General features: G+C 48.0%; 1 protein-coding gene across 2 annotated transcripts; it reads right to left on the reverse strand.

The window, feature by feature from the left end:
- Positions 1-8,095: 8,095 nt before the first annotated feature.
- KLHL25 (kelch like family member 25) lies at positions 8,096-24,069 on the reverse strand. Of its 2 annotated transcripts, none has more exons than XM_065871846.1 (2): positions 22,276-24,069; positions 8,096-8,332 (listed from the first exon to the last, which is right to left on the reverse strand). In XM_065871846.1, exon 1 carries the CDS (start codon positions 24,067-24,069, stop codon positions 22,300-22,302), a length of 1,770 nt encoding a protein of 589 aa, XP_065727918.1. In that variant the 3' UTR covers positions 8,096-8,332; positions 22,276-22,299. The 2 variants fall into 2 exon arrangements, with proteins under 2 accessions (XP_065727918.1, XP_065727919.1); XM_065871847.1 differs by lacking the exon at positions 8,096-8,332 and having other exon boundaries at positions 22,300-23,884; positions 23,978-24,069.
- Between the last annotated feature and the right edge of the window lie 48,020 nt (positions 24,070-72,089).

Genomic DNA, 72,089 nt, shown 5'->3' on the forward strand with positions numbered 1-72,089 from the left:
TTTTAATTGACGTATAGTTGATTTACAATGTGGTGTTGTTTCAGGTATATAGCAAAGTGATTCAGCTATGTATGTATATATATATATATTTTCAGATTATTTTCCATTATAGGTTACTACAAGATATTGAATATAGTTCCCAGTGCTATACAGTAAATCACTGTTGCTCATCCATTTTATGCATAGTAGTTTGTATATGTTAATCCCATACTTCTAATCTATCCCTCCCCCACCTCTCCCTTTCCCCTTTGGTGACCATAAGTTTTCTACATCTGTGAGTCTGTTTCTGTTTTGTATATAGATTCATTTGTATTATTTTTTGGATTCCATGCAAAAATGGTATCATATCATATTCATCTTTGTCTTACTTCACTTAGTATGATAATTTCTAGGTCCATCCATGTTGCTGAAAATGGCAATACGTCATTATTTTTTATGGCTGAATAATATTTCATTGTGTATATATACCACATCTTCTTAAACCAATCATCCATTGACGGGCACTTGGGTTGTTTCCGTGTCTTGACTATTGTAAACAGTGCTGCTGATGAACACTGGGGTGCATGTATCTTTTTGAATTAGAGTTTTCATCTTTTCTGGGTATATGCCAGGAGTGGGATTGCGGGATCATATGGTAGCTCCATTTTTAGTTTTTTAAGGAACCTCCATACTGTTTTCCATAGTGGCTGCACCAATTTATATTCCCACCAACAGTGTAGGAGGGTTCCCTTTTCTCCACACCCTCTCCAGCATTTATTATTTGTAGACTTTTTGATGATGGCCATTCTGACCTGTGTGAAGTGATACCTCATTGTGGTTTTGATTTGCATTTCTCTAATAATTAGTGATTTTGAGCATCTTTTTATGTACCTGTTGGCCATCTGTATGTCTTCTTTGGAGAAATGTCTATTTAGGTCTTCTGCCCTTTTTTGATTGGGTTGTTCTTTTCATATCAAGTTGTATGAGTTGTTTGTATATTTTGGATATTAACCCCTTGTCATTTGCACTGTTTACAAATATTTTCTCCCATTCCGTAGGTTGTCTTCTTGTTTTGTTGGTGGTTTCCTTTGCTGTGCAAAAGCTTTTAAGTTTGACTAGGTCCCGTTTGTTTACTTTTTCTTTTATTTCTTTTGCCTTGGGAGACTGATCTAAGAATATATTGCTACAATGTATGATGGAGAATATTTTGCCTATGTTCTCTTCTAGGAGTCTTATGGTATCATGTCATATTTAGGTCTTTAAACCATTTTGTTTAATTTTGTATATGAAGTGTTCTAATTTGATTTATATGTAGCTGTCCAGCTTTCCCAACACCATTTTTGAAGAGACTGTCTTTTCTCCACTGTATATTCTTGCCTCCTTTGTTGTAGATTAATTGACTGTAGGTGTGTGGGTTTATTTCTGGGCTCTCTATTCTGTTTCATTGAACTTTATGTCTGTTTTTGTGCCAATACTCCACTGTTTTGATTACTGTATCTTTGTTTGAAATCTGGAAGGGTTATGCCTCCAGCTTTGTTCTTTTTCCTCAGGATTGCTTTGGCAATTCTGGGTCTTTAGTGGGTCCATGTAAATTTTACAATTATTTGTTCTGGTTCTGTGAAAAATATCATGGATAATTTGATAGGGATTGCATTAAATCTGTAGATTGCTTTGGGTAGTATGGCCATTTTAACTATATTATTTCTTCCCAATGCAAGAGCATGGGCTATCTTTCCATTTCTTTGAATCATCTTCAATTTCCTTTATCAATGTTTTATAGTTTTCAGCATATAGTTCTTTCACTTCCTTGATTAAGTTTATTCCTAGGTATTTTTTTTAATGTGACTTTAAACAGGACTTTTTTTTTTACTTTCTGATTTCATTGTTAGTGTAAAGAAATGCAACAGATTTCTTATCCAGATAAACTTGTATACAGATTAATCTTGTATCCTGCTACCCTCCTGAATTCATTAAGTTTTTTTTTTTTAACATCTTTATTGGAGTATAATTGCTTTACAATGGTGTGTTAGTTTCTGCTGTATAACAAAGTGAATCAGCTATATGTGTACATATATCCCCATATCTCCTCCCTCTTGCATCTCCCTCCCACCCTCCCTATCCCACCCCTCTAGGTGGTTACAAAGCACCAAGCTGCTCTCCCTGTGCTGTGCAGCTGCTTCCCACTAGCTATTTTACGTTTGGTAGTGTATATATGTCAGTGCTACTCTCTCACTTCATCCAGCTTACGCTTCCCCTCTAATAGTTTTTGTGTGGAGTTTTGGGGTTCTCTATATGGAGTATCATGGCATCTGCAAATAGTGAGTTTTACCTCTGTCAGTTTGGATACCTGTTATTTCTTTTTATTGTCTGATTGCTGTGGCTACGACTTATACTATGTTGAACAGAAGAGATGGCAGTGGGCATCCTTGTCTTGTTCCTGAATCTAGTTAGCAGGAAGACTTTTAGCTTTTCACCATTGAATGTCATATTAGCTGTGGGGTTATCATAAATTGCTTTGTTCCTTCTATACCCACTTGGTGAGAGTTTTTTTTTATCATGAATGCATGCTGAATTTTATCAAATGCTTTTTCTCTATCAAGATGATCATGTGGGTTTTGTCTTTTCTTTTGTTAATGTGGTATATCACACTGATTGATTTGCACATGTTGAACCATCCTTGAAACCTGGCATGAATTCAACTTGACCAGGGTGTATGATCCTTCTTATGTATTGCTGAATTCAGTTAGCTAATTTTTTTTATTTTAAATATTCCTATGTTTTTATTAGTCTTATTTATTGATTTTTTTTTTCATTGCAGCAGCAGTGGGCGAAAAAAGTAAACTTTCTCCACACACAAAGGGTGTCCAACTGACAGAAGTTTATATACAAAGGACGTCTTTCTGTTGCTGAAAATTCCTCAGTGTGCTTGTGCTGGCTGAAGGCAGCCCCAGAAGGATGCTGCGGTGAAACTCTGAAGTGAATTCTGGTGCCTGGGACCAGCCCAGCATGGACCAGGAGGCATGTTGGAGAGGAATCAGCCCTCCCTGCCCCCACCCGGCAGTTGTACCTGGCTCAGGAACGTTCGAAAACAAGTTGCCAAGTCCCCCGTTCCTGATCCCCAGCCCCAATCCCAGGCCAAGAAATGTTTACCAGAAGGATTGGGACCACGCCATGCGCCTGGGGATACCACGAGTCCCTGCTGCCCGGTGATCCTGATGCGTCCTGCTCACTAGACTGCCGGTTGCCAAGGTAATATTTTGTTGAGGATTTTCACATCAATATTCATCAAAGATATTGGCCTGTGATTTGTTTTTGTAGTGTCTTTGTCTGTTTTTGGTATCAGGGTGATAATGGCTTCACAGAATGACTTTGGGTCTGTTCCCTCCTCTTCCATCTTTTGGAAGAGTTTGAGAAAGATTGGCATAAGTTCTTCTTTGTATGTTTGGTAGAATTCCCCAGTGAAGCCATCCAGTACTGGACTTTTGTTTGCAGGGAGTTTTTTGGTTTTTTTTTTTTTTTTTTTTACAGGTTCTATTTCACTTCTAGTGACTGCTCTGTTCAAATTATGTTTCTTCTTGACTCAATTTTGGCAGGCTGTATATTTTTAGAAACTTGTCCATTTCTGCTAGGTTATCCAATTTGTTGTCATGTAACTGTTCATAGTATTCTAGTATTTTTTTTTTTTTGTATTTCTGTGGTATCAGTAGTTATTTCTCCTCTTTCATTTCCTATTTCGTTTATTTGGATCCTCTTTTTTCTTCTTGGCGAGGCTGACTAGAGGTTTGTTGATTTATCTTCTTTAAAAACCATCTTAGTTTCATTGTTGTTTTGTTGTTTTTTTAGTCTCTATTTTCTCTCTGATCTTTTTATTTCCTTCCTTCTGCTGACTTTGGGCTTTGTTTGCTTTTTTTTCTAATTCTTTTAGGTGGTAGGTTAGGTTGAGATTTTTCTTATTTCTTGAGGAAGGCCCATATCGCTATGAACTTCCCTCTTAGAACTGTTCTGCTGCATCCCATAGATTTTATAAGGTTGTGTTCTCATTGCCATTTGTCTCAAGGTATTTTCTGATTTCCTCTTTGATTTGATCATTACTAGCATGTTGTTTACTCTCCATGTATTTGGGTTTTTCCTGTGATTGATCTCTAGTTTCATACCGTTGTGTTCAGAAAAGATGCTTGAAATAATTTCTATCCTCTTAAATCTATTGAGACTTATTTTGTGACCTAGTATGTGGTCTATCCTAGAGAATGTTCCATGTGCACTTGAAAAGAATGTGTATTCTGTTTTTTTTGGATGTAGTGTCCTGTAGATATCAAGTCTAACTGTTCCATTGTATCATTTAGGTTCTCTATCACCTTGTTGATCTTCTGTCTGGAACATCTGTTCATTGATGCCAGTGGGGTGTTAAAGTCTCCTACTATTGTATTCCCATCAATTTCTTGCTTTGTGACAGTATTTGTTTTATATATTTAGGTGCTCCTGTACTGGGTGCATATATGTTAACAAGTGCAATATCCTCTTCTTGTGTTTATCCCTTTATATATCCCTTGATCGTTATGTAATGTCCTCCTTTGTGTTTTTTTTTTAACAGACTTTGTTTTAAAGTCTATGTTGTCTGATATGAGTACTGCGACCCCCACTTTCTCGTCACTGCCATTTGCATGAAAGCTTTTTCCATCTGTGTGTCTTTCACTCTAAAGTGAATCTCTTGTAGGCAGCATATTGTAGGTTCTTCTTATCCAATCTGCTACTTGATGTCTTCTGATTGGAACATTTAGTCTATTGACAGGTCAATTACTATCAGTAATTACTGATAGTAATTACTGATAGGTATGCACTTATTGCCATTTTAAACCTTGTTTTCTAGCTGACTTTGTAGTTCTTTGTTCATTTCTTATTTTTCCTTTTGCGGTTTGATGGTTTTCTTTTTTGTTATGCTTGAGTTCCTTTCTTTTTTGGCTTTTGTGAGTCTATTGTATGCTTTTCCTTTGCAGTTACCATGGTTTTCAAGTATGTTAACTCATAGCTATATCTACTTGCTTTAGACTCACAGTCATATAAGTTCAAACACATTCTAAAAGTTATAATCACTTCTACAAAAATTTTTTGATTGTATTTTAATGTATGTACTGGTTCATATAAATGATTTTAATCTTCTTATGTAATTTGCCTTTCCCATTGTGATTTTCCCTTTCCTATAGATTCTTGCTTCTTTTCTATTTAGAGAAGACCTTTCAATATTCCTTTTTGGTTAGGTTTAGTATTGCTGTATTCTTTTAGTGTTTGCTTGTCTGATTAATTCTTTCTCTCTCCTTCTAGCTAAATGATAATCTTTCTGGGTAGAGTATCCTAGGCTGCAGGCTGTTTTTCTTTCAGGATTTTGAATATATCCTGCCACCCGCTCCTGGCCTGCAAATTTTCTGCAGAGGAATCAGCTGATAGTCTTACATGGGTTCCCTTGTAACTGGCTCTGTTTTTCTTTTGCTGCCTTTAGAGTCCTCTTTAACTTTTGCCATTTTAGCTATGATATATCCTGGTGTGGGTCTGTTTGGGACTCGCTGTGCTTCCTGTACCTGGATATGTTTCATTTTTTCGGGTTGGGAAGTTTTTCAGCCATAATTTCTTCAAATACATTTTCAATCCCCTTCTCTTATTCTTCTTCTGAAACCCCTATTATGTGTAAGTTGGCAGTTTTATATTCTCCCATACATGTTTTCTTCTCTTTTTTTTTTCATTTGTCTCTGTTGTTTTGATTGGGTGATTTCCATTATTCTATCTTCCAGATCACTTATTCACTGTTTTGCATTTTTAGTCTGCTATCTACTGCTTCTAGATTGGTTTTTATCTCAGCAATTGTTTAATTTTGATTGGTTCCTCTTTATAGTGTCTAATTTTTGTTACAGTGATCTGCATTTCTATCAATAACCTTTCTTAATTACTTTTTTTTATTACCTCCTCTTTGAACTCTGGGTCTAGTAGACTGGTGAGGTCTGCTTCATTATTTGTTCTTTCACAGGATTTCTTTTGTTCTTTTAATTGGGATTAGTTCCTCTGCTTTTTTATTTTATGTTTGTCTCTACAAAGTTAGAAGAAACAATTACCTACTGTGGTCTTGAAGTGGTGTTTTTATGTGGAGCATCCCTGTGTAGGCTGTGTGAATCCAGTATTTTTGGTGCAAGGGCTGTTTTTGGAATGGATGCCAGCCTTGTCTTTCTCCAAGGTGTGTTGGCCGTTGTCCCCTTGATAGGTGGTGTGTTTGACGTTGTGTTCAGGGCCTGTAGTGGGATGTTGGGAAGGGCCTCCTCTTTAGTCTGTGGCTGTCACAGCCCTGTGTCCACGTTCTTGAGTTCATGGTTCATAACAGCTGTGAAAATGTGTGAAACATGATCATTAGCATTTGTGTCGTGATAACTGTTGCCAGCCACTGGAGTATTGATGCCTGTCTTAACACTGCTTGTGTTATTTTCACACAATTGAGTGTCAACTGGGGGTTCACAGCACACAGAAGAACACATGGAAATCAATGGAATCACATCTTCAAGTTAGAGTCCACCCACGCACGAATTTTTCAGGAAAAAAGTATGAGGATCAGTGTAAAGGCTTCTGCTGCTGAAACAATCAATTTGAGGACAGGAAGCCCTCTCCTCTGCGTGCTTGCAGGTGCTTGAGGAAGGTGAATCTCCCTCAACCCCCCAGAGGGGCAGACTGGCTGGTGGGGTGGAAATCAGTCTGCTTGTGCCTTAATGTCCTGCAAGACTGGCCCCAGCACCCAAAGAGCACAAGATTTTTCTTAACTCTTTATTAAGTTAGAAACGGATAAAAGCAACACAACTTTTGGGAAAAGCACCACTGCGAGGTCCTCTGTGCTGTGAGATCTGTGCTTTACTCGGCTCAGCAATGCAACAGGCCACAGGGGCCCCTCCAGGCAGTGTGGGCTCTGGACCTGGGGCTGCTGCTTCCCCACCAGCCCCAGGGCCTCCCCAAATCTCAGGCAGAGCCATCTCCTGGGACAAGCCACCTGGCTTCTAGGTGGCTGAGATGAAGCACCAAGAGCAAGAGGTTGGCCTCTCATACAGGTGGGGTCTAAAGAACCTGGAGATGTGCCTTCCGCTTTTGGCTTTTTCCCAAGTGGCAGCTGATGGCCTTGCACTGGGGCAAGCGAAGGACCAGCCCAGAAACTCTAACACTAGGAGTGAGGAGGGCCGCTGGCAGGAGCCAACCTCTCCAGAACCCCAGATGCTGAGGTTGTACCTATGAGGTACCCAATGACTTGGGAGGTGGAAAAAATGAACAAATGGTTGGCAGTTTTCTTGAGACCATTGTTTTTGAGCTCAGGGGGCAAAGGGGCCAGATCCCATTACGCTGGAAGGGCCAAGATGTCAGAGGACACTGGATGGGGGGGGGGGGGCGGCGTCATGGGCCTTGTCATCCTCCAAGTTGAGATGTGTCCAGCCCCGGTGGGATCTATAGTGGGCACCCTGGAGTCCCTCTGTGGTCCCCAGCTCATATCTGCTGCTGGTCTTGGAGATTCGTGCCATATTCTAGGGTGACCGTGCTCCTGTCAGGAGATGGGGTCATTGCTGCCTCTTGGGCTGGGCGAGGGGAGGTGATGGGGCATCCCCTGGTCTCCACATGCATCTGCACCTGGGCACAGTATCCTGTGGCACAGCTGGCCTGACCAGGAGGTGGTGAGGTCACTGGGGGCAAGGCCTGACTCTGGGGAGGGGCCTATTAACCCTGGGGGTCTGGGTGTCTCCCCTGCCCTGGGAGACTGGTGGGCATCGCTGAAGGGTTCCCTCCCCTAACATGCTGACTTTCTCCACAGCACATTCTGCTCTCAGCCCTGACGCACCTGTTTCCCAAAGGCCTGGGACATTATCTGTGGGGAGACATTACAACACCAATAGGGAAGCCCTGAGCCAAAGACCATGCTGTCAGTGCTGCCAACCCCAACCCCACCCCTTCAGGGACACCCTCCCACCCACCCAACCCCCCCATCCCAGCCCAGAACTTGCTGAAATAGGCGACCTCAAAGCTCTGCAAACATGTCCTTCTCCCTGAGGCTGAGGGAGTCCTGGCGTCCGTCCACGCCCCACCTTGAAAGGTCCTCTCCCCTGCAAACCACTGCAAAGCAGGAAAGGCCTCAGCCAGACACACGGGGCGCTGGAGATGGATTTTCTTCTCTGAAGCTCAGAACAGCCCCCGAAGCCACCCAGAGCTGGTGGGGCCGACTTCCAGCTGCTCAGAGTACTGGCCTGGGGGTGGGCTGAGCTTCCCGCCGTGGCAGACAGGGTCAGGGCCACCGTGCAACAGTGAGGGCTGCAGCCATGGGGTGGGGAGAAACACACAGCGTCTGTGGAGGAACGAGAGAGAGAGAATGTGAATCATGCCGACAATGTTCTGTCCTAACCTGGAACCAGATGATCAAGAGGCCACAGGGAAGGGCTGGAGCTCAGGCCCCGAGTGGAAGGCCTGAGTGTGAGAATGGAGCTCTCTCATTTACCAGCAGCGCAGCCCCGAATGGTTCCGTAACCTTCCTGAGGCATGCTTTCCTCACCTAGAATATGGGAACTACTCATGGGTCCATTCAGCCCCTCCAGCCATGTGCACCTGAGCACCTGAAACCGGCAGGCACCGACCATTCCAGGCCTGGGGAAACAGGAAGGGCAGACACAGCTACTGCTGTCTCCATGGATCATCCTTCAGTGGGAGAAACTTCAGGCTTGTACGAGTAAATGTATACAGCCATCACACACTAACAAAAGAGCTATATGTTTGTTAAAAATAAGAAGTTAGTTAGAGATGAGAGAGCCATTTCACACTAGGAATGCTTGTCTTAAGTCCTGGGTGAGAGGCCTCTGTACCGGCAACCTATGAACAAGTGAAACTGAACTAAGCGCAAAGGAAAAAAAGGAGCCAATAAAACATGGAAGAAAGTAGTGTATAAAACAGTGATTAGAGGAGATGGAGACAAGATGGCAGAGCAGAAGGATGTGAGCTCACCTCTTCTTATAAAATCACCACTGCTTAACAACCACTGATAAAAAAATGCTGGAACCTACCAAAAAACATATCCTACAGCCAAAGACAAAGAGGAAGCCACAAAGAGATGGTAGGAGAGGCACAACTGTGATAAAATCAAATGCCACGCCCACCAGTGGGCAACCCACAAACTGGAAAATAATTATACCACAGAAGTTCTCCCACAGGAGTGAAAGTTCTGAGTCCCACGTTGGGATCCCCAGCCTTGGGGTCTGGCAACGGGAAAAGCCCCCAGAGAATCTGGCTCTGAAGGTTAGCAGGGTTTGTTCACAGGAATTCCACAGGAATGGGAGAAACAGAAACTAAACTCTTGGAGAGTGTAGACAAGGTCTCATGCAAAGCAGGATACAGAAAAAAAAGCAGTAACCTCATAAGAGCCTGGGCCAAACCTACCTGCTGATACCAGAGGGTCTCCTGTGGAGGCGGGGGGCTGTGGCTCACTGTGGGGACAAAGACACTGGCAGTGATAGTTCTGAGGAGTGCTCATTGGCATGAGCCCTCCCAGAGGCCACCATTTCCTCACTAGGACCTGGCCCCACCCAACAGCCTGTGGGATCTAGTGCTGGGACGCCTCACGCCAAACGGCCAACGAGGTGGGAACACAGCCTCACCTGTAAGTAGGTGGGCTGCTTAGAGTCTTCCTGAGCACATAGTTGTCCGCTAAACACACCGCTTGACTTGGCCCTGCTCACCAGAGGGACAAGACCCAGCTCCACCCACCAGTGGGCAGGATCCAGTCCCTCTCACCAGGAAGCCTTCACAGGCCTCTTAGACAGCCTCATCTACCAGGGGGCAGAGAGCAGAAGCAAGAAGAACTACAACCTATGAAACAGAAACTGCAGTCACAGAAAGCTAGACAAAATGAGATGGCAGAGGAGTATGTCCCAGATGAAAGAATAAGATTAAACCCCAGAAGAAAAAGTAAGTGAAGTGGAGACAGGCAGTCTACCCCCACAAAAATTCAGAGTAATGATAGTTAAGATGATCCAAGATCTCAGAAAAAGGAGGTACAGATCGAGAAGATACAAGAAATGTTTAACAAAAACCTAAAAGAACTAAAGAACAAACAGAGATGAACAATAACTGAAATGAAAAATACATTGGAAGGAATCAATAGAATAACTGAGACAGAGGAACAGGTAAGTAAGCTGGAAGACAGAATGGTGGAAATCAACGCCACAGATGAGAATAAAGAAAAAAGAATGAAAAGAAATGAGGACAGTCTAAGAGACCTCTGGAACAACATGAAACGCACCAACATTTGCATTTTTAGCAGTCGCAGAGGGAGAAGAGGGAGAGAAAGTACCTGAGAAAATATTTAAAGAGATAATAGCTGAAAATTTGCCTAACATGGGAAAGAAACAGTCACCCAAGTCCAGGAAGCACAGAGAGTCCCAGGCAGGATAAATCCAAGGAGGAACACACTGAGAAAGATAGTAATCAAATTGACAAAAATTAAAGACAAAGAAAAAATATTAAAAACAAGGGGAAAATGACACATAACATACAAGGTACCTCCCATAAGGTTACCAGCTGATTGTTCGTCAGAAACTCTGCAGGCCAGAAGGGAGTAGCACCGTATATTTAAAGTGATGAAAGGGAAGAGCCTACAACCAAGAATACTCTACCCAGCAAGGCTCTCAGTCAGATTCGACAGAGAAATCAAAAGCTTTACAGACAAGCAGAAGCTAAGAGAATTCAGCACCACCAGACCAGCTTTGCAACAAATGCTAAAGGAACTTCTCTAGGTGGAAAAGAAAAGGCCACAACTAGAAATAAGAAAATTACAAATGGAAAAGGTCACCGATAAAGGCAAACATACAGTAAAGGCAGGAAGTCATCTACACACAAATATGATATCAAAGCCAGCAACTGTGAGAAGGGGAGAGCACAAATGCAGAATATTGGAAATGCATTTGAAATTAAAAGAACAGGAACTTAAAACAATCTTGTTTATATATAGACTGCTATTTCAAAACCTCACGATAACTGCAAACCAAAATCTACAATACACAAACAAGAAAAAGGAATCCAACACAACACTAACGTTAGTCATCAAATCACAAGAGAACAATAGAGGAAGATAAAAGAATTAGGAAAACAAATCCAAAACAATCAACAAAATGGCAGTAAGAACACACATTGATAATTACCTTAAACGTAAATTGATTAAATGCTCCAACCAAAAGACAAAGACTGGCTGGATACAAAAACAATACCCATATATATGTTACCAAAGACCCACTTCAGATCTAGGGACACATACAAACTGAAAGTGAGGGGAGGAGAAAAGGCAAATATTAACAGCCATAAAAGAAGAAATCAACAGTAACAATAATAGTGTGGGACTTTAACACCGGACTTTCATCATTGGAGAGATCATCCAGACAGAAAATCAATACGGAAACACAGGCCTTAAATGACACATTAGACAAGATGGACTTAATTTATAGAGTGTTCTGTTCAAAAGCAACAGAATACACAGTCTTCTCAAGTGCACATGGAACATTCTCCAGGATTGATCACACACTAGGCCACAAAGTGAGCCTTGGTAAATTTAAGATAATTGAAATCATATCAAGCATCTTTTCCAACCACAATGCTATGAGATTAGAAATTACAGGAAAAAAAACTGTAAAAAACACAAACATGTGGAGGCTGAAACAATATGCCACTAAACAACCAATGGATCACAGAAGAAATCCAAGGGGAAATCAAAACATACCTAGAGACAAATGACACCAAAACTACGACGATCCAAAACCAATGGGATGCAGTAAAAGCAGTTCTAAGAGGGAAGTTTATAGCAATACAATCTTACCTCAGGAAACAAGAAAAATCTCAAACAACCTAACCTTACACCTAAAGCAACTAGAGAAAGAAGAACAAACAAAACCTGAAGTTAGTATAAGGAAAGAAATCATAAAGATCAGAGAAGAAATAAATGAAATAGAGATGAAGAAAACAATAGAAAAGATCAATGAAACTAAAAGCTGGTTCTTTGAAAAGATAAACAAAATTGATAAACCTTTAGCCAGACTCATCAAGAAAAAAAGGAATAGGGCTCAAATCAATAAAATTAGAAATGCAAAAGGAGAAGTTACAACCAACACCACAGAAATACAAAGGATCATAAGAGACTACTACAAGCAACTATATGCCAGTAAAATGGGCGACCTAGAAGAAATGGACAAATTCTTAGAAAGGTACAATCTCCCAGACTGAACCAGGAAGAAATAGAAAATATGAACAGACCAATCACAAGTACTGAAATTGAAACTGTGATTTAAAAACTCCAAAGTCCAGGACCAGATGGCTTCATAAGCAAATTCTATCAAACATTTAGAGAAGAGTTAACACCTATCCTTCTGAAACTAATCCAAAAAACTGCAGAAAAAGGAACACTCCCAAACTCATTCTATGAGGCCACCATCACCCTGATACCAAAACCAAAGATACCACAAAAAAGAAAATTACAGGCCAATATTACTGATGAACATAGATGCAGAAATACTCAACAAAATACAAACAAACCAAATCCAACAATACATGAAAAGGATCATACACCACGATCAAGTGGGATTTACCCCAGGGATGCCCAGATTCTTCAATATCTGCTAATCAATCAGTGTGATACACCACATTAAAAAAACTGAAGAATAAAAACCATATGATCATCCCAATAGATTCAGAAAAGGCTTTGACAAAGTTCAACACCCATTTATGATTAAAAAAAAAAACTCTCCAGAAAGTGGGCATAGAGGGAACATACCTCAACATAATTAAGACCATATACAACAAACCCACAGCTAACATTCTCAACAGTGAACTGAACACATTTCCTCTAAGATCAGGAACAAGACAAGGATGTCCACCCTGGCCACTATGATTCAACACAGTTTTGGAAGTCCTAGCCACGGCAATCAGAGAAGAAAAAGAAATAAAAGGAATCCAAGTTGGAAAAGAACTGTCACTGTTTGCAGATGACATGATACTATACAGAGAAATTCCTAAAGATGCTACCAGAATACTACTAGAGCTCATCAATGAATCTGGTATAGTTGCAGGATAGAAAATCGATACGCAGAAAACTGTTGCATTTCTATACACTAACAACAAAAGATCCAGAAAGAGAAATTAAGGAATCAATCCCATTTACCATCACATCAAAAAGAATAAAACACCTAGGAATAAGCCTACCTAAGGAGACAAAAGACCTGTACTCTGAAAACTATAAGATGCTGATGAAAGAAATCAAAGCTGACACAAACACATGGAGAGATACACCATGTTCTTGCATTGGAAGAATCAATACCATCAAAATGAGTATACTACCCAAGGCAATCTACAGATTCAATGCAATCCCTATTAAATTACCAATGGCATTTTTCACAGAACTAGCACAAAATTTTTTTTTAATTTGTATGGAGACACAAAAGACCCCAAATAGCCAAAGCAATCCTGAGAAAGAAAAATGGAGCTGGAGGAATCAGGCTCCCTGACTTCAGACTATACTACAAAGCTACAGTCATCAAAACAGTATGGTACTGACACAAAAACAGAAATATAGCTCAATGGAATGGGATAGAAAGCCCAGAAATAAACCCATGCACCTATGGTCAATTAATCTATGATTAAGGAGGCAAGAATATACAATGGAGAAAAGACAGCCTCTTCAATAAGTGGTTCTGAGAAAACTGGACAGCTACATGTAAACGAATGAAGTTAGAACACTCCCTAACACCATACACAAAAAGAAACTCAAAATGGATTAAAGACCTAAATGTAAGTCCGGATACTATAAAACTCTTAGAGGAAAACATAGGCAGAGCACTCTTTGACATAAATCACAGCAGTATCTTTTTCAATCCATCTCTCAGAGTAATGGAAATAAAAACAAAAATAAACAAGTGGGACCTAATCAAATTTAAAAGCTTTCGCACAGCAAAGGAAACCATAAACGTAAAGACAACCCACAGAATGGGAGAAAATACTTGCAAAGGACGCAACCAAGAAGGACTTAATCTCCAAAATTTACGAACAGCTCATGCAGCTCAATATCAAAAAAACAAGCCAATCAAAAAATGGGCGGGGCTTCCCTGGTGGCACAGTGGTTGAAAGTCTGCCTGCCAATGCAGGGGACACAGGTTCGTGTCCTGCTCCGGGAAGATCCCACATGCCGCGGAACGGCTAGGCCTGTGAGCCATGGCTGCTGAGCCTGCGTGTCCGGAGCCTGTGCTCCGCAATGGGAGAGGCCACAACAGTGAGAGGCCTGTGTACCGCAAAACAAAAAAGGGCGGAAGACCTAAATAGACATTTCTCCAAAGAAGACATACAGATGGTCAAAAAGCACATGGAAAGCTGGTCAACATCACTAATTATTATATAAATCCAAATCAAAACTACAATATCACCTCACACCAGTCAAAATGGCCATCATCAAAGTCTACAAATAATAAATGCTGGAGAGGGTGTGGAGAAAAGGGAACCCTCCTACACAGTTGGTGGGAATGTAAATTGGTACAGCCGCTATGAAGAACAATATGAAGGTTCCTTAAGAAACTAAAAATAGAACTACCGTATGATCCAGTAATCCCACTCTTGGGCATATGGTTGGAGAAAAACACGGTTCAAAAGGATACATGCACCCCAATGTTCATTGCAACGCTGTTTACAATAGCCAGAACATGGAAGCAACCTAAATATCCATGGACAAATGAATGAGTTAAGATGTGGTACGTATATATAATGGAATATTACTCAGTCATTAAAAAGAATAAAATAATGCCATTTAAGCAACATGGATGGACCTGCAGATTATCATACTAAGTGAAGTAAGTCAGATAGAGAAAGACAAACATATGATATCGCTAATATGCAGAATCTAAAAAAATGATACAAATAAAACTTATTTACAAAACAGAGCCACAGACTTAGAGAACAAACTTATGGTTACTGGGAGCAGGGAAAGGGCTGGGGGAGGGATAGATTGGGAGTTTCGGGTTGACATGTACTCACGACTATATTTGAAATAGATAACCAACAAGGACCTACTGTACAGCACAGGGAACTCTGCTCAATATTCTGTAATAATCTAAATGGGAAATGCATTTGAAAAAGAATAGATCCAAGTGTATGTATAACTGAATCACTTTGCTGTACACCTGAAACTAATACAACATTGGTAATCAACTATACTCCAATATAAAATAATTTTTTAAATAATAAAAAAAAAAAATTATAGAGATTAGAAGGAGGACTTTCTTTTACTTTGGTGGAGGGTATGGGAAGGAGGTAATATTTAACCTAAGACCTGCAGGACAGACAGGAGTTTTCTAGAAAGGCAAAAAGCACTCCAGGCAGAAGGAATGGCATGTGCAAAGGCCTGGGGGAAGGAATCTGGTATTGATATTTTTGAGAACCTGAATGTAGGCCAGTGAGGTTGGAAATGGTGAGAGAGGGAGGGCAGACATGGTCAGAGAGCAGGGGGAGCAGACATGGTCACGGCCAGTCAGGTCACCAGGAACAACAGTACAGCTGTGGGCAGCAGCCAACACATTCATTCCTGCACTTGACGCCTATCAACCCAGACCCTGCAGGACAGATGCAGTGGTGAATGAGGTCAGACGGTCCCCATGGTCATGAAGCTCACACTCCAGTGCTGGGTCCTCAATCAGTGTGGCATCTGCTCTGAGCTTCGCATTTTCCTGTGGAAAATAAGGAGATACCTGCCTTCTCCCAGAGAAGGATGGAGCCATCTAATGCACACAAAAGGCTTAGCGTAGAATGTCCTGGAAGCAACGAAGAAAACGCAGGTGGCCAGTGTGATCATTTCTAAAGACCAACCCACAGCGACAGCTTGGCATAACCTAGCCCAACTCCAAGCAGAGACGTGGCCGTGGACGTGTGTCCAGGAGGTGATGCCCTTGGCTGGGGTAGCAGCTCCTGAGTTGATCACCTAGTGGAGAAAGGATACAGCAGGCCCAGGAAGGACCTAGAGGGGTGGGGAGTGGGGAACACTCAGGACAGCGATGGGCAGACTGCCCACTCAGCCTCCACAGGCAGACACACCCCTGTGGGATTCTATTTTAAAAACAGGTTCTCTGGAGTACCAGGGGAGGGAGCTGGGGGTTCTTGCCAAGGGTGTTCCCCACTCCCCACCCATCCACAATGCCAGACAGCACACTTACTCTGGCCAGCTCTCTGAGTGCCATGGGCTCAGAGGCAGCCCTAGACCAAGGAGGCAGGTTTGTGCCAGGGGACACAGATGATGTGCCCCCGCCTCCACCCACACCGAGCTGCCCAAAGGGGTCTCACGGCGGCTCCAAAAAAGAAAAGAGAAGGAGCCCCCTGCACAGGTGGGCTGAGCTCTCCATAAACCTGCACATCCAGCCATCCAAGAGGCAGAGGGAGGCAACACAACTTCCACAAAGCATCAGTTAGCAGAGACCACATTCTCCGTCTTGCGTCTTTGGGTGTATTTCACCTGTACAATTGTTAGCGCTGCAGCTGTGAAAGAGCTACAAACACAGGGAGCTTACAGCTAGTTGTAAGTCTGTACGTATTTAAGTAACATTATAATGAAAAAAATTCAAGCCAGCACTGGGACCTGTGGACCTGTTTCCTTCACGTAGGATGCGCCCCTCATTCCCAAGGCTTCTGGAGGGCAGACTCAAGCTCTGCTGGAAGCTGGTCGAGCCCAGGGGGTCAGCAAGCTCCCAGATGCGTGGGCTGGGCAAGGCGACCACTGTGCTCTCAGTGGGGCTGGTGAAGGGCCCCCAAACCCCTCCAAGCTCCTCACAGGCCCCTAAACGTCCTGAGAAGCTCTAAGGCGGTGAACCCAAAGCTTGGGGGCCTGCCCGCCCTACCCACCCCCCACCAGAACACCAAGCAGACATGGGGTTCCCCTCGGGGCAGGCCCCAAGCCAAGCCTCAGAGCCCCCTGTGCTGGGGGTGAGGGACTGTGGGATCCTGACCTGGGGGGTGGCCCTTCTGGGCTGTCCCGAGTTGCTGAGGAAGAGGTGGCACCCTGAAGGCAGAGGAGCTGGGAAGCCGCACTGCCTGGATCACTCAGGCGCGTCCCATGGCCGTCCTGGTCTGCGCCACCCTGATTTCTGGCAGTTCCTTCTCTGAGGACTGGTTTCCTCATCTGTGAAATGGGACCATGCATCAATGCAAAAATGGTGCCCGCCGCGTCAGTAAACAAAGGATGTTGCAGCCGCCCCCGACGTAGCACCCTGAGGAGACTCAGGATGGGAAAGCACAGGATACTGGACCCCTGACAGCTGAAGTGCATTGTAAAGGAATGACTTCAGTGAGCCCACTCTTGCACCTTCCCATACACAGAAAAGCGCTACATGCCTTAACTTGCGATGTCTGGTTTCTTTAACAATATTCTTTTGATGTTCTGACTACCTGGTCTTCGTTGCAAGAACTCCTATATGTGCTGGTTCCCCCCATGACCTCTTGGGAGCAGTCCCTCAGAGCTATCTGAGAAGCTGCGTCCCAGGCTTAAGTCTTCAGTTTTGTCCGCCAAATAAAACATAATTCTCAACCTTTAAGTTGTGTGTTTTTTTTTCTTTTCAGTCAACAGGACACTTGTCTAGCCCACCGCCCATGCACAGTGGCCCCGGCCAGCCCCGTGACTGCCCTCGCTGCCCCGTGGCGTGCTGGTGGGGGCCTGCCATGCGGACCACAGCCACTAACGCCGTCCCCATTGCGGGCCTGGCATGGGGCGGCCCTGGTTAACACGGACAGAACGGGAGGCCGTGGGTGTGCAGGCGGATGGGTGGACGCGGGGTGTTGCAAAAGGCCTGCCCTCCTGCCCCGGGCACCCCCCCCCACCGGCCACACCAGCCCAGCCCTGAATCCTGTGCTCCGGGGTTGCCTCTCGGGCGCAATCTCTCTTAAGGCAGGGCAGGATGTGCTGAATCAGCCCTCCTCTGGTGGCAACTGAGTTCCCTGTAGGGCCCCCAGGGGACTGACGGGCTGAGACCTTCCCAGAGAGAGGCTGGAGCCCGTGCCCCGGCACCCCAAGTGTCTGGGTTCCAACAATGCCCGTGAGGAGAAGACGGCTCCCGGCAACCTGGACCCTTGCCCCGATGTTCTGAAGCCCTCAGGCCAGAGGCAGGCTGGGGGAGGTGGGAGCTCAGCAGGAGAGAACAAGAGAAAAGAACGTTTACAGCTAGTCTACACTTGGCGGGTAACCCGGGGAGATGGGCGCCCACCCCGGCTCCAGGGGCCTCCTGCCACCGCTGGCCACTGTCACCTAGGGACAAGGATCGGATGTGACACGGGAGCTAAGGGCTGGCCCTGGAGGTCCTGCTGGCATTCAGCTTCCAGCACAGCACTCCACCCCCACTGCCAGGCAGCACCCGTGTGGCCCGCCCTCGGGCCAGGGTGCAGATGTGGGGTGCCCAGTGCCCAGGTCTCCAGAGACGCCTGCAGGCCTGAGGCAGCTCCAGGGCTCAGATGCCACTCCAACCCTCACCAGCTGTTAGTGTGATGCCAGCCACCTACGCTGAGACTCAGGTGCCAGGTCCATAACAGCAGCCCCAATGACAAATGCTTCTGAGAGGGTTAAATAAGCTCACGACTGGGGCACCTGGCGTGGATGCAGGCACCACCCAGAGCTCACAAGTGGTGTCCTAGATGGGGGAACAAAGCACTTGGGGACGAATGGGGGAAGTCACTCAGGGTGATGGGGAGGGGCTGCAGAACACAGGGCTCTGGCTGGTGGTTCCTGAAGCTAAGTGGAGTCTTAAGAGATGGACGTGGGGTTCGGGGACCAGAGAGGCACTGCAGATAGGACCCCAGGCCGGTCCTATGCCCGCAGGAGGGACTGGGACAGTAGAGCAGGGAGGGGCACTCGGCGGACGCACTGGGTACAGACCCCATTCTCTGGCCCCGGCACTGGGTGGAGAGTGGGGGGCCCATGCCAGAGGGGCAGCAGGCGTGCTAATCTCTGCTCGTCACGACCTGCAGCCTTGTCGAGGGTGCGTGGGCCCAGCCCCTTAGCCACCGCTGCTGTCACAGGCCCCTCCTATCCCCCCACCTGCCGTAGCCCCCCGGCTCAGGACCACCTGGTCTGCGGCCTTCCGAGTAGAGCTGCTCCTCCAGCGGGTCCTGGCAGCACTGTGGTGACTGCCCCAGCAGCAGCAGAGCGAGGGAGCCTTCCTGCCACAAAGCCCCGCTTCCCAGGAGCTGAGGGAGGCCCGGACGGGCCCAGGCATCAGCTTCCTACCCCAGTGCCCACCACATCCTCATTCCTGAGACCACAGCACCCACGCCGTGGGCTGGGGAGCACGGAAGGAACAAGGCCCGCGTGGCACTCAGCCAGGCAATGGCAAGTGGGATCCCAACCGTGAGGGATGGACCCTTCCAGAAGGAGGGGCTGGCCCAGGGACATCCAGAGGTCCCTGCGCCCAAAGCATCCCGAAACCATTATCAGCACCGTCCCCTCCTCCTCGCAACCTCATATAAAAGCGGACTCTGAACCCAGCCCCTCACTCGGTCTCTCCTCCTCAACTACTGTGAGTAATAGTTTTCATTCCCGTTTTCCAGATGAGAAAGCTGAAGCTCAGAGAAGTTAAGCAACCAGGGTCAAGCAGCCAGCAAGAGGCAGAGCTGACCCTTCCACGGTCCCTGAAATGGGGGGAAGTCCTGGAAGAGTAAAGGGCTCCCTGGGTCCGGCTGACCTACCCCCCACCCTCTCCCGCTTGGGGAAGAACTGCCCTCCAGGGTCCCAGGGATGGGCAAACACCAGACAGGATCAGAGCCACCTGGCCTGGGCTGGGTGGCCCAAGATGGAAGGAGCCTTTGGGCCCCACAGGTGACCAGCCTAAGTTCCCAGAGTGTGGGAACAGGGACTCAACAAGGAAACGCCAGTGTTCTCTTTGAAGTCTATTCCCCAGGACCAAGATATTTTGCTGGTCAGATTTTTCTCCCAAAGAGGAAGAGAGCACATTAAAACAAAACAAAGCAGAGAAACCTTAAAAGAGAACAAAGCCTATTCTCATCCAGGCTGGCCTTTATGAGGCCAAACACCCTGTTTGGCACATCTGATGCCTTCGCTGGGTCCTGCCCTGCCTGCCTTGCCTGCCAGAGGACATACCTCTTTAAGGGCCTCGAAGGCACGGCTGGATTTGATTTAATAGCTGAAACATCAGATTCCATTCAGAAGCAATCCCAGCTAAGTATGATTGCTTTCGCCGTGCAGAGCTTTCAGCGTTCTTGTCAGCAGCCGCCAGGTCATTGAGGAAATTAATTTCTCCGCTCTGGCCAGCTCCTGACGGGGTTCCTGTGACCTGAACGGCACGGGGCTGGCTCCTCAGAGCTGCAGGAGCACGAGGCAGGTGTGGGCAGGGAGGGGCTGGGCCAGCCGGGCAGAGTGCCCAGTGCCCAGGTCTAGCACCTCGGTGGACAGGACAGCCCAGGGCCAGGTGGGAAGGCTCCCCCTGCGTGACCCTGGGATCTCCCACCGACCCCGCTTCTTAGAGCACCCAGGACCTATGCTTCCTGACTCCCATCCACCGGAGGTCCCCAGACCTCACCACCCCAAGGGCCAAGGACCCGAGGAGGGCTAAGAGTTGGGACCTGACCATGGATGACCTTCTCCAGTGCCCACGAGTCCACCACTCCATTCCAGCCCCTGCCCCTGCGTTCCTGCCAGGCTGGCTCAGGACACCCTAATCCAACCTCAGTGCCTGCTGTGGATCCTGCCCCAGCGGAGCTGCAGGAAAGGTCCCGCCCACCCCTCAGAAGAGGTCCTCCAGGACATGCTGGTCGGTCCTTCCGCCCTCTCCCTTCCCCTGACTGTCCTGAGTGTCCCAACCCGTCCTGGGACCTGGGCAAGTCCCTCTTCCTGTCTCCCTGTTCCTTTGTCACCCACAAAGAGTGTCTGAATGAGTCTCTTTGCCCCGGCATCCACTGTCACCTTCCCTTTTCAGGCAATGATTTCGTATAATGATGGCGCTAAGAACAGAGCAAGATAACTTGGGGTAACTGGGGCAGCACTGCAGCAAGCCCTGCTGGGGGCTATTCCCTCACGTAATCGTGACGCCCGCTCTGAGGAAGGCCTTCTCTCCATCTTGTGGAGGGATGGGAGACAAGAGGTTCCTTCGCACACCAGTGAGCACACAGCTGCCCCCAGGAGAGGCAGGACCCAATCCCAGGGCCGTCTGGTCCCAGAGCCCTGGAACCACCAGATGTCCACAGTGGCACCCGACCCCAGGGCGCCAGCTCCCACCTCCCTTTGAGCCCTCCATCCACTCCCCTCCTGTTGCCTCTCAAGGGCCCCCCATGGTGGGGCTCTCACCTTGGCTACACACTGGACTCACCTGGAGCTGTAACGACTACTGAGGCCTGGGCCCCAGAGGCCCCGAATGGCCTAGGGAGAGGCCTGGGCTTAGCATTCGAGTAGGACAGAATTTGTGGCCTTTGCCCCAGCAGAGATCTGGCCTTTGCCCTTGGCTTCTGGGAGGTGATCTGGGTCACACCTGATAGGAGTGTCTGTTTAGGGTGGGGGCTTTGGGTCACGCCGGACCAGCTGACTTGAGAGTAACCACGGGGACGTGAGCAATCGGTCATGCCCACGTGATGGGGCCCTGCTAAAAATTCTGGACACCGCAGCTTCTGTGAGCTCCCCTGGCGGGCAGCATTCCGTGCGTGCTGTCACTCACTGATGCTACAAGAGTAACAGTGTCCCAACTCCATGGGGAGTGGACAAGGGATGCTTTGCATTTGGACCCCCGTCCAGGACTCTGACCCATGCATCTCTGCCCTCTGATCTTAATCTGTATCCTTTGCCCATAATAAACCGTAACCGTGCACATATGCCTTCAGCACATTCATGAGTCCTTCCAGTGAGTGCTGGATCTGAGACGGTTCTGGGGAACACTGACCTCGCAGCTGGTGTCACAGGGAGGGTGCCCTTGTGTGGAGACTGTGCCCTTAGACTTCACAGGTTGGCCTAGACTCCACATAGGATTGTCAAAAGGCCCCCCGGGGACTCTGACCTGCAGCCATGCCTGGGAACCACCGCCCCAGTCTAAGATTGTCACCCCCACTTGGCAGAGGGGTTATGTGTTTTGCTCAAGATCAACTGCAAGTAAGGGGCAGAGCCAGGCTCCGGCTCCAGAGTTGAAAAAGGGTCCCAGAGCCCCCCAGTCACCTGCTGTCCTGCCTCGCCCGGCCTTCTGCGGAAGATGCAGCCTTTACCTGGGGTGGGATCAGGCCTGGGGTGCGGGGGCTCACCTGGTTGGGCTCTACAGGTGCGCCTCATGCGGGCAGGTGTTTCCAGGTGCTGACGAAGGCCGTGGGGATGAGCGAGTAGGGCACGGTGGTGATGCAGTTCCACGTGTCCGAGGTGGGGTCATAGCAGTCCAGGGTCTTACACCGCTGGGTCCCGAAGTAGCCCCCCACCACGTAGAGCTTGTTGCCTGAGGCCAGGGCGTGGCAGGACATGCGCTTGGCAGTCATGTCCCCGATCCGCGTCCACTGGTTGGTCTCGCAGTCGAAGCGGTAGGCCGAGGCAGCTGTGAACTCCGTGTCGCCTCCCATGATGAATATCTGGCTGCCCAGGACGGCAGCAGCGGTGTACCGCCAAGGCTGGGGACACTCGGCCTTGATCGTCCACCGGTTCTCTGCAGGGTCGTAGCACTGGACTTTGGACACCATGTCCCGGTGGATGCTGGTCCCCCCGAAGACAAAGAGCTTCAGCTTGGCGCTCACGACCGCGGCATTGCTGACGCCATCCCTCAGCGGGGCCACCATCGTCCACTTGTTAGCCCCGGGGTCATACTTCTCCACCTGCTTCAGGGAGACAGACGGCGAGGCCGGGAAGACGCCAGCCAGGGACGTGTGCCCTCCAACCACGTAGAGGCAGTTCTCCAGCTCGGCCGAGCCGTGGCCGAAGCGGGCGATGAGCATGGGCGCCGCCTTGGACCACTCCTCGTGGACGGTGTTGTATACCCACACGTCCTTAGAGACCCCGTTCTCGGAGCCCCGGCCCCCGGTCACATAGACCTTGCAGCCGATGGCCGAGGCACTGAACTCCTTGCGGGGGCTGGGCAGGTCCGCCTTGGGGATGATCTCCTTGGCCTTGTGGTCCACCTGGTAGATCTTGTCACACATGAAGGTCTGGCCCCCGAGGATGAGCAGCGTGTGTCCGGCCCTGCGCGGCCGGGCACAGGGGCTGGTGACCACGCCGTCGTTCTGCAGGATGCGGGCCTTGCAGCGCAGCGCCTCGTCCACGATGAGCCGGGTGCGCTCGTCGGCCATGAGCAGGGCCTCACCCGACACGGCCTCCTTCAGGCAGTCAGACGGCAGCAGGGCCAGCCGCACGCCGCGCAGCAGCTCGGGCAGGTGGGCCTTGCGCCGCTCCAGGTCGTGCCTGACCCACTGCAGGATGGCCTCAAAGACCACACGCTCGTCCTCCGCCTCCAGCTCGTCACTCGAGATGAGGTCCAGCAGGGTGTCCTTGGACAGGCTGTTGAAGTCCTCGCTCTGCCGCACGGCCTCGAAGTGCACCAGGCACATGCGCCACGAGAACTCGTAGAGCCGGCGGCACTGGTGGGCGTCCGACAGCAGCATCATGCCCAGGCAGTTGGACGGGAACAGGTTCTTCTCCAGGAACTCAGCGGCCGCATCACGCACGTCATGGAACTGCAGCATGTCACCCGCCTCGAGCAGCGACTCTGCGTTCTCCTCGTTGATGACGATGCGGGACGAGTAGGCGAAGTCCAGCAGCAGCTCCAGCACCTCGGGGTGCAGGTTGTCCTGGAAGTTGACGGTGTCGTCGCGGCTCTCCCGCAGGCCGTGGCTGAACATGGCCTCGAAGTAGCGGCTGGAGGCGGCCAGCACGGCGCGGTGGCAGGGGAAGGCGCGGTCGCCGGCCCAGAGCGTGACGTCCGTGAACATGCGGTGCTTGCGCAGCGTGTTGAGGTGCGCCAGCACGCAGTCGGGGTGCGAGGCCTTGTGGAACAGCGTGATGTTCATGGAGCCCGTGCTGCTCCGCGACTTGCGGGTCTCGTGGACGCTGACCGACATGCTGAGCCAACCTGCTGGTGGGGGACAAGGCCACAGGTGAGAGGGGCCAGGGCCTGGCACCCCCGCAGCTCCCCGCTCAGCCCCCAAGCATGGCCGGCCCACCCCCTCCACCCCTGCTCTCTGCTCAGCTCTGCCAAACCCGGCCCAAGCCCCACCCCTCAATCTGCCAGCCAAGGACGACTCAGATGGTAGAGGCTGGGGTTCAGACCAACTGCTTTCGCACCAGCTCTGGATACGAGCCTCCTTGGGTGGCCTCGAGCTGCAGTTGCCTCCCGTGGTTGCTAGAACGTGCAATAGTGTCCCCAGCCTGGCTAAGAAGCCAGCAGGGCAGTGCTAAGGAGCATGTGCTCTGGACGCATTCCACCGTCCGGGGCTGCTACTGCGTGGCCCCATTCTTCAGCCGGGGAAGCCAAGGCTCAGAGATGCAAAGTGGCCGCCTCACATGCTGCAGCCAGAATTCCCCCGTGGGCTGTCTGGTTCCAGCCCAATCTCTACCCCCCATTGGCCCAAGGAGACTGGGATTCCTGCAGGGGGACTTTTGAAAGCCGTTCCCAAGGAGCCACAGACCCCAAGCAGAGCCTTACGCCACCCTCTGCTCCCAGCGCGCCCTGTCCTGAGCTGGGCTCCAAGCAGCCCTGGCCACGCCCCTCACACCCCTTGCCCTTGGAAAGTTCCCCAAGAACTGCTGTCACAGCCCAAGCACTCAGCATAGACACATTCTGCAAATCCAGGGCTCTCCAGAGGCCTCCGGACCCAGCTGCGATAAGCAAGGTGTGGAGGTGAGGCCAGCTAGCCTGTGGCTCACCCTCTAGACACCTGCTCGATTCCGAGGTCCCAAGGGGAAGCCAAGACAAAGTCCTGGGTGACAGCGGGACGCTAAAGCAATCCAGATTTGCCTCAACCAAAGCAGCAGGAAAACCTGTAGCCATCGGAGCCTCCCTGGTCCCGACAGGCGACTCCAGGCTCCCGGGCCACAGTGAACGCTCCACCTGCCCCCTCGTCTGGCGTCCTCTGCCGGGCCCGGGACTTGGGGCTCAGAGTGTGGGTCCCCAGAGCAGACAGACACAGGCTCGTCGCCAGCTGGAACATGGGGATTCCAAAGCACTTGAATTAAAGTCTGGTCGATGGCATGACCCAAGACCCCACTGTGGTACTATGGGAAGGAGGCTCAGCCAGACGGCAGGCAAAGATCCTAGGCCTCAAGAGAAAGTGGCCAAAAAGTAAAATGCATTCAGCGTCCTGACCCCAGGAGCCTGGGCTTCCTCCTTCCCGCTGGTAAGGAGGCCAGAAAAACCCCCTTCTTTTTCATTTTTATTTTCAGAAGTGTAAACTCCCCCCACTCCCCACTCCAAGTCAATTTTGTACTTAAGTAATAATCCGGTAAAGGAAGGCTGCGATCTCATGCTTCACTGGATTGTAAATTATTGTCCAAGTGCACTGCTCTCTCCCCTGCTCACTCCTCTCCTGGCAAAGAGCCAGGGAAGCCACCGAGTGACGTGATCAGAGCTGCCCGGGCAAGGCCCCTGCTCCCGGGCTGGGGCAGGGAAGACACAGGGGCTGGGCCTGGCCTTGCTGCTCTGGCCCCCGAGCTCCAGGCGGGCTGCGGGCCGATGACCCGTCAGTGTCCCTCAGTGCAAACCTGCCACCGCGGAGCACTGAGCTCCAGGTTAGAGGTTCGCCTGAGGGGGTCCGTATGCAGCCCACAGGGGCGGGAGAGTGCTGGACCCGACATCCAGGCTGTACACGGGGGTCCCCACTCTACCACCTGCCCCAGGGCACCTCTCTCCTCTGCAACTTAGTTTTCTCTATTGTGAGACGAAGTCCCTGCTCTGCTCAGGCCTCTGAGAGCCCCTCACTTGTTGGCAATTGTTTACAGAGCTTGACCCGCGAGCCTGGCCTTGGAGCCAGGCACTGCAGAGATGAGAGACTGCGCTGACCTGGCCGCAGAGGCCTCCTGGGAAGCGCCCCACCCCCCCCAGGTCTGAATTGCCCAACCTGAATCCCAGCCTTGCAGCACAGCTCCCCAAATCTCACGTGACTGCTAAATCCTCGTTCCGGCTTCTGCCTCCTTGATCACCGGGCACTTTCCCAAATGTGGCCATCCACCTGGTGACTGTCCATCCGGCTCCCGTGTGTCTGGGCTGTTGGAGGGACATGGCCTTTGATCTCTGTGCCACCTGAGGGACTGGCTCCGAGGTCTCCAGTTCAGGGCCCTGATGCTGAGGCTTGACCTCGGTTCCTGCTGTTCCACAGGCCCCACCTGCTCTGGGCCCCTGAGCACCTCACTGCCCTCGCCCTGTGCCCCACCCCAGCCAGGAAACCAGGCTGCTTCTGAGCTCCACGTGGACGTAGCCTTGAATGCTGGGGCTTGCACACCCACGCATGGTGCCCAGCTCCTCCTGGACTCACTTTACAGACAGCCCCGGGCTGGAATGCCAGCTCTCTGCCGTGCAAACAGGACGTCACTAGTAGCTGCTCCTGGGGGGCAGTAGGCTCAGAGGCTGCCCACAGGGCCTGGCCCTGGGGCTAGCCAGAGAGCGGACGGCCCTGCTTTCCTCCCACAGTCACACGTGGACACACACTCTCAGCCCGTCAGGCGAAGGCCCTCTTGGGTTTTCTGGCCCCGCGTGGCACGCTTCCCTCCCTTCCAGGCCCAGGTCCACGCTGAAGCAGCTGGCACTGAGGCTGTGGGAATGGGCTGGGCCCCCCTCCACTCTGGGGGGCTGCTAACAGGGCCACCCTAGGAGGGATCCAGGTGGAGATTCCCTTTGGAGGGCGTTAAGGGCAGGACGAAGCAGGACTCAAAGACAGAGAAGGTGCCAAAAAGCAGGGCAAACCCCAGCAGAGCAGCCACATTTGCCCTGAGAATGAGGTCAAGTGGTGACCTCTCCAAGGGCAACGCTAAGTGGGCAGCCCGGGGCCCCTGAGCTGACTCTGTCTCGCTCAGCACCAGGACGCCTGCCCGCTGACGCCAACTCCCGCCCCGGCCGAGAGCCCGCGACGCACGGACACACCCAAGTGGGTTCCCACCCCCAGACGGCTGCTGGCCCAGGCTCCTCTGAGCAGAGCCGAGAGCAGCAGCACCTGCCAGGAGGGCCGCCTCCCCGTCTGTCCCGCCTCCTCCCAGGAGGCGCCCAGACCTGAGCCAGTCTTCCAGGGACAGCCCCGAAGCACCAGGATTCTGCAGGGGTTGGAGAGTCTCACTGGCCCCAGTTTACAGACAAGGAGGCTGAGGCCCAGACACAGGGAGGGGGCTGCAGAGACTGTGAATCGAGTCTCCACCCAGGCCCACGGGTGCCCAGGGCTGCCCTTCAGCTCCAGGCCAGCAGTGTGGGAGGACAGGCCTGAAAGCCAGGGGCCCTGGATGCTGTGTGCCCCACCTCAGGCTACTCACCTCCACCAGAAATATACCCGGAAGCCGAAGCGTTACCTCAGCCGTAACATGTCCAGCATTTCCCCCAAACCTGCTCCTCCCCGATCTGGGAAATGCCACCAACACGCTCCTTGGTGCTCACATCCCATCATCCCAACAACCAGGCCACCACATGTCCTGTGGCCGCGCCTCCTACACGAGCCCTGGGCCTGACCCTCCCCCCAACTCCTGTCTCTCCCCTGGACTAACAGAAATGCCCCTCACCAGCCTCTGCTTCTGCTCGTGCCCCCCCCCCCCAGGGTCTGAATTCATCCAGAGACCAGAACCTTTTAAACAGCATCACCTGGATCACACCACGCCCAGCTCAAAACTCTCCAGGGCCGTCCCAGCACCCTCAGTAAAATCCCAGGTCCCTACTGTGGCCTCCAGGTCTCCACTGGCTACCCCTGTGTCCTCACATCCTGCCATGTCCCAAAGAGCTGCCCCTCAGGCTGCGCCGGACTTGTCACTGGCCTCAGGACCTTTTCACGTGCTGTTCTTCTGCCTGGAATGTGCCCCTGCCCACCCCATTTTTCCTGAGTGGCTCACTCTCGTGCCTCCTGAGAGCGGCCACCTTGTTGAGGTCACCCCCTCCCACACCTCCCCTACTTCTGCCTTCGCAGCACCCATCACAACTTAGCATCACGCGCTTATCTGCCTCCTGCATCTCTGGCCCCTGAAGGCAGGGACCGTGTGTGGTGCTGATGGGACCCGGCACAGAGTGACCACTTGACTGGACTAAATGACGAAGCTAAGACGCATATGGTGCATAAAGCTCACCTCCCTAACATCCACTGCAGTGCTCACCCAGCTGCCCTCCTCCAGGCCCAGAGAAGATGCAGGCTGAGACAGCTGTGAATGCTGCCGAGGTAGGTGTGACGATGGGCGGGCGTGGTGGACATGCAAGCCAGCACAGCCCCCTCCTGCTTGCCCCAACATCCAGCTGTTCTCAGGAACCACCCTCCTCCACTCCAGACTGTTTAGACACGGGATCCGAGGCAGGGCACCGGGCTGGCCAACGTGGTGCATCCCTGGGCTCTAGCATCCTCCCAGCCATTGTGACAGGCCCACACCCAGGATGGGCCCAGGAGACTCTAGTCAACGATGTTTACTCAGCTGCAGGGGGTGAGGCCAGCTCTGTTCCTGGGGCTGCTGACAGACTGAACTGAGGCTGCGAGCGGAAGTGCTGCCTGAGGTGGGAGCTGCACAGAGGAGGAGAGCTGGGCCCTCATGCCGGCTGACCCGAACCAGTCTGCCCCCTTCCTTTCTGTCACTTGCCACCAGGAGTCCCAACTAGTAAAAGGATCACTGGGACGTCAGTTCCTGAATCAGGGATCAGGACTGCTGGCCTTAGTAAGGGGTCTTAGCTATGCGAGTCCTGCCACCCTTTCCACCTCCAGGGGAGGCCACCCTAGACACCAAGAACGGGTTTCATGAGGTGATTTCCAGTGTTCAGTACCAGTTACACACCCAGCCCTATGCAGGGGCTGGGGGATCCAAAGGGAGTATATAAGACAAAAGGTTCCCAGGGGCAGGAAGGGTGAGCACCAGAAGTGTGTGTGCAGTCAGGTCTGTCCAGACTCTTGGAAGCCTGTTTCCATGGCCCCCTGCCTTTGGGGGCCCCCAAAAATCAGACACTCTCAAGCTGTACGTATCTCAGGACTATTTTGATGACCTAAGCGTCATCCCGGGTTTTGATGGATTTAAGGCACATAAATTAACTGACGAGCAGTTTATTATCCTGCTAAGAGGTACTGATCCACCTCCGACAACAGCTCCGCTTCCCCGACTGCGATCCTTACCTACAGGAAAGAGGTTAAAACGCACCAGATAGAAGGGATGGGATCAAGATGGCAGAGGAACAGGCTGGGGAGCTCACCTGCTCCCACAAAAACATTAAAAATACACCTACAGGGCTTCCCTGGTGGCGCAGTGGTTGAGAGTCCGCCTGCCGATGCAGGGGACGCGGGTTCGTGCCCCGGTCCGGGAAGATCCCACATGCCACGGAGCGGCTGGGCCCGTGAGCCATGGCCGCTGAGCCTGTGCGTCCGGCGCCTGTGCTCCGCAACGGGAGAGGCCACAACAGTGAGAGGCCCGCGTACCGCAAAAACAGAAAAAAAATACACCTACAAGTGGAACGATGCACACAGAACACCTACTGAACGCCAGCAGAAGGCCTCAGACTTCAGAAAGGGCAAGAAAACCTCCATGTAACTGCATAGGACGAAAGGGAAAAGAAAAAGAAAGAAATCGGGATGGGGCTTGCGCCCCAAGGAGGGAGCTGTGAAGGAGGAAAGATTTCCGCACCTTGAGAAGTCTCCTCGCTGGCAGGGAGATGAGCCTGGACGGAGGCGGAGCTTCAGAGCCTCGGAGGGGAGTGCAGCAACTGGTCTGCGGAAGGCAAAACGGAGAGTCACCTGCAGAGAAGGTCGGCACGGCCACCCTGCGCTCCCCAGCCTGAGACTCTCATCTTTCGGTGCAGGTGGGGGCTGGGTGCTAAAGCTCAGGCTTCAGAGGTCAGACCCAGGGAGAGGACCGGGGATGGCTGTATGGAGACAGCCCGAAGAGGCTGGGGTGTGGACACTGAGGGGGTACTTGGAAGAAGCCTGGGCCTGCCAGAGAGGCAAGGTGCCATTATGGGGAGGGGGCATGAGGAGAGGAGTTGGACCACCAAAAGAGCTTCTTTCCCTGTGAGCGCTCCCAGGCAACAGGACACCGCCTACCAGAGTTCCAGGGGTGGGTGTGAGTCGCTGCTATGAGACACACGAGTGGGTGCCAAGCGCTGAGCCCAGTCTCCCAGGAATACACGGAGAGCAGCTACTACTACGGGACCTGCGAACAGGCATCAAGCACTGCCCCCGCCATCCCGGGAGTGCACAAGGGCCACTGCACCTGCACACCCCATATCAAGGGGATAACAGCCAGCACACGCTGAAGAAAGAGACAACAAACATCCAAACTAAAGGAAGCCCCTCTCTTCTGGAAAACATGGTGGAGTAGAAGGACTTGAGCCTACCTCCTCTCATGAAAACACCAAAATCACAACTAACGGCTGAACAGCCATCAACAAAAAAGACAGGGACCTACCAAAAAGAATGATATTTTAGATTCAAAGACAAAGAAGGAGCCACAACAAGATGGTAGGAGGGAGGCTTCCACGACATAATCAAATCGCATACCCACCACGTGGGTGACCCACAAATTGGAAAATAATTATATCACAGAGGCTCTCCCACAGGAGTGAGAGTCCTGAGCCCCATGTCAGGTTCCCCAGCCTGAGGGTCTGACATCAGGAGGAGGAACCCCCAGAGCATTTGGCTTTGCAAGCCAGTGGGGCTTGAGTGCAGGAACTCCACAGGACTGCGGCAAACAGGGACTCCACTCTTAGAGGGCGCACACAAGATTTCACGTACACTGGGACCCAGCCCAAAGCAGTAACTCCATAGAAGCCAAGGCTCGACCTACCTATGAGTCTTGGAGGGTGTCCTGGGGAGGCAGGGGGAGGCTGTGGCTGACTGATGAGGGAGCAAGGACACTGGTGGCAGAGGCCCCAGAGAATATTGATCAGCATTACCTCTCCTGGAGGTCACTATTTTGGCATCAAGACCTGGCCCTACCAAACAGCCTGCAGCCTCCAGTGCTAGAATGCCTCAGGCCAAACAAACAGCAGGATAGGAACAGCCCCACCCATCAGCAGACAGGCTGCCTAAAGCCGTACGGAGCCCACAGCCACCTCTAACCACACCACTTGACACGGCCCTGCCGACTACAGGGACAAGACCCAGCTGAACCCACCAGTGGGCAGGCACCAGTCCCTCCCACCAGGAAGCCTGCACAAACACCAGGACCAACTTCACCCACCAAGGGGCAGACACCAAAAGCAAGAGGAGCTATGATCCTGCAGCCAGCAGAAAGGAAACCACAAACACAGAAAGTCAGACAAAATGAGATGGTAGATAAATACGTTCCAGACGAAGGAACAAGACAAAAACCCACAAGAACAACTAAATGAAGTGGAGATAGGTAACCTACCCGAAAGAGAATTTAGAGTAATGATAGTAAGGATGATCCAAGATCTTGGAAAAAGAATGGAGGCACAGATTGAGACGATACAAGAGATGATTAACAAAAAGCTAGAAGACTTAAAGAACAAACAAACAGAGATGAACAATACAATAACTGGAATGAAAAATACACTAGAGGAATCACTAGCAGAATAACTGAGGCAGAAGAGTGAATAGCTAACTGAAAGACAGAGCGGTGGAAATCACAGCTGTGGAACAGAATAAAGAAAAAAAATGAAAAGGAATATGGTCAGTCTCAGAGACCTCTGGAACACTATTAAACACACAAACATTTGCATTAAGGAGTCCCAGAAGGAAAAGAGAGAAAGGACGTGAGAAAATATTTGAAGAGATAATAGCTGAAAACTTCCCTAACGTGAGAAAGGAAACACTCAAATCCAGGAAGCACAGAGTCCCATACAAGATAAACCCAATGAGGAACATGATGAGACACATATTAATCAAACCGACAAAAATGAAAGACAAAGGAAGAATATTAAAAGCCACAAGGGAAAAGGAATAAGTAACATACAAGGTAATCCCCATAAGGTTTTCAGCTGATTTTTCAGCAGAAATTCTGCAAGCCTGAAGGGGGTGGCACTATATATTTAAACTGATGAAAGGGAAAAATCTACAACCAAGAATACTCTATCCAGCAAGGCTCTCATTCATATTTGATGGAGAAATCAAAAGCTTTACAGACAACCAAAAGCTAAGAGAGCTCAGCACCACCAAACCAGCTTTAAAACAAATCCTAAAGAAACTTCTCTAAGTGGAAAATAAATGGCCACAACTACAATAGAATCAAGAAAATTGTGAATGGGAAAGCTCACCAGTAAAGGCAAACATAAAGTAAACATCTACACACAAATACAACATCAAAGCCAGCAATCGTGAGAAGATAAGAATACAAATGCAGGATACTGGAAATGCACTGGAAATTAAGAGACCAGCAATTTAAAACAATCTGGTATACATATAGACTGCTATAACAAAACCTCATGGGAACCACAAACCAAAAATCTACAATAGAAACACACACAAAAAAGAAAAAGCAATCCAAATACAACACTAAAGATAGACATCAAATCATAAGAGAACAAAAGAGGAAGGGAAGAAAAAAGACCTTCAAAAACAAACCCAAAACAATTAACAAAATGGCAATAAGAACATACATATTGATAATTACCTTAAATGTAAATGGATTAAATGCTCCAACCAAAAGACATAGACTGGCTGAATGGATACAAAAACAATATCCATATTTCTGCTGTCTACAAGAGACACACTTCAGATCTAGGGACATGTACAAACAAAGTGAGGGGATGGAAAAAGGTATTCCATGCAAGTAGAAATCAAAAGAAAGCTGGAGTAGCAATACTCATATCAGACAAAATAGAGTTTAAAATAAAGACTGTTACAAGAGACAAGGAAGGTCACTACATAATGATCAAGGGATCAATCCAAGAAGAAGATATAACAATTGTAAATATATATGCACACAACACAGGAGCACCTCAATATATAAGACAAATACTAACAGCCATAAAAAGAGAAACTGACAGTAACACAATAATAGTGGGAGACTTTAACACCCCACTTTCATCATTGGACAGATCATCCAGACAGAAAATCAATATGGAAACACAGGCCTTAAATGACACATTAGACCAGATGGACTTAACTGATATTTATAGAACATTGCATCCAAAAGCAACAGAATACACTTTTTCTCAAGTGCACATGGTACATTCTCCAGGAGAGATCACATCTTGGGTCACAAATCAAGCCTTGGTAAATTTAAGAAAATCAAAATCACATCAAGCATCTTTTCCGACCACAACACTATGAGATTAGAAGTCAATCACAGGAAAAAAGAAAACTGTAAAAAACACAAACACGTGGAGGTTAAACAATATCTTACTCATCAATCAATGGATCACTGAAGAAATCAAAGAGGAAATCAAAAAATACCTAGAGACAAACGAAAATGAAAGCATGATGATCCAAAACCTATGGGATGCGGCTAACAGTTCTAAGAGGGAAGTTTATAGCAATACAATCTTAACTCAGGAAACAAAAAAAATCTCAAATACACAACCTAAACTTACAGCCAAAGCAACTAGAGAAAGATGAAACAAAACCCAAAGTTGGAAAAAAAGAAATGATAAAGATCAGAGCAAAAATACACTTGATCTTAGCCAAAAGGCCAAGAAGCAATAGAGACCAGAAATAAATGAAATAGAGAAGAAAACAATAGAAAAGATCAATGAAAAAAAAAGCTGATTCCTTTAAAAGATAAACAAAACTGATAAACCTTTAGCCAGACTCTTTGAGAAAAAAAGGGAGAGGGCTCAAATCAATAAAATTAGAAATGAAAACGGAGAACTTACAATGGACATCACAGAAATACAAAAAGATCATGAGACTACTACAAACAACCACATGCTACTAAAATGGACAACCTAGAAGAAATGGACAAATTCTTAGAAAGGTACAATCTTCAAAAACTGAACCAGGAAGAAATTGAAAATATGAACATACCACAAGTAATGAAATTGAAACAGTGATTTTAAAACTACCAACAAACAAAAGTCCAGGACCAGACGGCTTCACAGGTGAATTCTATCAAACATTTAGAGAAGAGCTAACACCCATACTTCCCAAACTCTTCCAAAAAATTGCAGAGGAACACTCCCAAACTCATTCTACAAGGACACCCATCACTCTGGTATCAAAACCAGACAGAGATACTACAAAAAAAGAAAATTACAGACAAAAATCACTGATGAAAATAGATGCAAAAATCCTCAACAAAATACTAGCAAACAGAATCCAACAACACATTAAAAGGATCATACACCATGATCAAATGGGATTTATCCCTGGGATGCAAGGATTCTTCGATATCCACAAATCAATCAGTACGATATACCACATTAACAAACTGAAGAATAAACACCATGTGATCATCTCAATAGATGCAGAAAAAGCTTCTGACAAAATTTAACACCCATTTATGATAAAAAGTCTCCAGAAAGTGGGCACAGAGGGAACTTACCTCAACATAATAAAGGCCATATATGGCAAACCCACAGCTAACATCATTCTCAATAGTGAAAAGATGAAAGCATTCCCTCTAAGATCAGGAAATAGACAAGATGTCCACGCTCGCCACTTTTATTCAATGTAGTTTTGGAAGTCCTAACCACAGCAATCAGAGAAGAAAAAGAAAAGGAATCCAAAGTGGAAAAGAAGAAATAAAACTGTCACTGTTTGCAGATGACATGATACTATACATAGAAAATCCTAAAGATGCTATGAGAAAACTACTAGAGCTTATCAATGAATTCGGTAAAGTTGCAGGATAGAAAATTAATACAGGACTTCCCTGGTGGTGCAGTGGGTGAGAATCCACCTGCCAATGCAGGGAACACGAGTTCGATCCCTGGTCCACGAAAATCCCACATGCCGTGGAGGAACTAAGTCTGTGGGCCACAACTACTGAGCCTGCACTCTACAGCCTGCGAGCCACAACTACTGAGCCCTCGTGCCACAATGACTGAAGCCCACGTGCCTACAGCCCATGCTCCACAAGAGAAGCCATCACAATGAGAAGCACATGCGCTACAACGAAGAGTAGCCCTCACTCGCCGCAACTAGAGAAAGCCCACATGCAGCAACCCAATAATAAATAAATAAATTTATTTAAAAAAAGAAAGAAAATTAATACATAGAAATCTGTTGCATTTCTATATGCTAATGACAAAAGATCCAAAAAGAGAAATTAAGGAAACAATCCCATTTACCATCACATCAAAAAGAATAAAACACCTAGGAATAAACCTACCTAAGGAGACAAGACGTGCCCATACTCTGAAAACAATAAGACACTAATGAAAGAAATCGAAGATGACACAAACACATGGAAAGATACACCATGTTCTTGCATTGGAAGAATCAATATTGTCAAAATGACTATACTACCCAAGGCAATCTATAGACTCAACGCAATCCCTATCAAATTACCAATGGCATTTTTCACAGAACTAGAACAAATTTTTTTTTAATTTCTATGGAGACACAAAAGACCCCCAATAGCCAAAGCAATCCTGAGAAAGAAAAATGGAACTGGAGGAATCAGGCTCCCTGACTTCAGACTATACTACAAAGCTACAGTCATCAAAACAGTATGATACTGGCACAAAAACAGAAATATAGCTCAATGGAACAGGATACAAAGCCCAGAAATAAACCCATGCACCTATGGTCAACTAATCTATGACTAAGAAGGCAAGAATATACAATGGAGAGAAGACAGCCTCTTCAATAAGCGATGCTGGGAACACCGGACAGCTACGTGTAAAAGAATGAAATTAGAACATTCTCTAATACCATACACAAAAATAAACTCAAAATGGATCAAAGACCTAAATGTAAGGCTGGACACTATAAAACTCTTAGAGGAAAACAAAGGCAGAACACTCTTTGACATAAATCACAGCAATACTTTTTGGATCCACCTCCTAATGAAAATAAATAAATAAATAAATGGGATCTAATTAAACGTAAAAGCTTCTGCACAGCAAAGGAAACCATAAACAAAATGAAAAGACAGGGGACGAGGGGAAGATGGTGGAGGAGTGAGACGCAGAGATCACCTTCCTCCCCACAGATACACCAGAAATACACCTACACGTGGAACAACTCCTACAGAACACCTACTGAACGCTGGCAGAAGACCTCAGACCTCCCAAAAGGCAAGAAACTTCCCACGTACCTGGGTAGGGCAAAAGAAAAAAGAATAAACAGAGACAAAAGGATAGGGATGGGACCTGCACCAGTGGGAGGGAGCTGTGAAGGAGGAAAGGTTTCCACACACTAGGAAGCCCCTTAGCGGGCAGAGACTGCGGGTGGCGGAGCGGGAAGCTTCAGAGCTGCGGGGGAGAGCACAGCAACAGGGGTGCGGAGGGCATAGCAGAGAGATTCCGCACAGAGGATCAGTGCCGACCAGCACTAAACCAGCCCGAGAGGCTTGTCTGCTCACCCGCCGGGGCGGGTGGGGCTGGGAGTTGAGGCTCGGGCTTAGGTCGGAGCCCTGGGAGAGGACTGGGTTTGGCGGCGTGAACACAGCCTACAGAGGGTTAGTGCACCACGTTTAGCCGGGAGGGAGTCCGGGGAAAAGTCTGGACCTGCCGAAGAGGCAAGAGACTTTTTCTTCCCTCTTTGGTTCCTGGTGCGTGAGGAGAGGGGGTTAAGAGCTCTGCTTAAAGGAGGTCCGGCTAAAAGTGCGGACCCCAGAGACGGGCATGAGACGCTAAGTCAGCTGCTGCCGCCACCAAGAAGCCTGTGTGCGAGCACAGATCACTATCCACACCCGCCTTCCGGGAAGCCTGTGCAGCCCGCCCCTGCCAGGGTCCCGGGATCCAGGGACAACTTCCCCGGGAGAACGCACGGCGTGCCTCAGGCTGGTGCAGCGTCATGCTGGCCTCTGCCGCTGCAGGCTCGCCCACACTCCGTGCCCCTCCCTCCCCCGGCCTGAGTGAACCAGACTCCCCGAAGCAGCTGCTCCTTTAACCTCGTCCTATCTGACCGAAGAACAGACGCCCTCCGGCAACCTACACGCAGAAGCGGGGCCAAATCCAAAGCTGAACCCTGGGAGCTGTGCAAACAAAGAAGAGAAAGGGAAATCTCTCCCAGTAGCCTCAGAAGCAGCGGATTAAAGCTCCACATCAACTTGATGTACCCTGCATCTATGGAACACATGAATAGACAATGAATCATCCCAAATTGAGGAGGTGGACTTTGAGAGCAAGATTTATTATTTTTTCCCATTTTCCTCTTTTTGTGAGTGTGTATGTGTATGCTTATGTGTGAGATTTTGTCTGTATAGCTTTGCTTCCACCATTTGTCCTAGGGTTCTACCCATCTGTTTTGTATTTCTTAATAATTATTTTTTATTTTAATAACTTTATTATATTTTATTTTATTTTACGTTATCTTCTTTCTTTTTTTCCTTCCTCCCTCCCTCCCTCCTTCCCTCCCTCCTTTCTTTCTTTCTTCTACTAATTCTTTCTACTTTTTCTCCCTTTTATTCAGAGCTGTGTGGATGAAAGGCTCTTGGTGCTGCAGCCAGGAGTCAGTGCTGTGCCTCTGAGGTGGGAGAGCCAACTTCAGGACACTGGTCCACAAGAGACCTCCCAGCTCCACATAATATCAAATGGCGAAAATCTCCCAGAGATCTCCATCTCAAAACCAGTACCCAGCTTCACTCAACGACTAGCAAGTATAGTGCTGGACACCCTATGCCAAACAACTAGCAAGACAGGAACACAACCCCACCCATTAGCAGAGAGGCTGCCTAAAATAATAATAAGTCCACAGACACCGTAAAAGACAGCACCAGACGTGGACCTGCCCACCAGGAAAACAAGATCCAGCCTCATCCACCAGAACACAGGCACTAGTCCCCTTCACCAAGAAGCCTACACAACCCACTGAACCAACCTTAGCCACTGGGGACAGACACCAAAAGCAAGGGGAACTATGAACCTGCAGCCTGCAAAAAGGAGACCCCAAACACAGTAAGATAAGCAAACTGGGAAGACAGAAAAACACACAGCAGATGAAGGAGTAAGATAAAAACCCACCAGACCTAACAAATGAAGAGGAAAGAGGAAGTCTACCTGAAAAAGAATTCAGAATAATGATAGTAGAGATGATCCAAAATCTTGGAAACAGAATAGAGAAAATGCAAGAAACATTTAACAAGGACCTAGAAGAACTAAAGATAAAACAAACAATGATGAACAACACAATAAATGAAATTTAAAATACTCTAAATGGGATCAATAGCAGAATAACTGAGGCAGAAGAACGGATAAGTGACCTGGAAGATAAAATAGTGGAAATAACTACTAGAGAGCAGAATTAAAAAAAAGAATGAAAAGAACTGAGGACAGTCTCAGAGACCTCTGGGACAACATTAAACACATCAACATTCGAATTCTAGGGGTTCCAGAAGAAGAAGAGAAAAAGAAAGGGACTGAGAAAATATTTGAAGAGATTATAGTTGAAAACTTCCCTAATATGGGAAAGGAAAGAGTTAATCAAGTCCAGGAAGCACAGAGAGTCCCACACAGGATAAATCCAAGGAGAAATACACTAAGAAACATACTAATCAAACTGTCAAAAATTAAATACAAAGAAAACATATTAAAAGCAGCAGGGAAAAACAACAAATAACATACAAGGGAATCCCCATAAGGTTAACAGCTGATCTCTCAGCAGAAACCCTACAAGCCAGAAGGGAGTGGCAAACATATTTAAAGTGATGAAGGAGAAAAACCTGCAACCAAGATTACTCTACCCAGCAAGGATCTCATTCAGATTTGATGGAGAAATTAAAACCTTTACAGACAAGCAAAAGCTGAGAGACTTCAGCCCCACCAAGCCACCTTTACAACAAATGCTAAAGGAACTTCTCTAGGCAAGAAACACAAGAGAAGGAAAAGACCTACAATAATGAACCCCAAACAATTAAGAAAATGGGAATAGGAACATACATATTGATAATAACCTTAAATGTAAATGGCCCAAATGCTCCCACCAAAAGACACAGATTGGCTGAATGGGTACAAAAACAAGACCCATATATATGCTGTCTACAACAGACCCACTTCAAACCTAGAGACACATACAGACTGAAAGTAAGAGGATGGAAAAAGATATTCCACGCAAATGGAAACCAAAAGAAAGCTGGAGTAGCAATTCTCATATCAGACAAAATAGACTTTAAAACAAAGACTATTAGAAGAGACAAAGAAGGACACTACATAATGATCAAGGGATCAATCCAAGAAGAAGATATAACAATTGTAAATATTTATGCACCCAACATAGGAGCACCTCAATACATAAGGCAAATACTAACAGCCATAAAAGGGGAAATCGACGGTAACACATTCATAGTTGGGGACTTTTAACACCCGACTTTCACCAATGGACAGATCATCCAAAATGAAAATAAGTAAGGAAACACAAGCTTTAAATGATACATTACACAAGATGGACTTAATTGATATTTATAGGACAGTCCATCCAAAAACAACAGAATACACATTTTTCTCAAGTGCTCATGGAACATTCTCCAGGATAGATGATATCTTGCGTCACAAATCAAGCCTTGGTAAATTTAAGAAAATTGAAATTATATCAAGTATCTTTTCCGAACACAACACTATGAGACTAGATATCAATTACAGGAAAAGATCTGTAAGAAATACAAACACATGGAGGCTAAACAATACACTACTTAATAACGAAGTGATCACTGAAGAGATCAAAGAAGAACTCAAAAAATACCTAGAAACAAATGACAATGGAGACACAACAACCCAAAACCTATGGGATGCAGCAAAAAGCATTTCTAAGACGAAAGTTTATAGCAATACAATCCTACCTTAAGAAACAGGAAACATCTCGAATAAACAACCTAACCTTGCACCTAAAGCAATTAGAGAAAGAAAAACAAAAAAAACCCCAAAGTTAGCAGAAGGAAAGAAATCATAAAGGTCAGATCAGAAATAAATGAAAAAAAAATGAAGGAAATGATAGCAAAGATCAATAAAACTAAAAGCTGGTTCTTTGAGAAGATAAACAAAGTTGATAAACCATTAGCCAGACTCATCAAGAAAAAGAGGAAGAGGACTCAACTCAATAGAACTAGAAATGAAAAAGTAGAAGTAACAACTGACACTGTAGAAATACAAAAGATCATGAGAGATTACTACAAGCAACTCTATGCCAATAAAATGGACAACCTGGACGAAATGGACAAATTCTTAGAAATGAAAAACCTGCCAAGACTGAATCAGGAAGAAATAGAAAATATGAACAGACCAATCACAAGCACTGAAATTGAAACTGTGATTAAAAATCTTCCAACAAACAAAAGCCCAGGACCAGATGGCTTCACAGGCCAATTCTATCAAACATTTGGAGAAGAGCTAACACCTATCCTTCTCAAACTCTTTCAAAATATAGCAGAGGGAGGAACACTCCCAAACTCATTCTACGAGGCCACCATCACCTTGATACCAAAACCAGACAAGGATGTCACAAAGGAAGAAAACTACAGGCCAATACCACTGATGAACATAGATGCAAAAATCCTCAACAAAATACTAGCAAACAGAATCCAACAGCACATTAAAAGGATCATACACCATGATAAAGTGGGGTTTATTCCAGGAATGCAAGGATTCTTCAATATACGCAAGGATTCTTCAATATACGCAAATCAATCAACGTGATACACCATATTAACAAATTGAAGGAGAAAAACCATATGATCATCTCAATAGATGCAGAGAAAGCTTTTGACAAAATTCAACACCCATTTATGATAAAAACCCTGCAGAAAGTAGGCACAGAGGGAACTTTCCTCAACATAATAAAGGCCATATATGACAAACCCACAGCCAACATCGTCCTCCATGGTGAAAAACTGAAAGCATTTCCACTAAGATCAGGAACAAGACAAGGTTGCCCACTCTCACTACTCTTATTCAACATAGTTTTGGAAGTTTTAGCCACAGCAGTCAGAGAAGAAAAGGAAATAAAAGGAATCCAAATCGGAAAAGAAGAAGTAAAGCTGTCACTGTTTGCAGATGACATGATACTATACATAGAGAATCCTAAAGATGCTACCAGAAAACTACTAGAGCTAATCAATGAACTTGGTAAAGTAGCAGGATACAAAATTAATGCACAGAAATCTCCGGCATTCCTATACACTAATGATGAAAAATCTGAAAGTGAAATCAAGAAAACACTCTCATTTACCATTGCAACAAAAAGAATAAAATATCTAGGAATAAACCTACCTAAGGAGACAAAAGACCTGTATGCAGAAAATTATAAGACACTGATGAAAGAAATTAAAGATGATACAAATAGATGGAGAGATATACCATGTTCTTGGATGGGAAGAATCAACATTGTGAAAATGACTCTACTACCCAAAGCAATCTACAGATTCAATGCAATCCCTATCAAACTACCACTGGCATTTTTCACAGAACTAGAACAAAAAATTTCGCAATTTGTATGGAAACACAAAAGACCCCGAATAGCCGAAGCAATCTTGAGAACAAAAAATGGAGCTGGATGAATCAGGCTCCCTGACTTCAGACTATACTACAAAGCTACAGTAATCAAGACAGTATGGTACTGGCACAAAAACAGAAAAATAGATCAATGGAACAGGATAGAAAGCCCAGAGATAAACCCACGCACATATGGCCACCTTATCTTTGATAAAGGAGGCAGGAATGTACAGTGGAGAAAGGACAGCCTCTTCAATAAGTGGTGCTGGGAAAACTGGACAGCTACATGTAAAAGTAGGAGATTAGATCACTCCCTAACACCATACACAAAAATAAGCTCAAAATGGATTAAACAACTAAATGTAAGGCCAGAAACTATCAAACTCTTAGTGGAAAACATAGGCAGAACACTCTATGATATAAATCACAGCAAGATCCTTTTTGACCCACCTCCTAGAGAAGTGGAAATAAAAATAAACAAATGGGACCTAATGAAACTTCAAGTCTTTTGCACAGCAAAGGAAACCATAAACAAGACCAAAAGACAACCCTCAGAATGGGAGAAAACATTTGCAAATGAAGCAACTGACAAAGGATTAATCTCCAAAATTTATAAGCAGCTCATGCAGCTCAATAACAAAAAAACAAACAACCCAATCCAAAAATGGGCAGAAGACCTAAATAGACATTTCTCCTAAGAAAATATACAGGCTGCCAACAAACACATGAAAGAATGCTCAACATCATTTCATTAGAGAAATGCAAATCAAAACTACAATGAGATATCATCTCACACCAGTCAGAATGGCCATCATCAAAAAATCTAGAAACAATAAATGCTGGAGAGGGTGTGGAGAAAAGGGAACACTCTTGCACTGCTGGTGGGAATGTGAATTGGTACAGCCACTATGGAGAACAGTATGGAGGTTTCTTAAAAAACTACAAATGGAACTACCATATGACCCAGCAATCCCACTACTGGGCACATACCCTGAGAAAACCATAATTCAAAAAGAATCATGTACCAAAATGTTCATTGCAGCTCTATTTACAATAGCCCGGAGATGGAAACAACCTAAGTGTCTGTCATCGGATGAATGGATAAAGAAGATGTGGCACATATATACAATGGAATATTACTCAGCCATAAAAAGAAACGAAATTGAGCTATTTGTAATGAGGTGGATAGACCTAGAGACTGTCATACAGAGTGAAGTAAGTCAGAAAGAGAAAGACAAATACCGTATGCTAACACATATATATGGAATTTAAGGAAAAAAATGTCATGAAGAACTTAGGGGTAAGACAGGAATAAAGACACAGACCTACTAGAGAATGGACTTGAGGATATGGGGAGGGGGAAGGGTAAGCTGTGACAAAGTGAGAGAGAGGCATGTACATATATACACTACCAAACGTAAGGTAGATAGCTAGTGGGAAGCAGCCGCATAGCACAGGGAGATCAGCTCGGTGCTTTATGACCACCTGGAGGGGTGGGATAGGGAGGGTGGGAGGGAGGGAGACGCAAGAGGGAAGAGATATGGGAAGATATGTATATGTATAACGGATTCACTTTGTTATAAAGCAGAAACTAACACACCATTGTAAAGCAATTATACTCCAATAAAGATGCAAAAAGAAATAATAATGAATAAAATAAAATAAAATTACAAGCAAAAAATAAAATAAAAACGAAAAAACACACGAAAAGACAACCCACAGAATGGGAGAAAATACTTACAAATGATGCAACTGACAGGGATTAATCTCCAAAATATACAAACAGCATATGCTGTTCTGTATCCAAAAAACAAACAGCCCAATAAAAAAGATGGGCAGAAGATCTAAATAGACGTTTCTCCAAAGAAGACATATGGATGGCCAAAAAGCACATGGAAAGATGCCCAACATCGCTAATTATTAGAGAAATGCAAATCAAAACTGCAGTGATGTATTACATCACACCAGTCAGGATGGCCATCCTCAAAAAGTCAACAAACAATAAATGCTGGAGAGGGTGTGGAGAAAAGGGAACCCTCCTACATGTTAGTGGGAATGTAAATTGATACAGCCACTATGGAGAACAGTATGGAGGTTCCTTAAAAAACTAAAAATAGAACTACCAAATGATCCTGCAATCCCACTACTGGGCATATATAAGGAGAAAACCATAATTCGAAAAGATACATGCACCCCAATGTTCACTGCAGCACTATTTACAACAGCCAAGATACAGAAGCAAACTAACTGTCCATCAACAGAGGAACAGATTAATAAGATGTGGTACATACCTACAATGGAATATTACTCAGCCATAAAAAAGAAGGAAATAATGCCATTTGCAGCAACATGGATGGACCTAGTGATTATCATACTAAGTGAAGTCAGACAAAGACAAATATATGATATCACTTATATGTAGAATCTAAAAAAAATGATACAAATGAACTTATTTACAAAACAGAAACAGACTTACAGATATCGAAAACAAACTCATGGTTATCAAAAGGGAAACGTGGTGGGGGGTAATGGTAAATTAGGAGCTTGGGATGAACATATACACACTACATATAAGGCAAATAACCAACGAGGACCTACTGTACAGCACAGGGAAGTCTACTCAATATTCTGTGATAAGCTATATGAGAAAAGAATCTGAAGAAGAATGAATATATGTATACGTCTAATTGAATCACTTTGCTATACACCTGAAACTAACACAACATTGTAAATCAACTATACTCCAATATAATATATATATAGTTTTAAAATTGCAAAAAGGGACTTCCCTGGTGGCACAGTGGTTAAGAATCTGCCTGCCAATGAAGGGGACATGGGTTCGAGCCCTGGTCCGGGAAGATCCCACATGCTGCAGAGCAACCAAGCCCATGCGCCACAAGTACTGAAGCCCACGCTCCTAGAGCCTGTGTTCCACAAGAGAAGCCACCGCAATGAGAAGCCCGCGCACTGCAACGAAGACCCAACACAGCCAAAAATAATTTATTTAAAAACATAATAATAAAATAAAATTGCAAAAAAAAAAGCACCAAATAGCAAGGTGCCCAGCTCACTTTTCATCCTCCTTGGAAACTCAGCCAAATACATAAGTAAACAAACTAGCCAAGAGGCAAGACCTTCAGAAGAAAACTTGCCAAGCTCTCTGAAGATTCCAGTGACTAAGATCTAAAGACCTCCACTCTCAGAGAAAAAGGCACCAGAGGCAATCAAAGTTGCATTTTGGGGGTCACTCTCTGGGAGGCCCAGCTCTGTCCTGCAGCGCTAACGCCCTCCCCCACTTCCACCCCCAGCCAGGAGTTAGCAACTTTCTAAATGAGTGTGTCAACTCCATCACTCTTCGCTGGTGGCCAGAGGGAGCCAGAAAATCCCAGGGCCCAGCTGAGGGGTTGCAGGTAATGTGTTTCTGACTCGCTCATCCACCAGTAGCTTCCCGAACAATTCCCACGTGCCAGGCAGGGAGACAGTGATGCACAGAGACAGAGTTCCTGCCCCCATGGACCTGCACTCTGTGGTTGGCGGTTTGGAAGGGGGCAGACAGACCAGCGATAAGCAACCAAACCAGTGAACAGGACACCTTCCCTTCCTGGGAGTTCTATGAAGAAAATAAAATGGCAATGGGCCACAGAGGGACAAGACGACGGTGGGCTCATTTAGGCCCCTGTGAAGAGGGGACACGTGGGATGAAACTTAAGTGATGAGCGGAGCCCAGATGTGATGGCGGGGAAAGGAGGGTTCAGGCAGAGAAGCAGCAGGTGCAAAGGCTGGGTGGAAACCATCGGCCCTTCAGGGAAGAGAAAGGCCAGGGACAGGCAGGGGCGCTATCACACAGGGCCACTGGCATGTGAACCCTGGGGCCAATCGTGTAAGTGAAGAATTCGCCTTGGACATTCCAGCTGCAGCAGGTGGACCCCAGCCCGCAGAGGGGAGGGGCAGCAAGTATTTTAAATCTGTATCTCCCAGGGGGTTCTGCCCCAGCTGCACTGACACACCTGTGACAAGGCAGCCCCGGGGAAACTCACAGCTCCTCAACGCCAGTGCACAGGAACAGGGGCCCTGAAGACAGCTCAGCCCTTACTGGTGACCCTGAGAAAGTTAATTCACCTCTCTGGGCTATTTTTCTCAATCATAAAGTGATGACGAAAACAGCCGCTATTTTATAGGTTTGTTTGAGACTTAAATGAGACCGTCGATGACAAGCATTTGGGACGGCCTGGCCCTCTCCTGCTTACTTGGTCAGCTGTTTTATTATTGTTGCTGTTGTCATTACCACCGTCACTGAATAAAGGACACAGCAGACATTACCCCAACCTCCACTTTGAATAAGGGGATTTTCATTGTCTACTCTAATCATTTTTAAGTTATTTGATTTTTTTTTAATGAGTATGTAATATTTTTATGGTCAGGAGAAACACTAAAGGTTTTCTTCAAGCCTGCTGGATCTGGGTTACTCCAGAACTGTGATAATGAAGGATTCCAACACTATCAGATATCAGGGCTATGCAGGGCGGCGTGCTGCAACAAGGTTCCCAGGAGCAGGGTTCCAAGAGGACGCCCCGTGATACTGCAGCTCAAATCCCCACCCTGCCCAAGTCTGGGGGACACACACACCTCAGGGAGCCCACGGGGTACAGGGGCAGCCATCCGTCCAATCTTCAAGTGGAAAACAAACTAAGCACCGTATGAAGCAGACAAATCTAATTGTTAAGTGAAAGTAAAATCAGTATGACCACTGTAACTGAACCAGAGCCACAGATCATTCTAGATACAAGTGAATTATCAGACAATGGGTCCTTTTCCTAGATGCTTCTACCTTCCAATGGCCCTTTCTTTTAAAAAGAAAACAAAAAACAACTTCATATATATTTATTCAGAAGTCGTATTACCTGAATTTTTATTGAAAATCAAACAGGTTAAAACTGTTTATATTTTTTACTATGTATTTATTTATTTTGATCTTGTTTTTCAGCTTTTGATTTTGAAAGACTTCAAATCCGCAGTAAAGTCACGGGAATCGTGTAACGCATGCCTCCTGCTCTCCCGTGGTTAGCCTGCTGGATGCTACTCCACCCTATCCCAGCCCCCAGCCTCACCCCATCCCTGCCTCACTGCAAGCCCGGGACCTCCTGCAGGCAAATGCGCTGGCCATGAGGGTGGTGGTTCTAGAATGGAGTGAGGCTCAGGGAAGGGGTGACAGTGTCTGCTTCATACCCTGCCTGGTAATAAATGGGGTTCTCTTCAGGCAGTGCCAGAATGTCCCACGAAGGGTGGAGCCCGCCCCTGAGCTCGCCCCCTCTGGACAGAAGCCCAAGCCTTCCACACCCTCTGACAAGGCACAGTGTGAGACAGCCCGGTTGCCACCTGCTGTCCTGAGGGCGTGAGCAACAGTGCAACTGTACCCTCTCAAAAGGGTCATGCACGCTCACACACACAGTCCCAGGTGGGCACTGAATCCTACACATGGCCCAACTTCCTGCACCCAAAGCCAGGAAGGGGAACGTGGCCCCAGCAGACCCCGAGGGGCAGGCAAATGCCCCGGTGCCTTCTCCATGTGCTCCAGCCTTTTTACTCAACGCACACGAATGTTAGGCACACTTGAGGAAGGGCAGCCACTTTAGCTCCTGTGAGTGATAGCCAGGTCTCAGGCTGCCAGCAGCCTCTGGTCAACGGGGAGCCAGAGCTGTTATTCCGAGTTGATAGATGCTATGGGGATGGATGCCAGCTCTGCCGGAGTGGGCGGGCCACTTCTGGTGGAAGGGTCTGGGTGGTGCACTGCCCTGGCCTTTCCCAGGCAACAGGCTCTGCCTTCCCAGAAAAGGCAGAGGACAGGGCTAAGGGCTCAAGGCCTGTGAAACTCTGCTGTAGGAAGAAGCAACACCTGCTGCAAAGAATCAACAGGGAATTCTGGTTGGGAAGGGAGCCACACGGAGCACATGACTACCATGTATCCATACTGTGCTGGGCATCTTACATGGAAGATTTCATCCTCACAACCAAGCCTGACAAGGTTATGACTCTAATGTTTTAATCAAGATGGGCTAGGCTGTGCTGCAGCAACAAACACCCCCGAATCTCGGTGGCTTTGGGGACAGAGACATTTCGCGCTTATGCTACACGCGCCGTGGGTTAGTTGGTGGTTGAGGGGGCAGGGGAGGAGAGAGTACTCTTCTCATCACTGTCACTCCCAGGGACCCAGATGACAGAGTAGTCGCCATGTCACCAGTCACCGTGCCGATGGGAAAATAGAGAACGCTCTGGAAAGCGGCACTGCCAATTCGGTGCTTGGCCTTAGAAAGACGCACATCACTTTTGTCCCCATCTCATTAGCTTAAATGAGTCACGTAGCTTCGTTCACCGGGACAGCACCAGAGGTGCAATCCTGCCATATGCCCTATTAGTTTTGTAATTTACAGATAAGAAAACAGCAGCTCAGAGATGAATGGTAATGACAACAGTACTACTACCAATAAGTCATAGTGACTGAGCACTTACTATGTACTAGGCACTGGTCTGAGTGCTTTTTTCAGGCTGGGACACCGGGCAGGGATATGTGGGAATGACTCCCTGTAATGACTGCCCAGCCATAGGCCCAGCCCAGCAGATGCAGCCACGGATGGTTGGCGCCCCCTTTTCTGCCCAGGACCACCCCTTCTGAGTGTGAGCTCCATGAACCAAGTGAGATAGGCCAACAGGCACACCCAGGAGCTCAGTCATTTTTACTGAGAAGAGAACACAAAGGTGAGGGCAAGACACAAAAGACGACAAATCCCCAGGAATCACAGCCCCGACACAGACGTCCTCACGGGGGCTGAGGGGGTCAGGAGGTGGTGGGCAGAAACACTGTCCTAAGAAGGCAAAAACTGGTTCTTGGAAGACAGAAAAAAATCTTACTTGTTTTAGGTACAAAGCACAGACATACATACAGACTTATAGCGTATCTGGTATTAAAATTTATGGCGGGGAAGGGGGTTGAGTGCAATTAGGAATAAAAGGTCCAAAAAAGTTTGTGGGGGGAAGTGATAAGGTTGAGAGGCACTGCAAACACAATGACTATTTTCACTTTGGCTTATTATTTTCTGCTTTTATCCCAAAACAAACATTTTACATTGTTGCAACTACAGAACACACTTTCACATTGTTTTTACCATTCACAGAGTTTGCATGCTCCTATCCTTCATTCACCACTGAACACAGATTGATCAGGGGTCTCCTGCATGCAGACACTGGGAGGAACCGGCTGGTTTATCCCAGCATCTCTGGGGTTGTCAGCTGTAATTTTTAATGTCTGTGAAGTATATAAGCACCATGACTTACTAATTCATTCATCCACAGTTTTGCATTTGTGTCCAACGAACAAATAACATCTTTGCTGTGGTGTATTATGAATCACCGTATTCTCTTGAGATAAAAATCTTTGGAGAAGAATTACAGATGTGTGACGTCATACTGTCATAGAAGCTCTGGTTACCATGCTTAACGAAACCACCGCTGCAACAAAGAGGCTTCTTTCAGCTAAGGGAGGAGTGGCTCAGATGCCTCCAAATTCGGCAGGGAAGGGCCGAGAGAAGCTGCCACCTGGCTTCCATTGCCGCATCCTGCTGCCCCTCAGCTCAGTGGGGCTGCCTGGACTGTCTCTGGCCCCCGAGGCTGGGGGGTCTGCAAGCCCAGCTATTGCTGCAGAGGGGAGCGGGGCCAATGAAATGGACATCATCCCTGGTCTAACCACAGAGGGGACAAAGCACTTGGTGCTCAGGTTCGCCCATCTGTTGAAATCACTTGTTTCCTTTCATTTATCCAGAGCGAGACAGTGAGAAACAAGCAAGGGCAGAGAACAGCCCCCATACAAAGCAAACACCGCCTCCTGGTCCTGGGTTCCTCCCTCTTCAGCAGGACTGGCCGGGCCCTTGGCAAACAGAGGGAGGCTGGGGGCCTGGAGGGAGGCTGTCTCTCTTCCTGTCTGGTCCCCTGAAAGAGTCACAGAGCCCCACAGATGGAGTCATTAAAAGCACTGTGGCCTAGATATCACTTTCAGTGAGCCACCTGGAGTGACAGCCTGGGAGGAAAATGCACACGCAGAACTGGACAGAAGGAAAAAAAAAAAAAAAAGTCAAGCACCAGCTACTTGTTCGTGGATTTCTTTCTCCCTGTGCTCTAGAAGCTTCGTTCTACTCCAGGCTGCCAGGGCTGCTGTCGAACCAGAATGGGAATGTGCCTCAATTGCTAAAGCCCAAGACACAGCTCTGTTTCTCTTCTCCCATGGAGAGGGAGGAGGGCAGGGGAGTGTAGCTGGAGAGCACTTTGGTAAGATCTTTCAAAATGACAAAAGCCCTCTGCCCCAGCCTCTCCAGCCCAGGAATCCTGCCCTCCATCACACTTGCACACTCTTGGCTGCAAGCAAAAGGCTGGAAACAGGCTCAATGTTCACAGGCAAGAGGCCCAGTTAAAGAAATGGTGGGTGGTTCATTCATACAATGGAGTACTACAGAACTATATATATAAAAAAATAAGCAACTGGCTTTCTCTGCTAAAACGAGAAGTGCTATGAACAGGATGCCATCTCTTACATCTGTTAAAAACCGACTACCTAGTCATACACATAGACACGTAATACACACACACACGCACCTGCTGGGGTTGCAGACTGTCTCTGGTAGGTTGGGTGAGAAATGGGTTGATAGGAGGGTGGGGAGGCTGTCCCCACCGCACACACCCCTGAACCTGCCGGACACTGTGCCAGATGCAGGGTCACTTTTTTGTTTTTTTTTTTTGGGGGGGGGTCGTGCCACACAGCATGTGGGATCTTAGTTCCCTAGCCAGGGGTCGAACCTGTGCCCCGTGCAGTGCTGGGTCCTAACCACTGGACCGCCAGGGAAGTCCCGGAGTCACTTTTTTTCAAACCTGGCTGTGAACGAGCTTTTGCATCAGGCCCCGTACATGCCTTCTTTCATTTCATCCTTACGGCACCTCTTTGAGGCATCACGGTCCCTATTGTACAGGTGGGCAAACTGAGGCTCAGAGAAGGTAAGAAACGTGCACACATCCTCAGTATTCAAAGCTGTTTTGCTCCAAAGTCCCTGCTCAAAAGGCATAACATGGGCTGTTTAGAAAGAACCACCTTCCTGGCTGCAAACGCCGTGTGTGCCTGAACAGGAGGTGCTGTTTTTAATGAAAAACACTTGATTTCCCAAGTGCCTCGCTGCCACTTAGCAAACCTGAGTCTGCCTTCCTGGGCCTCAAGAAAGGAGGAAGGGTGTGGAAGTGGTGTGCCTCCCCGTCTGCCAGGCCCCATGCCGCCCTGAAGAGCTCGCACTACGTCCAACAGCTCGTAACTTGAGGACACAGACCAGGCCTGCATTACAAGCTCTCTCTCAGGCGCCTGGCTTCCTCCCTGCCTGGGGAACAGGGACGTCGGTCTGGCACCTCTCTGCTTGCTGGCACTGCCACCTCTATACTGCGAGGCCTGGGCTGGGTATTCAAATGCTCAGTGCCTCGGTTTCCACATTTGTAAAATGGACGTGAAAATAATCACACCAACCTCGCAGGATTGCCAAGGGACTAAAAGGGGAAAACAGATGAACAGAGCTGGGTGCAGGGCCCACACCCAGGCCCCAGCTTGCAAGGGCTTTACCTAGTACACCTGTTCTCAAATGGTTTGGTCTCAGGATCTTTTTACAATTTAAAAATGATTGAGGACCCTAAGGGGCTTCTGTTACATGGTTTAACCTATTGATATTTATCACAGACAAAATTAAAACTGAGACAAAATTGAAATGTACACTAGTTACCTGAAGAACAATAATAAACTCATTATACATTAGCGTAAATAACAGTTGTTTTTCATAAATCTAGTTTCCAAAAAAAAATTATTTTATTGACAATAGTGGCCAGACTCTCTAGCTGCTTCTGCATTCAAGTTGTTGTAAAATGTTGTGGTTTTTTTTTTTAATGGAAGTATAGCTGATTTACAGTATTGTGTTAGTTTCAGGTGTACAGCAAAGTGATTGTTATATATATATTTTTAGATTACTTTCCATCACAGGTTATTACAAGATCCTGAATACAGTTCCCAGTGCTATACAGTAAATCCTTAATGCATACCTATTTTATATATAGTAGTGTGTAAGTGTTAATCCCATACTCCTAAACATTGTAAAATGCTTTCATTGTGAAGACTAGAAGAAAATCCAGCCTCATACAGACAGGGAGTTGGAAAAGGGAACAGATTTTAAGAGCCTTTACAGATCATTTTGGATATTCCTCTTTGAAAAAACACTAAGACTTGTCAAGCACTAGTTTCTTAAAGATTAGCTGCAGTGTGGGACCTGAGCCCGTGTGGTGCCCTTGTGTACTCCATGACCTTCCCGTCTCCTGGTCTGTCTTGCACTCTGGCTCACTTACACACGCAAGATTTAGTAACTTCATTCAATGGTCATCTGGAAAACATTGGGTCACGGGGTTATGCACTGGGAGGGAATGGGTGAAAAAGGCAAATAATATCTGGGTGTTACTATGAAAACAGTTTTGACCCCCGTGGACCACGAAAATATCCCAGGGACCGTCCGGGACCACATTGTGAGAACAGTGGGTTAGCAAAATTTCCTCATCCACCACACATTAACCATGTTTTTTTTTTTAAAGTACTCGAAAAAGAAACTGCCATGGAAAGTGAAGGGCAGTGAGAGTGGAATCACGTGCCCGGAGGGTCTCGGCCCCTCCCCAGCTTGCATGGACATGTGGGCACAGGAGCTGGCGCCCTCTGATCCCCGCTGGCCGGCCTCCCCTCGAAGAACCCAGCCTGCTCTGCACCTCCCTCCATCACCAGATGCTTTCTTCTCGCCACAGGACCCCTCCTCATTTTCCCCCAAATAACAGACCTCGGTGGTTTGCAGAGGGCAGCGCCTGAGACGGCAAACTACAGGGGCCACGCATGGGCTGCTGCCCTTGGGCTTTGCAGTTGATGATTTTTGGTCTCTTGAAATTACATATGTAACGTGTATTTATAGCCAAATACATGGGTGCCCAGAAACTGCAACTCATTCATACATACATTTTTAGCATATCATTCGGCCACCAAGTTCCATTAAATCTTCCTTCCTGGGTCCCTTGTGTGGCTAGTCCTGCGTCGGAAACAAGGTGAGGACTTCACAGTTGCGGAATGGGCTATGAACAGGCCCTGTCCCCAGTCTCTCCCACTCCAGGCAATCCGGTCTTCACTTTTGACCACCATTCTCTCCTGCTCAAAAGCTTCAAGGAGGCTTGGACATCCAAGCCTTGTGCAATCTGGTCCCCAGCCCCTCTCCCCCACCACTCGCTGGGGCACATGCTGGACTTTCCAGCTCTCCCATCCCCACTCCCTCTCTCCATAAGCCCTCTCTTTTCACACTCACACCCTCCCCTGGACTTGACATCTGTCTGGCGTGTACAGGGCCTCGTACATAGTAGATACTGAAAAAATTAACCTGACAAGGAATTTCTGAGCACCTACCATGTGCTGGGTCCTGTGCTATGCACCAGGAACATGGCAGAGAGTAAAGAGAACATTTTTGTCTTGTCTCCTACAATTAACATTCTAATACCCGTTGGCCCTTTGCTGAGGAGCTGTGAGGGTTCTTCTCTAGTCCAGCTTTATTTATTCCTTCAGGGCATTGGGTACTCTGCCTTTATTTTTATTTTCAACTCATCGAGGACACTATTCTGTGTCATCTTTGCTGCCTGGAATACATTAGATCGATAATATTGCTGAATGGGAAGTAGATTAACCACAAATACCCACTGGAATAAGAATCAAAAAGATCCACGTGAGAGGTCCTGAGTGTCTGCTGTGTTAACCTGCAATATGATTGGTATGTTTCATATTTAAGTATTTTAAATGCTGGATGGGAAAGAGCAACCCTCATCCCTGTCCTACACGGTGTTCTGCATATCACAGTAATCAAACTGGAGATGCTGGCCTCGAGCACCCTGAGGGGGTGGTTAGGCGCTAAGGTCCTGGTCTCAAATCCCAGCACTGCTGTTTCTACCTGTATGACTGGCCCAAGGTACTTATATTCTCCGAGCCTCAGTTTTACTCATCTGGAAAATGGGGCAGGTGGAATAAGTGTCAATGTGCTATCCTGAGAATTAAATGAGAAGGTCCATGTAAAGAGCCCAGTACAGTGGGACACACAAAATTCACTCTATTCGTGAGACCTGCTGTTATCAATACTGTTGCTGTTGTAGCCCCTGTTGGCACAAGCTCTTGGCAGGAAAATTCAAGGATGGCACCCTGATCTCCACCCCTGGTCTTACTCCTGTGACCATGTTACCTACATAGCAAAGGGATTTGCAGATATAATTAATGATGTTACTAACTCATCAGGTGGCCTTAAAATAGGGAGATGCTCTGAGTGGGCCTGACTTAATCACATGAGCTCTTTAAAGCAGAGTTTTCTTCAGCTGATTGCAGAAGTTGATGTCAGAGATCTGAAGCAGGAAAGGATCTGACACTCCACTGCTGCTTAGAGATGGGGTATCTGGCATGGAATGCAGCAACCTGTAGGAGCCAAGATCAGCACCTAGCTGACAGCCAGGGAGGAGAGAGGGAGCTCAGTCCTACAACCACCAAGAACTTGATTCTCCCCACAACCTGAATGAGTCTGGAAGCAGATTCTCCCCCAGAGCCTCAGGATAAGAGTCCAGTCCAGCTGGTACTTGACCTTGGACTTGTGACAGCCTAGGCAGAGAACCCAGTTGAGCCAGCCCAGGTTTCTGACCTACAGAACTGTGAGCTAATAAATAGGTATTGTTTAAGCCACTAAGTTAGTGGTGACCCGTTAGGCCACAACAGAAGCTAACGTAAGCCCTGCTTGGCCTCTGGCCATAAGGCATATAAATTAAAAACATACCAGGTGTTTGTCCAAAGGGTTCAGGGATGGCACTTCCTGCATCCTTAATGCTGCATGGGTGATGCTCTAGGGCGGGGTCTGTCTGATCCATCTCTACCTCTAGCACTTAGCAGTGTGGCTATCACACCGTAGGGTCTCAATAATTTCATTTAACAAAATTTCAGCTTCCTGAGCAGTCCGGAACAGAATGGCTTACAGCTCCCCAGATTGGCTTCATAATCTCATGACCAGCCAATCATAACGTGTTCAGGTGCACTAACCTGGACAAATCCCAGCAAAGTCCTCTTTTCTGCCTAGAGGAAAACTATATAGACACTGCAAGCAGTTCACAGGAAGCCACCCAGCACCCAGGGTAGGGATGTGTCCACGTGCAAATGAGTCTTGCTTTACACACCCACCGACACCACCATCGTCCCTGCCTTGGCCTGTGGCAGCCTCCCAGGGATCAGCTGGCCAGCCAAACCCTGACATTTTGCTTGTAATTGTACCTTCCTGTAAAAAGTCCTAGTTGGAGCAGTAAAAATAGCAGCTGCAACTTCCTGCAACACGGACAGACCAGTTGATCCTGGTGCCTGAAACAAAACCTGGCGACTCGACTTCACTCTGACTCCACAAACCCCTGCAGGCTGGGCTGGGGGTGGCAGTGGGGTGGGACCCAGTCTGCCCCTGCCCTCACGGACTGCCCTCGAGCCAGCTCCTGAGTGAGATGCTCCCCTCACTCCCTTCATGAAAAACCCAGCCCTCAGAACCATGGGATGCCTAACAAATGCAAAGATGTGCCTGCATCCAAGGTCTCAGCCTTCTCTCCTCCTGCCCACTGGCTGCAGAGGTACAAAGGCAGGATGCCTCCCGACCAAAGCCCTCTGGCCACCTGCTTGTTCGTTCACTGCTATCACCGCCCCCCCCCATGTCTGTCCACCTTCCTGTCTGTGGCCTAGTCCCCCCCCAGCTCCCCACAGCTGTCCCAACCAGGTCAGGCTGGTGGGGATAACAGAAGCCTCCACCAGGGCTTAGGTCCCAGGCGGCAGCAGGGCAATCGCAGCCAAGTCTGGATGCTGCTCCCCAAGGTGTGGACCCGCTCGCTGTGTTAGAGCCCACTTGGGGAACGACAGGACAGCCTAGCTATATATACCCCAGGCAACTGAATCCCAGCAGTGATGAATTCCTCCAGGGGCCCAGCCCGCTCCCTGGCTCCTGCATCATGGGGCCTGAGGCCGCCCAGGGACCACATGGGCCTGGTTTTCCTTGGCCCTGATCCCACCTTTCCTTTATCAATCCCCACAGCTTCCCCTCCTTCTGTCTCCAAATCAAGTACAAGGGCCCTTTTGTCAATCTTTTGCTTATTTTAAAGCCTCCTGTTACAAGAAAACAGACAAGGACCCCCAAAGTAACAAACATGGAAATGCACAAAGTTCTAGGAGCCCCAGCCTTTGGTCTCTACCAACAGATAAATGGGGGATCAAGTCTGTGGTGACCAATGCCCCTTTCTGAGCCTGGCCCTAGACCAGCTAGAGAACCAGCTAGAGAACTTTCTCTGCCCTCCTGGCTCATTTATTTGACTCGGCTGGGTGAGGTCCTCCCCATCTCAGGGATGCAAGGCAGACGTCCCACCTAAAGCCAGCCCAGTCCCTCCCCTGGACACACTGGCTGTTTAGAAACACTCACATCCATTCAAATGTTCCAGGCTCCAGACATCTGCCTTTCACTAGTAAAACCCATGATGTCTGCAGAGCTTTTCAACATAAAATGAACTTTCAGGAATGTTTTCCCATGCCCAAAACGCAGCAGCCTGGCAGGGGGCAGGGCGGGGATTAAAAGGAACTCATTTCACAGATGAGTACACAGGGCAAAGGCTTCGCTGAGTCCCCAGCCGCGGACAGACCTGCGAGAGGCAGCACTCGCTAAACCTTGATCCTCTGGGAAAAACAACGATGGATTACAATAAAAAGAGAAAGCCTGAATAAACTGGATCACTTTTTTTTTTTTAAAGGAATAATGAGATCCTTTTCCCCCATCACAGTAGCTAAAAGGGAAAATGTGGATAATAATAAGCGTGGTGAGGACGTGGGGAAGTGGGCTCCCAGACACCATCAATGGGAGAGAAAACTGGCTTATTAGTCTTCGCAAACGGCACTTGGTTTTGACAATGAAAATTTAAAGACCAGAAAGACGTATGATCAAGGATGTGCGTGACTTCATGGATTGTATAGGGGGGAAGAAAAATCAGACACACCTAAAACGTCTTCTGTTAGGAGACTGTGAGCTGAAAGATGGTGGTCTGGCCGCACCATGGAATACTACACTGCTGTGAAAAGAGAAAGAGATTCACCACACAGTAAGTGATAGACACTGTGGAGTACTGAGTGTGATCCAAATTACATAAGCACAAAATCTGTATATGAAAAGGGGGATGAGAACAGTATGCCCCAAACTGCTGACAGATACCAAGGATGGGGCCACTTTCATACCATGCTCCATTTCTTCTTATATTGCTTGTTTATAAAGGGAACCTACTGATGTATGATTGAAATTAAAGACAATAAAACAACTTAAAAGGAACATGTTTTCCTTAGGCTCCCTACGCATCAGAAGATTCCAGGATGGAATGGCTGCAGCCTCTCTCTGGGTCTCATCTCAACCCCCTCCCCAGCCCACAATGCTCCCAGCCTGTGCACTTGCTGGGCACCCCCTTCCTCAGAACTTCCCACAGCTGCCTCTTGCCGTCTTGGAGGTCTCGGCTCAAATGTCACCAGCCCAGAGCCCCCTCGTCTAAGCAGATGCCCCACCTTGATCCTTTTCCTCACACCTCCCCGTCCACTTTCTGCAGCCCAACTGCAGCTCTATTTATTTTATCCATCTGTGGTCTGCCTCCCCCAGTTGAATGGGGGCCCCAGGATGGTGGGGACCTTGCCTTGTTCTCGGCTGCATCGCAGATCCTGGCAGAAAAACAGATGGCAAAAAACATTCGTTGGCCACGTTAGGAATTGAGACACAAACGACAGTCCATTTCCTCACGTGTCCAATGGCTCTGGCCACGCCACTCACAGCCTAGCGCTGACCCATAACCACCTGACTACTTGTCTGTCTCCCAGGCCAGAGGCCGAGCTTGCAAGTACAGACCCTCTTTGAACCTGACTTTCCCTTCCCAGTTTCTTGTCCAGGGTGAGCCATTCAGAAGGTGCTGAATAAATGTCTGTTGCCTGAATGGAGCTGTACGTCTCGCTCCCTCGGATTTCCAAAGCCGCAAATAATACAGGTGCTCACGGGTTAAGGGACTTGCTGCCCAGGGTCTCGCAAGCCCAGCTGGGATGCAGCAGAACTTGAACTCTGGATGCAGGATGCAATCGCCATGGCTTTCTAGAAAAAGAGCTCCTCCGTCTCTTGGCCCTCACTCCTGACCAGACAGATCTGACCTGGCCAACTGCAAATCTGGCAGGTAGCTCATCCTGGGGTATGAATGAGCCAAGCCTTTCTTATCTTAATTAGGAAATTAATTCCTTTCAGCCTAGATTGATCTGTGCTCAGCCTCTCCCTGGGGGCCCAACAGGAGCAGGCAGAAAATAAGCAAGTCTGAGTCTGAGTTTCCATCCTATCCCCACTACCTACTCTGACGGGAGGGCGGCTGACAGTCCAAGGTGACTTCCTGGCAGACAGAGGTGGGTGGGGAGCGACAAAGGGGTCCTCCCTTCGGCAGCCGCCGACACAGTTCTCCCACGGCCCTGCTCAGCCCCCGCCTACCGCCTCCTCGCAGGAGGAGCCATCAGACTGGTCTTGCAGGCGCCTCCTTGGCAAAGTGCTGCGTGCAGAAGGCAGGGAGCCTGGCGTCCTCCTCTGTCCCCCTGGGCTCCCTCAAGGTCCCTCTTGCCCCCTAGGAAGTCTTTGTCCGTCTCTCCTTTCAGAGGTGGCCCTAGGCTCTATGCCCAGGGGACACTCCTCAGGCGAGGTCTCACCCCATCTGTTCCGGGCTGGGTGGGGGGTGTCAATTTAAGTGCTCCCACACCTGCTGCCCTTCACACCTGGGCCCTAAACTCCAAGGCAGTGGACAGAGGCAGGGGAGTTACTGGGGAGTTACTGGGAAAGTCTGACTCAGTTTCCACTTACCAAGAAAGGAAAGGAAATGGGGCGCCTGCCTACTACACCACTTTCATTCTACAGGTGGAAAAATGAGGGCCCAGAGACGGAAGGTGACCTGCCCAAAGGCCAACAGCACCCATCAGAGGCGGAGCTGGAGCTAGGACGCCAGATTCCTGCCTTCTAATTCAGCTCCTCTGCACTCTACCGGCCACCTCTCCCTCTTCCTGCCCAAGAGAGCTATGCAAGTAACTCAAGCCTTATAAAACTACTTAATACCAGAGGACACAAGACCTTTTGAGATTTTACAGCAAGACATTTAGTAGAAGCATTGTACTGAAGAACATCCACCCATTTTACAGAAGAGCAAATCGAGGCCCATGGAGGTAAGGGGACCTACAGGAAGTTGTACAGTCAGGTAGGGGCAGAGCAGGACTCCCAGACCCCCACTTAAGTGCTCTTTCTGCTGACACGGTCCAGGTGTGAGGGTTCCATCTGTGGGATAGCTGGTGAAGAGGTGCAGCTGGCCTTGGGCCTCAGTCACGCTGAAACAAGGTGGGGCCCAGAGAGCCTCATCTAAACTCTGTCCCAGAGGTGCAGGAGACCATCGTTGGGGGAGGGAATGGCTTGGGAGATTTTTATGTATTTGCAGAAAATACAGTGAAATTTCTCAACTAAGCTGGATTTCTGAGACCACAGAGCTGGCACTTTTAAAAACAGGTTAGTGAGCCACACACGCCTACCATTTTTCATCCAAAAGGTCACTGACAGGGCTGGGAAGGAAAGGTTTAGCAGTAAGAAAGAACAGCGTCTACTGGCACCAGAGGGAGGGGGCAGGGTGGGTGCAGGTGGCTGGGACCCCAGGAGAGGGCTGACCACAGACACATAAGCAACATCTGAACCCGAGTCCAGTTCAAAGAGCCCATGCTCCTCCCCCCATCCCCCAACCTGGTGCTGAAGAGACTTAATAACAGGGAACCCTCCCATTCCTGAGCCCTCTCTCTGCCCTCCATCCCACAATCCCCCCTCCATGCTCCTAACAGCTAAGGGAACTGGAGTAAGTCTGGCAAGGTGAGTGCCTGAAGGTGACAGGTATCAGCTTTAGCTACATATTAGACTGGGGTGGGAGCAGTGCTGCTCAGGGGCCAGATGGTCTAGGAAAGGGGGTGGAACCTACAGGGGATGCTGGGCTGACTTCCATCACCTGGGGACAGACCCAGATTGCTAAGGGAAAAGGCCTGCTGGGATGCTGTGAGTAAAAGCTGTGGATGCATACACTCTCCCCACCCCCGCCCCTAGCTGTCCCAACTAAGTGTTTTCTGGCTGGGAAAATGCTTCAATAGCCCTGGTTGCCTAAGGCAATTCAATTATGAAATTTACCACATCAGATGAAAAGGAGCATCTCAACCAGCCAATTCATTTGTGTCTGGCCACTCTGTTTTCTTGTGCCCTCCGTTTTCAGGCCACACCCACACTGAGGGCTGGTACCGTGGCACTTAAGGGCTCAGGCAATGGGCTGGTGTTTGGGGCTGGTGGGGTGGGGTCTCCCATGATCCCCTGAGCAGATCGGCTGTATCCAGAAGCCACCCATCTTCCTGGGGGACTCCTGGGCCAGACCACCACAGTCCCAGGTGAACCTTTCCATCAACTCCCACCTGCATGCTCTCTGCCCTCAACCTGCACCTGCCTGGAGGCTGGCAATGAAGTGGTCTCTGGGAGAAGTGTGAGTGGGTGGGGGGAGGTGGTAGCCCACCACATGCCTTTCTCATCTTTACTTAATCAAGGCATCATCTCTCCAGGAAGCCTTCACCACCCGCGCACCTCCTGTGTCCCCTCAGCTCCCCTTGCTGCCTTTGTTACTGGGGTACTGTGCACACCTCGATGTGTCAGGGCCTCTAAGCCACACGCATGCCAGCACACCTGGTCCAGGAGCTCCCCGAAGGCAGGGTCCCAATCAAGCCCCTTCAAACCATCAATCAATTAATCGGTTAATCAATGAATGAACAAACCACCACTCCCTTTGACCACCTGCCCCCAACCGTGCATCACGGTAATAGATGGGAAGAACCAAGCCTGCTGTCGCTGCAGACCAGGAAGTCCAAGGCCCGGGTAATCGTCCTCTTTCTTCCTGCTCTCCTCTCCCACACTGAGCGCCCACAGGTTTAAGATGTTATTAAGGGGCATCAGGCTGCAGAAGCCGCCTCTGAGGTGGAGTGTGCCAGTCGCCCGTGGCTCCTCTCTCTGCACCACATACACAAACCCGGCTGCAGCCTAAGCCCCGGGAGGAAGGTCTCTACCATTTCTCTCTACCTTCCTTTGAGTAACCTGCATGGAGTCACCTCCTGACAAAGGGAATGGCTCAAAACGGAGATAGCTGCCGGGCACAGAAGACTGATTCCGTCATCCTCCAAAGGCACGGCTTGGGGACTCAAGGACCCCGTGTTAGAAGGACACCAAACCTGCCCCTGGTGGGGTGGACCTTGGGTCCTACTCCTCCCCAGTCCACAAATGCAAGTCTTCACCAACACCCCCTTAGTAATACTAACAGCACACCTGGGCTCAAAGAGCATCGGTCCCACCTGTGAATGGGCAGACTGAGGCCCAAGGTCCCAAAGGGCCTGAACCAAGTCAGAGTCACCAGAGTCTGGCCTGTGATCAGACTGTGGGGTTCCTGCCTCCTCTCCCCCTGGCAACATCCCTCCCTCAGTCACGCCGCCAGAACCAGAGTGAATGAAACCAAAAGGCCCAGACACCTGGCCTTCTCTGCCCTGACTCACCAGGGAGGGCCAAAGCTCAGGGAGCCTTCCCCCTGCCCAAAGCAACCCAGCAGGACCAAGAGTGGCTGCGTTAAACCTGCGGGGGACCTGGGTCGCCCCCACCCCACCCCCTTTGTTAAGATCTCTATAAAGATTTCTCTGCTCAAAGACAGTGGAAATGAACTTTGGGCTCTTTGAAGCACCAGCACAAAAATGTCTGGTGCCCCTGGGGGCACAGAGTCCCAACCAGAAAGCTTCTCAAGCAACCATGAGGGAGAAAAGGAGTAGGGGGCGTGCCCAAGTGCTGCGGGGTCCCGGAGCCAGGGCAAGATGGGGTGAACAGGACAGCCAGGGCCAGAGAAGGCTTGCTCTGGACCTGCTAGGGTGGCGGCCACCCTGGGGGGGCAGGTGGGCAGGGCTTAGGACGGGTGACCATTCCTCTGCTGCTCCACAGCTCTCTAAACAGAGACGAGGGGCCCTGTCAGGTGGGACGTAAACGGCCGGGGCACAGGAGACTCCGGGCCGGGCTCGCGTGGACGACCTTTCCCTTGGTTAAAACCCTCGCCCCTCGCTCTGCACGAGGCAGGCAGCCATCTGGCCCTCGGCGTCAAGTGCGCGGGGACTTCGCCCGGCCCGCGGCGCAAAGGCGGACTGCTCACATCCTCAAAGACAGGCAGCCTCCACTTTCCAGGATCGATAGTAATTTTTTAAAAAGAGAGTCTGCGGACTCAATGAATCAAGCACTCCCAGGGGAAAGAGTTGCAGCTCCCGCGCGCAACATCCATTTGCAAAACAATTCATTCTCTCGCTCAGAGCTTTCAGCAAATACCCTCGCCGGATCCCCCGGCACTCGCGAGGAGGGAGGAACGGGGTTGGGGAGGAGACGGCTCTCTACAGACCTCCACTCCCCACCATTGTCCCCGACTCCAGCCCTCCGAGACCCCGAGGTGGCCGAGGCGGTTCCAGACACTCGACCCCGTTGTGCTGCTCGCGGGGCACGCGGTCCAGCGAGGCTCACTCTGCCGGGGGCTCCCACCGCGGGGCGCGCGGGACCCGGCGCTCCCGATCCCGGCACGGGGTGAGGGGTGGTGACAAGTGCCAAAGCCGGCGGCCGGGCGCGCGGCTAGACCGGCCCGAGGACGGCGCCCCCAGCCCAGCCCGGGTACTCACCACTCGGGGCGTCGCCACCCGCCGCGCTCAGAGGCCCCTAGCCGCCCGCGCAAGGCTCCGCAGCCCTCGCCGCCGCTGCTCCCCTCCCCCAGCTCGCAAAAGCCGCTGAGCGCGTTGCTACTGAGGTACAGCCGGGGCGCCGCCAACAAACTAGTTTCTCCGGCCTTCCCGCCCCGCCTCCCGGCCTGAAGCCAATCAGAGGCGGCGCCTCTGTGACGGATGGGCATCCGAACCCGTAGTTAAGCGAGCAAGAGGAGAAAGGGGTGGGCGCTGGGCTTCCCCAGCACCGCGAGTTGGTGGGGGGGGTAGGGAGAGAAAAAGGACTTCGACCAGATTCTTAAAGGGGCAGGCCCCTGCCCGCCCCCGCGGCCGAAGTTTGCGAACAAAACCCGACTGTGTTCCAGAGCTTTCCGAAGGAGGGAGCTCTGTAGATTGCAAATGCGTCTTCTGTACCTGGTCTGCGGAGACACACCTTTCACCTAGTTGTGAAAGTTAAGGAAACCGTTTCTTTTTATTTTGAGTTCGTTTCAGTGTTTGGGATTTTCTTCAGCCACTGAACCCCATCTGTGCTTGGAATATGTATTTAGCTCTCCTACCAGTGTCATTTCTCACTAAGTTCCTTTGTAAGCCGACCTTCAAATATTCATTCATTCATTCATCCATTCATTAATTCACTCCACAAATATTTGCTGGATGCCTGAGCGATGGGCTAGTCTCAGAGTGGGGAAAATTATCTATAATTTCTCCTTCTTGCTTTCTGAGTTTGCATCTCATTCCACCACTTCAGGTTGCTGTATATCTAACTTCATCTGTAACGTGGCAGGTAAAAAGTCCTCATCGGATTATCTGAGGGATTAAAGGAGACAAACTCCTATGACAAAGTAAGTGTGCAACAAATGTCCTTTCTTTCCTCCCTCCCGCTGAAAATGGATAATTCAGGTAGGATACAAAAAGGATGCAAAAAGCCCTGGTAAAGTACAGAAAATGATAAGTGTTGTAAGAGCCAAGCATGGGGTGGGGAGAATTCCCAGGAAGCACAGTTCACACTGATGGGAGGTGCAAGGAAGTTTATTGGGGAGGTGATTCGACTGCCCAAAAGATTTGGATGAGGTGTAGGATTTTGACTGGTGGAAACTGGAAAGGAGAGCCCATGGGTAAGAAGCTGTTTAGATTGGACAGAAGAGATTCCAGGCTTAAAAGTCTGTAAGATGACAGGGAAGACACTAGGCATTTTGGGGAGAAACAGCATGGTACAGAGGAAAGGGTTTGAATCCCAGCTCTACCCCTCAAGAGCTGTTTAGGACTGGAGGCAGAGTGCTCAGGCTCTCTGGGTGTTGGATTCTTACTGGTGAAAGGAAGATTCTAGAACCTATTTTGCAGGGTTATTGTAAAGATTAGATAAGAGCACACATGTAATGGGCCTGGTACCTAATAAGTGCTCAATATAGATTTGTGTCTCCATTTGGCCTAGATCTGGAGATGGGTAAGACACGAAGTTTCTGTTAGTCAAGAGCAGTCTTGGCCAGAGGTAAGAAACTAGCCAAGTGTGCTGCTAAGGTGCCTTCCAAGGGGAAAAGGAGGCATCAAAATAATTGGTCCATTAAAGAAATGACATAGATCACATTTGTAATTTTAGCCTCCTGCCAATTTTCTAGAGCTTGAGTATTTATATAATTGTTAGTTGGATGAAGCTCCACATACCAAATTGATTCTTAGCAAGTTCATAACCATTGCTTATTATTCCATTGAGACTCTCTGTGAAATTATAAATGCCAACCATCTAAAATCTGGTCCACATTATCATTTTTTCCCCTCCTCAACTCCAAGCTTAAATTAGGTACTGGAATAAATTAAAATTAAATGTAGGCAAGGGAACAAAATCAGACCAAGAACACTTGTTGAGTCATTGAATTTAGATATGATTTGAAAGGAATGGAGAGGACGGAGCTTGCGTTGCCATCTGTCTCAGTTCTCGCTGTAGACCCTGGAGCACAACCACCATCATAGCCCCTACCAGCCAATGCTGTAATGACCCATGTACCTGTTAACCCTCCCCACCACACAGGGAGTCCTGGGAGGGCACAGGCCATGACAAGCTGTGTAGGCAACTTGGTTCCTCACACAAGTTGTGCACACAGTTTTGAAAACCTATGAATAAATCTCAGCTCAGTTAGAATCAGATTTTGCAAAATTATGACAGAGAACCTAAAATAACTGTGAATTTTAAAAAGACAGAAGTTTGTTTCTTGCTCATGAAAAATAAATCTAAAGTTAAGTAATCTATGACTAGTTGGCAGCTCCACAGTTTTAAAGAGCATGGGCTCCTGTACTTCCATTCTGCCATCCTTAATGCTTGGTTTCCTTTTGCTGATGCCTCATGATTCAAGATGGCTGCTGGAGCTCCAACTATAACATCTATCTTTCATACAGCAGGAAGGAATAAGAGTAGAAGAGCAGATGTGTACCTCCCAACCATGTTAGCTGCATTGAAGCAAGCTGCAAAAGTCCCACATGATACTTCCATTTATATCTTATGTAGACGTTTATATGAGTACATTGCCTCTCCAAACAGAGTCAGGTTTCTTTTATCAAGAAAGAAGGGAAGAAATTCCTGGTGTCAACGAACAGTCTTGGCCCACACCTTTTTCTCCCCTCCTGGCATTGCCATCTGTCCCGTATTTCAGTAGTTCAGAATCTAAGGTCTTAGAAATTCTGAGGTGATGTTCAGAATTCAATACATATTTCTTAATAGATGATTGAATTCTTGGTTCTTCTACCTCTCTGGATGTTCCTTTCCAGTCTCCTCTGTTGATTTCTCCTCACTTCCCAGATTTCCAAATACTGGAGTGCCTGGGAAGTGAGTGCAGATAAAAAAAAACCTCTTCCCTCTGTACACTCAGATCTAGGTGATTTCATCCAGGCCCATGCCTTATGCTCAGATAAACATAAGACAGCTCCCATATCTGTACTCCCACCAAAATTCTCCAGGAACTTCAGGCCCAGAGGTGCATCTGCTTACTCAACACCTCGGCTTGGATGTCTAGGGACACCTCCTCACCTTAGCATGCCTCCATTGAGCTCCCGCTGCACTACTTTGCAAAAGACATCCTGCTCCTTCAGTGGGCTTCCCTATCTCAGGAAAGGACAACTCAATCTTTTGCTCAAATAAAAAATCTTGGCACCATTCTGTTTTACCCTACCTCCAATCCATGTCCAGTCCGAGCACTTCATACCACTGTATTGCCACCACCAAGCTGGTCCAAACCACCATCATCTCTCCTCCCCTGGGCCATCTCAGCAGCCTCCTGAAGCATTTCCCATCTCTGCTGCCTAGAGTCCAGTCTCAAAAGCAGCCAGAGGGGACTTTTTATAATATAATCTGACTGTGTCCATTGTCCCTGCAAAATCCTCCAATGGCTCCCATCTCACACAGAATGAAGGCCAAATTCTTCACATTGGCCAACAGGCTTGACCCCATCTGGCCTGGACCACCCCTCACACTTTATCTTCCACTGCCCTGCCCCTCACTCACTCTGCTCCAGGCCCACTGACCCCCTATTTTTCTTTATAAATTTATTTATTTTCTTTATTTACTTTTGGCTGTGTTGGGTCTTTGTTGCTGCATGCGGGCTTCCCTGGTGGCACAGTGGTTAAGAATCTGCCTGCCAATGCAGGAGACACAGGTTCGAGCCCTGGCCCAGGAAGATCCCACATACCATAGAGCAACTAAGCCCGTGTGCCACAACTACTGAGCCTGCGCACCTAGAGCCCGCGCTCCGCAACAAGAGAAGCCCCCTTCAAACAAGCCAAACCCACTCCCACTGCGGAGGCCTTTGCTGACTCTAGCCAGGAAGCTCTTCCCCGGATGTCCACGGGGTTCTCTCCTGGCTTCCTCAAGTTTCTGCTCAGATGCTACCTTCCCTAAGCCCTCGCTGACCACCTGCTTCAAAGTAACCACGTTCCCCATGGTGGCAACCCCTAGCCCTCTCTATCTCCAAAGCACTTACTTCCACCTGAAGTTACGTATATATTATATACAGAGTGAGAGAGAGCTTGACAGAGAAGCAGCCTTGACATCTGGGAGCTGGCCCTGCCCGCACAGCTAGGCTTTGCTCTTCGCCCGTTGAATGGAAACAATTTAGTAGGATGTCACCATCAGACAAGGTCCCTCTGTGACCACGATGTGTCAAGACAAAAACAAGATCACTCCGTTATCACGTCTGAACACAGCAAAACATGAGAATTGTCCAAGCCACAAAATACCCAAATCTGTGTCTCCTGGGTAATAGGAGTGACTGCTGTTTCTTCATTAAATACAGCTTTGACCTCCATCTGGTCTCCCTCCTTTTACATGAGATTTACTAAGATACCCTATCATAGACTCATCATTGCTTTCTGGCAGCACCCAATCCAGGTCAAAGCCCCACTTTCTTAGGCCCTGTCCCACACCACCCAGCCAAATTCCAAATCCTGTTCTACCTTCTTCCTAACACCCTTGTGCTGAGGTGCCCTCGGTTCCCCTATGGTGTGTGGGCTCCTTTGTTGCAACAAGTAATAAACCCAACTTGTTCATCTATAGGTATTCCTGGTTGACAGTACAAATACACAAATATTGGCAGTACAAACACACACACACACACACACACACACATACTTTATTTGGTGTGGGAGGATCTGATTGGCTGCCTGCTCTCCCAGGATGTAAGTTCCACGAGAACAAGGGTTTGTATTCACTGCTCCATTTCCAGACGTAGAACAGTGCCTGGCTCATAGGAGACTCTCCATACATATGTATTCAATCAATTCAGAATGAATTGCAGGTAGTTTTAGGGGCAGTATTAGCCACCATGAAGTCAGTAGTTTCTGATCTCAGTGTTGGATAAATTCAATCAAATCTTCCATTTTTGGTCAAGCTCCCCCAAAATGGCGGGTCAGGTGGGGCCCGCCCAGGGCAAGGCTGTGGCAGGAGATGGCTTTGTCAGCTTTGATTCCCAAGGGAGAGGCTGGGAGGCGATGACTGCCCTTCTGAGGGAGCAGCTGGGATCAAGGTCACTGGTGAGTCATCACTTCAGCTATGGGTGCACAAAGGAGAAGGGCAGGGCTGTGGCAGGCAGGGACAGAAGCTGTGGGAGGCGGACGGTGTCCTGCCCTCACCTGGTGGCAGTGTGGGCACTGCATGAGGAAGAAGCTTTCCGGACTTGCTGTTCCTTCTACCCCAAGATGCTGCAGCCACTTGCCGAGCTCCATTGGGCAGCACCCATGAAGCCCCTTCCCCAAAGGCACTCTCCCCACACTGCCAGAAACGCCACCATTAGCTCTTTACTCAATACAGGGGGACACTCATGCTTCCGTACCAAGCAGTGCATCCTGGCGGTGTGGGAAGGACAAAGAGGGTAACGGCTTTGGTTGGGCATGTGCAGAGCTGTCAGGGAGGACGTTCAGACATCCGGGGCCCAGCAGTGGCGGAGCTGGACCAAGAGGGGTGGGAATGAGCTACAGGAAGGAAGCTAAGAGAACATCACAGAACAAATGTCTCCTTTGAGAAATGTTGCCCGGGGCCTGCCCTACTCCCTTGCTTCCCACAAACCAGAGACAAAACACAGTACGGAACAATGGTTCATAAACAACTGTTGAAGATGCAAAACAGTGTGGAGAGTGTTCAGAATCTTTGGGGCCCGAATTGGGAGAAATCAGAAAGGACACGTGTCCATGCGTGGATGTAAATGAAGATGCCCTGGGAGGACATGGGGAAAATGAGCCCAGTGGTCCCCTGTGGGTGAGGACGGAGATGGGGATGATGCAGGGCAGAGATGGAGAGAGTGCTGGATAGTTAGAGTTTGATTTCTGAGCTGTGGGAATCTATCGCTTACCTCCCAAAAAGAAAAAAAAACTCATTTAAAAACCAGTCAGACCCCATGGGGTGAACAGGAATCCACACCTGTCTCCCACTGTCTCCGGACCAACTTCCACAATGCAAGTGGTATAGGAAAAGCTAGCACCCTTCATCACTAGGCTGTAGTCACCAGCCCAGCATCTGGAGCAGCTGAAGGAAGAGCTGCTTCACGCTGGAGCAGGTGCTGCAGGCTGGGCTGCTGCCCCGCATCAGCATGAGAGCCGGCAGATCGGTGACTTCACATTTGAGTTGCGACAGTCCCAGAGCCCTGCACCAAACTTCCTAGAGTTAAAAAAAAAAAAAAAAAAAAAAAAAGGCAGCTGCTTTACTTCTGTTTTCCAAATCTTATGCAAAATGTCTCTATGGCTCACCCTAACAAGAAGCAAGGAAGAAAATTCTGGAAAATAGAAACCTAAGTAGACACAGTTCAAATCCACCACAAGGTTTTAGCATCTCCTCAAAAAGCTCTTCTCCACCATCTAATCCCTGGTTAAGGTCCCTGTATCATCCTTATTCCTACATCATCTCCCCCAGTCCTCTGTTTGTTTCTTCTACTACATTTATTAAAACTTTTAATTATTGTTCTGCATGTTGATTGGCTTAATGGTTTATCATGTGTTTCCATACTACTTGTCTATCAGCTCCCTGAAAGCAAGGACTGTGTGTTATTTACTTCTGAATTTTCAGGACCTAATGATGATGATGATAAACATAATAAAGGCAGTTACTTATATAGCTCAAAAAAAAAAAAAACAGAGGGGACTTCCCTGGTGGTGCAGTGGTTAAGAATCCGCCTGCCAATGCAGGGGACACGGGTTCCATCCCTGGTCCAGGAAGACCCCACAAGCCGCAGAGCAACGAAGCCCGTGCACCACAACTACTGAAGCCTGTGCGCACTAGGACCTGCATGCCGCAACTACTGAGCCCATGTGCTGCAACTACTGAAGCCCGTGCACCTAGAGCCCGTACTCTGCCACAGGAGAAGCCACCACAGTGAGAACCCCGTGCACCACAACAAAGAGTAGCCCCTACTTGCCGCAACTAGAGAAAGCCAGAGTGCAGCAACGAAGACCCAACACAGCCAAAAAACAAAAACAAAACCAGTCAGAAGCTTCAAAATGAAATGAAAGCCCTGTATTTCTATGCACAGATTAGGATGGGAGAAGAGGGAGGATAATAAAGATTTGTACTCTAGGTACATAGTCTGGAATTTCAGAAAAATATATTCAGGTTTTCTTTGTATAATAAAAAATCATGTTTAACAGAAAGGGAGGAAGAAAAGAAGGGAGGGAGGGACAGAGGGAAGAAAAAAGGGCATTTGGAGACAGCACAACCACCTGGGTTTGTATCCTGGCTCTGCCACTTACTGTGTGATCATGAGCGGGATATTTTGCCTCATCTGAGCCTCAGTTTCTTTATCAGTAAAGTGGGGATACTGCTGCTGCTACTACTGGTACTGCTACTACTAGTTCCTACTACATAGGGTTCTTGAAAAGATGAAATTAAGAAAAAAAATCTGTGAGGAGCACTTAGCCCAGAGCCTTGGACCTAATAAACCCTAAAATATTAGCAGCTGCAAGTACGACCAGGTGTTTGTCAAGCGCCAAGGGATGTCCCTGGGTCACTTACCCTAAGTGTTCAATTAATTGTAATTATTATTTGGGAATTCCATAACTTTACGGGTGGTCTCTGGTGACTCCCCAGCTAGAGAGGCAGGAGCCCTGTACCTCTCGCTTGCCACCCCTGAAAATCTGTCCCAGTTAGGGGTCTGATCCCTTCGGGTTTTGTGGGCAGGGGCCTTCACCCCTCAGGCCCTCACCCGAGTATCCCTGAAAGCAGTGGGGGCCATGACCAGGGCAGGACTGGAGGATTCCTGAGCCTGGCTCCTGAACAGCTTCTCCAGGAAAATAGACAGTGTGCCCTGTGGGATTTTATTCCATGCTCAGATGAGTCCATGCCTAGCCAAGTGGGAGTGGTCTCTATAAGTTGTTTAAAGGCTACAGGCTTTGTTCATTGACGTGCTGATTTTAAAAAATGTTGATTGAATGCCCAGCACATTCTAGAAAATGCTGGGAGCTGAGTAGATCTGGAGGGAGATGGGGCACAGTGGTGAATAAATCATAGTCCTTGGGGTGAGGAAAATTCAACATGGGTAGAGAAAGCTTCCCAAGGTATAAATAAAGAGCTGGCATGGAAAAACTGCAGAGACAGATTTCAGAAAAGAAGAGGAGCCCCGGGAGGATTATGGCATTTAGTGGGGAGGACAGGGAGAAGGGATATGGGTGGTGTGGGGAGACGAGAAAAGACCAGAAGGTAGGGAAGAGAGTGACTAACTCTCGCTTAGCTGTCCTGCCAACTGTTCGCCTACAGAGCCTACCCAGGCCCACAGAATAATGAAAACTCAAGACAGGAAAAACCAGGCATGGGAGTGGATAAACTGTTAATGTGTATTCACACAAAGGGCTACTGCACAGCAGTTAAAAGCAATGAGGTCTCTTTATGTGTCAACATGTATACACCTGGAGAAGATGATGTTGAGTGAGGAAAGCAATTTGCAAATGGATAAATAGGGTACAATCACGTTTATGTATATTATAAAATCTTCCAAAGCAATGCTATAAAGTATATATAGTGTTTGCACATAGTTGTTTATATTATGTAAATATAAAAATACCTTGTATGCATAGACACACACAATATGCTTTGGGATAACAAAATATTTTGAGAACTTCAATGCCATTGAAGATTTTCTGGGAAAATATAGGTTATTGAAACTACCTCGAAGAGGTGTAGGAACCATGAAGGGCTCAATGACAATAAAAGGAGTTTAAAAAGTTATTAAAAAGGATCAATCCACCAGAAAGATAGAATGACTTTAAATATGTATAGACCAAACAAGAGACCCTCAAGATAGGTGAAGTAAAAACTGATAGAGCTGAAAGGAGAAACAGACAAATGCACAGTTATAGTTGAGGACTTCAGCACTCCCCTCTCAGCAACTTATAGAACTACTAGAGTTCTGGTCAGCCTCTAAAATCAGAGATATAGGAGACCTGAACAGGATAATCAATCATCAGGCTCTAATTCATATTTATAAAACATCACACCCAAGAACAAAATATAAATTATTTTTCAAGTGCCCATGAAACATTCACCAAGATAGATTATCTCTTAGGCCATAAAATAAACCTCAACAAATTTTTTAAAAAATGAAATCAATTAAAAAAATAGATAAATAAAATGAAATCATACAATGTTCTCTGACCATAATGGAATCAAACGAGGAATCAATAACAGAAAGACAATTAGAAAATTTCTAAACATGTAGGAATTAAACAACTCAGTTCCAAAAAACAATGGGTCAAAAAAGAAGTCTCAAAGAAAATAGAATACACACACACACACACACACAATCGATTTCCATAAGACATCTTTTAAGACATCTTTTCAATGTTAAAAGCCACAGAAGTCCAATTCCCTGTAAAAGTGTTGTAAGCAGAGAACCCAAGGTCTTGGTAAGAAGCTTTTTGGCATAATGAAAAGAGGATTGATTTGATGTGCACCAGTTAGTAAATGCCCCATATTTTCTCCCTCACAGGAGCAGAGCAGATCTTCAGGAAATGCACACATGGCTGGACTGACAGCA

Source organism: Phocoena phocoena, chromosome 2 (assembly GCF_963924675.1).
Source record: "Phocoena phocoena chromosome 2, mPhoPho1.1, whole genome shotgun sequence".
Taxonomy (NCBI): Eukaryota; Metazoa; Chordata; class Mammalia; order Artiodactyla; family Phocoenidae; genus Phocoena; species Phocoena phocoena.

What these genes read in the sequence shown, in the direction of transcription:
- KLHL25 (XM_065871846.1), bottom strand. Translation starts at nt 24,069, where the DNA reads ATGTCGGTCAGCGTCCACGAGACCCGCAAGTCGCGGAGCAGCACGGGC.